The 67,537-nt window shown below is 46.4% G+C and overlaps 3 protein-coding genes across 4 annotated transcripts; 1 reads left to right on the top strand and 2 right to left on the bottom strand.

Moving 5' to 3' along the window:
- Positions 1-2,788: 2,788 nt before the first annotated feature.
- Positions 2,789-8,470, bottom strand: ZNF408 (zinc finger protein 408). The gene is made up of 5 exons (XM_006865064.1): positions 8,422-8,470; positions 7,635-7,909; positions 5,980-6,041; positions 5,075-5,325; positions 2,789-4,314 (listed from the first exon to the last, which is right to left on the bottom strand). Exons 1-5 carry the CDS (start codon positions 8,468-8,470, stop codon positions 2,789-2,791), a joined length of 2,163 nt encoding a protein of 720 aa, XP_006865126.1.
- A 359-nt stretch (positions 8,471-8,829) lies between these two features.
- On the top strand, positions 8,830-29,983 carry ARHGAP1 (Rho GTPase activating protein 1). Of its 2 annotated transcripts, none has more exons than XM_006865062.1 (13): positions 8,830-8,950; positions 12,196-12,376; positions 12,572-12,667; positions 20,892-20,979; positions 27,511-27,642; positions 27,939-28,025; positions 28,153-28,251; positions 28,536-28,643; positions 28,720-28,796; positions 28,895-28,972; positions 29,234-29,362; positions 29,574-29,677; positions 29,785-29,983. In XM_006865062.1, exons 2-13 carry the CDS (start codon positions 12,244-12,246, stop codon positions 29,971-29,973), a joined length of 1,320 nt encoding a protein of 439 aa, XP_006865124.1. In that variant the 5' UTR covers positions 8,830-8,950; positions 12,196-12,243; the 3' UTR covers positions 29,974-29,983. The 2 variants fall into 2 exon arrangements, with proteins under 2 accessions (XP_006865124.1, XP_006865125.1); XM_006865063.1 differs by having other exon boundaries at positions 8,834-8,945; positions 12,237-12,376; positions 29,785-29,973.
- Positions 29,984-35,464: 5,481 nt separating this feature from the next.
- ATG13 (autophagy related 13) lies at positions 35,465-60,459 on the bottom strand. The gene is made up of 17 exons (XM_006865061.1): positions 60,378-60,459; positions 59,319-59,399; positions 58,743-58,862; positions 55,201-55,247; positions 53,923-54,063; positions 49,448-49,488; positions 48,751-48,847; positions 48,311-48,412; positions 46,374-46,467; positions 43,048-43,146; positions 42,198-42,308; positions 41,672-41,808; positions 39,341-39,455; positions 38,699-38,776; positions 38,384-38,500; positions 37,560-37,688; positions 35,465-35,542 (listed from the first exon to the last, which is right to left on the bottom strand). The coding sequence occupies exons 1-17, from the start codon at positions 60,444-60,446 to the stop codon at positions 35,465-35,467; spliced, it is 1,656 nt and encodes a 551-aa protein (XP_006865123.1). The 5' UTR covers positions 60,447-60,459.
- Between the last annotated feature and the right edge of the window lie 7,078 nt (positions 60,460-67,537).

Raw genomic sequence — 67,537 nt, 5'->3', positions numbered from 1 at the left:
CCCCAGGATGCTGCATTGTGCAGGACAGACACTGCTGAGCCTTTACCCAGGATGAAGTAGGAGCCGGAAAAGAGCAGACCCTCCCAGGCCTCACACAGGCTCCAAGCAACACGGTCGGCTGATTACAAATGAATCTGAGCAATTCTTTTTCAGGTTTTGGATGGTGTCATCTCTCCAGATGGCCACCACTGCCTGCTCCTCTCTCCCTCCTGGGCAATTCCAGAACTCACATTTCTAGGAGTCAATTCGGATTGGGTAGACACCTGGGTTACTATCAATGGCTAACTGGGAAGCGACATTGTGTGTGAAGCCAGGAAACCACCCATTTGACCCTGGTGTTGCCTTGTGTGGTCTCGGCATGCTACTTATCCTCTCTGAACTTCAGGACCCTCACCAGCAAACCAGGGTTCACAATCATACTTATTTTGTAAGATGGCACAAACACGGGCAAGAATTGATGCTCTTCCTGTTTCTCTTGCCTCCACTCAATCCTATCTGGCTTTGGCAGCTCTCACTTGGCTCGGCCATACATTCAACACCCTCAATAGCAAAGGACATCATTGAAACACTCTCATTAGCTTTTGTGACCCAAAGTGCAGATTCCTTTCTTTGGATGCTGAATTTTAGTCTTCCTCTTGTTGAGCTTGGGCTAGTTGCCTCAATGCTTGCTCCAGTGCCTTCCTTTCTGTCCCACCATTCACAAAGCTTTGAGGACCACCTATTGGCAAGTACCTCCCGTGACTCTCCCTCGAGCCAAGACTTTCCCCCAGGAGTTTATTATAACTCTTTCAACTGCTCATTTGGGATCTCTACCAGACACTTCAAAGATCCAAAACCACAATAGCCCAGATCCCACCCCAGTGTTACCTACCTTCTTACCATTTGGTGGCCTAAGCCAGAAACCAGGATCAGATCTCTCTCTCTCCATCACTGTCTTTGAATCCCATGACTTTTACCTTCTATCTAAGGGGAAGGGAAGGTCCACATAGCCCCCTCTGCCTTGGTCAGTTTCTTGCTCAAAGACAGAAGACCTTTGTCATATGGTCCCTTGGCCTGGAATCTAGCTCCTCCCCCAGAACGCATGAGGGCTAGGTCTTGTTATTCAGGTCTCTGCTGAAGTTGTCTTCGAGGTCTTCCCTGACCATCCTCTGTAAAAGTACCTCCTCCCCGAAATACTCATCAGTACATTTATCCTCATCTGACACCTATGGCCTATGTCTTCCCCCACTTGAATGTAAGCTCAGAGAGCATTTTGTCTTCCTAGCCATTATAACAGTGCCTGGTATGTTGGAGGGCCTCAAGAAAAATTTGTGGGATGAACGATCCCATCTCTCCATTTCCACCACTACCCTATTCCAAGTCACCACAGCAACCTCTTGATTGATTTCCTCACAATTACATGTTGCTTTGCCAAATCAGTGATCTTTTCAAATACAAATCTGATCGTGGCATTGTCTGGCTCAAAATCCATCAAGAGTTCCTCGGCATCTGGGAATTAAGTCCAAACTCCTGGCCAAAGCCTGGTGTGATCTGGTCCATGCTTCCCTCTCCCCTCCTTTCTGCTCCAGTCATGCTGGTCCTCTTAGCTCCTCAGACCTACCAGGCTCTCAGCACAAAGCTCTTCCCCATGTCTTACTTTTCCTAACACCTACTCCTCCTTCTAGTCACAGGTGACCCCAGCAGCAGAAGAGGGCAGAGGTTAGGCGCCTTGCACCAGTGTGAGTCTGTGTGGGTTTGAATCTCAGTTCTGCCACGGAGCTTTGTAACTTCTGTTCTTCATCAGTAAAATAAGAGAGCATCTTATGTAAATCCTGGGCCGTTAGGCCTGGGTTTATGATCATGATTCCTTCTCTGCTGCCTCAGGCATTCATGCACATAGCAGCACTCTTTTCCTGAACTCCAGCCGTTTCTCTTCCCAGGACACCATCAGCTCTGTACAGGGGACCACCTTGTCTGTCTGGTTCTGCCTGAGCCCCCAGTGCCCTCTGCAGAACAAATGCTTACCCCTCCTGAGCTGAGCGGTCTTTAGGCACAAACAGGTCCAGCTCTGGCATTTGTCCCATCCCAAGGAGTCCTCAGTACAAAACTGTAGCAAATTTTCACAAGGGTGCCGTGGTGAGTAAAGCTACCACCACCACCACCGGGAGCATGAATTACAGAGATGTGACAAGCCACATCTCTCAGAGCCTAGAGCTGAGAAGAGAGGCCAGGTCTTTTAACCCACAAATGCCACTCCACTCGAGTTCCAAAAGGGTTTGTTCTATTCCAGTGCTAATTCCCCTAGGCAGGGCAAAAACACTGCCAACCACCCCATAATCTCAGTGGGCAAGTTCACTCACTCAGCACTGTGTACCAAACAAGCGCCTGTGTTCCTCAGTAAGGAAGCTGAACAAGTTCTACCGGTTGTTGAGAAGGGTTTAACTCAGAAGAGGCCTCACCTGGCCTAAAGCCTTGGGAAGCAACTTGGTGGGCCTCTACCTGCAAGCCAGTTGCCAGCGAGTCAACTCTCACTCATGGTGACCCCATGTTTCTCCAGGGGTTTTCAAGGCTGGGACTTTCAGGGCTCAGATCACGAGGCGCCTCTGGGTGGGTCTGAACCCGTCGACGTTTTGGCTAGTGCTTGAGAGCACTTGCTAGTTTGTGCCACCCAGGGACTCAGGAAGTGAAGTCACAGACCTACTTCTCACAACAGACTCTAGTCCCCATTGGGAAGCCCCAGAGAAAGAAGATGCAAACACTCAGCAACTGGAAAGAAGTCTTTAGAGAGTGCTCCATCAGGGGTCAGCGGTCAGGTGCCCGTCTCTACCTCCACCACTTCCGCCCAGGCACTAAAGCCCATGTCCTTATGGATGAGCATCAGGCTGTGTGAGGAGCTGGACTCCTCTGGTAACACAAAGCACTTGTCCTGGCTCTCAGAGATGGTAACCTCAACGATGTCTCTGGCTGGGGAGACTACCCGCTCGCTGGACCCGTCCAGCAGTTGGGACTCAGCCTGCAGCAGCACCACAGTGGTCTCTGAAGCCGCAGGAACCACAGAGGGTTGGATGGTGGGCACCTCAGGCTGGTGACTGAGCTGGTGCCGCTTGAGGCTTTGGGGGAGGGTGTAGCCCATGCCGCAGGTGGGACAGCGGTAGGGCTTGTCTGCGAGGTGGGATTTGAGGTGGCGCCGCAGCTTGGTGGCCAGTGGGTAAGCCCGGCCACACTGGGGGCACACGAAGGGTCTCTCCCCCGAGTGCAGGCGCTCATGAGCACGCAGTGTGTGGGGGTCTCGAAGGGCCTTCCCACATACAGGGCAAAGGTGGGCCTCCCCGGTGTGGGCAATGAGGTGGCGCCGCAGCTCAGGCAGCTGGGGGAAGGCATCTGAGCAGTGTGGGCAGCGGTACGGACGCTCCCCCGTGTGCAGCCGCAGATGCCCACGCAGGTTGCCCCGTTGGCGGAACGCCCGGCCGCAGTGCGGACATAGAAAGGGCTTCTCTCCAGTGTGGAGCCGCATGTGGTTCCTCAGAGAGCCCTGGTTGGCCAGGGGTCGCCCACAAACAGGGCAAGGGCATGGAGTAGGGGCAGCTGGCGTCTGGTGGGTCTTGCGATGCAGCCGCAGGGAAGGCCGGCGGGCAAAGGCCTTGCCACACTGGTCACAAGCAAAAGGCCGGGCGCCAGAATGTACCACCTGGTGCTCTTTGAGGTCGCGCCGGGTGCCGTAGGCTTTGTCACACTGTGGGCAAGGGAAGGGCCGCACCCCGCGGTGGCCCAGCGTGTGGGCTTTGAAGCTCTCCTCAGAGCTATAGCTCTTGCCACACTCGGTGCAAAGGAAGGGCTTGTGACCCGTGTGCACAAAGGCGTGCTTCTTGAGGTGGCACAGTTGCAGGAATGCCTTGCCACACTCCCCGCACGGGTACCGTCGCCCCGACTTCGACGAGTTGCCTGCCACACCACCAGGAGGGGTCCGTAAATGTGCAGGGAAGCCAGGAAGCTCTTTGGCCTGCTTGTCCTTGGGCTCTGTGGTCTCTGCTCTGGGTGGGCACTGATCACTGGGGCTGCAGCACTTCTTGGTCATGTGGGCATGAGGCTGGGAGGCCCTGGAAGACGATAAGGAACTGGTCTCACTGCTGTCTGGGTCCTCCTGGTCAGCGGGGCTGCTCTGCGGCTCAGGCGGCATCTGTGTCTGGGGCCGATCTTCCCTGTCTACACAGCTGTCCTGAAGCAGTAAGCCAGGTAGTTGGCTGCCCATGGAAAGGGGCTCCTGAGCTTGGGGCTTCAATCCAGGGCTCACTGTGCTCTCTGCCTGGATATTGGGGTGCCACTGGTGACTGAGACCTGCCAGGCAAGAGTGGGGAGCTGGGGTTAATAGAGCTTGGTAGCAACTGGTAACGGTGTTGTTACCAGAAATGACAAGACCATGTGTCTTCTAGCCAGCCCCTGAACCACGGTGGGAGCTATGACACCAACTCTTCCCTTCCTCTCCAGGCTTAGGTGCTTTCTAGGGACCAGAGTATCCGGTCATCTACATAATCCCTATAGTAAGGCCATCCCATAGACCGCCTCATTGCCCCTCTGGAGACACCCACTTATTATGTGAGTCAAGATCCACTGCCCCTAGCTCCTCCTTTGTAAAATACAAGACCCCCACCGCCCAGGCCAGAATGGAAACTGTATATAGCCTGTCTTCATCAAATAGCCTTACTATTCCAGAAACTCTTACTTAGGAAGATCCAAAGTACAAATAACCATACTGTTAATTCCGAGGAAAAGAGCTATCATACTTCCATAGAAAAAAACCCACATAACAGTTTATACCCCTAGACTCTTTGAACCCTTTGCCTGAACATTCTATAGCCTTGCTGCGTCGACCAAGTCTAAACTATTATGTGTTGATCTGTACCCATCCCTTAGTGAAAGAACCACATGAAACCAGACTTCACAAATCTCAAAAAATATCCCAACTTTGCCCTTTAGCTCAGAAAAGCTACTAAGCTGCTCCAGTGTTCTCTCTTACCATGTTAATCCATAAACTCAGCTTTGTCTCACCAACAGGTGCTTTTGGTGACAATTTGGGGTGCCAGCATTTGGCACATACCTGTGCAGTTCTCTGCTACATTCTCCTCAAGGGAGACCTCTTCTAAAAGGTCTCGGGCAGCGGACTGGACTTTGGTTGCCACAGCCTCTAGCCTGGGCTGGGAGGGGCTGTGGTCCTCAGAGGGAAGCTGGGGCTGCAGCAGTAGTTCGAAGCCTGGCAGCACGAGCTGGTACACCTGCAGGTGGAGCCTCTCGTTGATCAGCACTGGAGCTACGTTTCCCTCACTCTCCCGTCTGCCCTGTTGCACCAAACTGGGGAGCAGAGCAAGAGCTAGATCAAGAGACCATCTGCAAGTGGCCACGAGTGAGAACCTGAGCTCCCAGGCAGTCGGAGCCCTGAGGGACTGCATGCCTTTGGAACACTCATTGCAAAAGCACACTGAGCAGGGAGCTATAGCTTGCTTCAGCTCCTAGCAAGCCACAATAAACAAACAAACCTGTTGCCATGGAGTCGATTCCAACTCACAGTGACCCCAAAGAACAGACTAGAATTGCCCCATAAGGTACATCTTTATGGAAGCTGACTGCCATGGAGTGGTTGGTGGATTTGAACTTCTGACCTTTTGGTTAGTAGTGGAGCGCTTTAAGCATAGCAACATCAGGACTCTTGAAGCCACAATTATTGTCTGCTGTCAAGTCAGTTCCGAGTCATAGTGACCCTATATAGAGTTTCCGAGGAGTGGCTGGTGGGTTTGAACTGCTGACCTTGTGGTTAGCAGTCCAGTGTTTATCCCACAGCATCACACTAAGTCACAATGACTCAAAGAGACCCTGTATAGAGTTTTCAAGGACCAACTGGTAGGTTTGAACCACTGAACTTGTGGCTAGCAGTTTGGTGCTTATCCTACAATGCCATGCCCAGAACTCCAAAGGAGCAATTTCATTACATATTTTCCCGAAACTTACCTGGTCCAATCTGAACTCTGCTCACTGACACAAATGTCTTGCCACGGGCCTAGGAACAGATCCTGAAATAAACCAATAAAAGTTTTCTCAAATGTGTTTGAAGGCACTGGAGGTGGGGTGGCTGAATGGGGTAGGACGTTGGCTTGGATGGCATCTCTCTCTTGGCACAGACAGAGATGCCAGTGGTCACTGGTTAGAAGACTGTGTTGTTGGATTCCCCATTGTTGCTCAGTGCTGTCAAGTTGCTTCTGACTCATAGAAACCCTGTCGAGAGTTTCTGAGGAGTAGCTGATAGGTTTGAACTGCAGTTAGCAGCCCATCCTACAGCGTCACACCAGACTCTGGATTAATAAGAGTCTTTATCTTCCTCTCAAAGGTGTGGAGAATTCATCAACTGAAGCCATTATTGACTTTCAGTGAGTACTAAATAAAAACAGTAGTGAGAGAAACATCAACTTTTTTAAAAGTACTTGTTATATACAGTGGAGTCCTGGTGTGGTGCTGTAAGATAAAGCACTGGAACGCGAAGTTGGTGGTTCAAACTCATCAGTCAATCCTCAGAAACCCTATACAGGGTCGCTATGAATTGGAACTCTGGAAGCATAGTGGTTATGAATCAGGCTGCGAACCTCAAGGTCAGCAGTTAGAAACTACCAACTGTTCTGCGGAAGATGAGGCTGTCTGCTCCTATAAAGATTTACAGCCTCGGTAATCCTGTACAGGGTTGCTATGAATCGGAACCGACTCCACAAAACATAACAACAGCAACGAGTTGGAACCGACTTGCCCGCACTTAACTACAACATACAGTGATACCTTTTACTGCATTAGCTTATCTGCCCTTAGATGCTGACCAGCCAGTCATGACTAGCAAACCCATGTGACAGAGTTGACCCCCTGGCGTATTTTACGCCTTTTTCCCCTAGAGCCACTGGGTGGATTCTATAAGCTGATCTTTTGGCTTGAGCCACCAGGCCTCCTACGTATCATTTTGTCTCCAAATAATTTTGAGACCTCTGTTTTGCTTATTTAAGGAGCTCTGGTAGTGTAGAGGTTACGAGTCAGGCGAATAACCTCAAGGTCAGCTATTTGAAACAATCAGTGATTTGATGGAAAGATGAGGCTTTCTGCTCTGGTAAAGATTTATAGCCTCGGAAACCCCATACAGGGAGCTATGAGTCAGAACCGACTGCACAGCACACAACCACCATTATGCTCTTTTGGAGTCCTGGTGTGGTGCTGTAAGATATGCACTGGACCATAAGGTTGGTTTAAACCACAAGTTTGCGATTCATACCCACCAGCTGTTCCTCAGAAACCCTCTACAGGATCTCTATGAGTCAGAAACCACTGGACAACAACATTGTGCTTCTTTATTTACAGCTGGAGTAAATGAGGCATGTCAATTAGCAAGTGAGAAACAAGGCTGGTATTTGATTCAATCCCCCAAACCATTGGCTTTTGTCATTGTTAACACAACACGAATCTAGTTTTTAAAACTTTTGGCACCTTGATCTCAAGTGACAAAGGGAGACTGTCCCGCGGAGAATGAACAAAACCACCTCCTCTATCCTGTTGGCCATACCCTGCCTCGTCTAACAACCGGGTGACCACCTGAACCGGAAATGCCAGCTGGGGGCCCAATCCCTCAGTACCTCCTCAGGCCGTGTTTCCACTTCCTCGTCCTTTTCAGAGGTAGACTTTGTTTCCAGTGGTCCCCAGTGCAGTCCAGGCTGCAGGGGCTCCCCGACACACCAGATCCCCAGGCGCTGATCTCCGGTGAGCGAGGGGCCTAGGGCTAGACCCCGGGGGAGAGTCTTTAGAGCGAGGACGGCTCGGGCCAGCTCCGGTGGGAAGACCTGGAGGCTCTGAGTGCGGCCTTCTCTGGAAGCGCTCCATCCTGAGTCCCGGTCCGGGCGCCGCTCGGGGGCTGCAGGCAGACAGGAAGACGGTGAGAGCGCGGACGGCGAGGGAGCATCCAAGAGGCAGGAAACGGTGCAGAGGCAGCCGCAGGTGGAGCTAGGATCTCCAAACCTTCGAACCAAACCCACTGCCGCCTAGTCGATTCCAACTCAGCGGGACCGTATAGGACGGAGCAGAGCTGCTCCCTAGAGCTTCTGAGACTGTAACTCTTAAGCGGAGCAGTCTTATTCTCCCGCAGAGCGGGTGGTGGATTCGAACCGTCCGCGTTTTGGATAGCAGCCCAATGTTTGGCTCACGGCTGTACCAGGGCTCCTTGTGGAAATCCAAAGGGGCCCTTTAAAGGGCCTGAATAGTTTGGTGGTGGTGGTGGGGGTCGTTAAGAGGTCTCCAGCGACTCTGAAGTCACCGGAGAAGGATCCCGGGCTCATGGGGAGCAGGGACGGAGAGTGAAAGTAAACCAGAGAACGTCAGGTCCATTCAAGCCAGGGCTGAAGGCTACAGACATTTCAAGTCACTCACCGAGCTGCGATCTTTTTCCCTCAAAGAGTTGCTCCTCCGCCTCCTCCATCCCGGGTCTGACACCCTCACGCCACCGGAAGTGAGCGTCGTCTTGTCAGCTCTTCTCGGAAACAGTCGTTCATTTCCAAATTTTCGCTTAGGAGAGAATCCTAAGAATCGGATCTCACTGGTGCACAGAACCAGGAGCTTGAGAGTACTTGTGAAGCAAAACTCTGTCCTAAGACAACGAATGTAAGACTCCGGAGATACACCAGTTTGGAGTATCAAGGAAAGCGGAACTAACGTTTTCTACACCTCTTGGAAGAAACGACTCGGACAGTTATGCTGTAGTCCGCGAGGCGGGCAAATTCAGGAAATGGGCGGAGCTCCTGAAAAGACTAGAATGGACAGGAAGTGGGTTGGAGGTGTGGCGGAAGTGGTTGGGGAGTGTGGCTCTTGAGACGGGGAGGGGGGTGTTCCCGTTCCCCAGCGGAGCCGGATGTTTGCCGATCTTTGACAGGCGTGGCAAAGGGAGCTGTGCCCGAGCGCGGTGAGCAGCAGGGCGCGGGGGTCTCCCTGGGTGGGGGTGGGGGAAGGAAAGAAGCTGGATGGGGGTCGTCTGAAGGGATGGGGTTCGAATGGGGAGGACCCCAGTAGATCTGAGGAGGGAGCTTAAGGGTGAAATTGGGCCTGAGGACCTGGCCTTTCGCTGCTCCACTCCGGTTGCCTTCCTTGGGCCCTCCCGAGTCCATATCGCTGTCCTAGAATTAAGCCGGTGGGAGCGGGGAGCCTCTGGTCCGATCTGTTGTAGCACTGAGAAGAAAAGCTCAGGGGGAAGTATTCCACAGTGTCATTTGTTAGACCACTCTTTCATCTCAATCTTTTAACCAGTGAAATGGGATAATTACAACCAGTCCGGGATTTGTAAACCGTGAAGCCTATGCAGATGAGACTGTAGTTGTATTGTGGTGGGGATTCGATTTTCTGCAATTCATGAGCCACAAGTCCTCTTTTATAGGGGGTTGATTCCCGTGCCTGACAACGTGACAAATTGCTATCTCTGGTCTGAGCTGAAGATTGCGGGAGAGGCTTTAATTTGCCCTTTTGTACCATCCGATTCTCTGTGTCTTGAGAAGCGCATCAATGAGTCACTTAGGGAATTGTTTACCAGGAGACCACAGCAGACTCATTAAAGTCCTAACTTTCACTGTCTGTATAATCCTAATTTACTTCCTTCCTCTGGCCCTCCCTTTCCTCAAACTATCAAATGAGCTTAGTGGTCCTTGCCTGAGTGTGTAGTTGTGAAATTAAAAGATATTTGTACATTTCCTGTACTTTGCACGCCCTCAACAAAGGTTGATCTCTTTTCCACTCTGAAAATGAATCCATTCAGTCATCATTCAAGTATTATGGAGCGTTAACTGTGTGCCAGGCATCATTTGGAATAGGTCAAGGATTCTAAAACAGGGGCTTTCAGATGGTCTGTGAACCCCAGAAAATTGCATGCAAGGTTTCATACGTGTGTTAATTTTTATTAGGGAGGAAAGTCCACAAATTTCATCAGAGAAGTTCAGGATTTCCCCAAAGTTAAAGCTTCAGTCCAAATCGCCAAAAGTAATAGCTTCAGTCCAAAGTTTTCTGCAAACGAATATGGTTTCCCACTGAGAAGGAAAAATTTCACTCAAGGAGCATTTTTCACAGATGGGAGCAGGGTCTTGTGGATGGCTGGAATCTTAGGCAGCCAGGATACTTCCCTTACATTACGGTAGGCACTCCCAAGTCTAAATTTCCTTCACTCTCACTGAATGGGCTCCTGGCGACAACAGCTGTGGGCTGGAGATTGGTGAGAGAGGCCAGTCTGGCAGGGAGGTGGAACAACTGTGATTACTAATGCTGGAAAATTAGGTTATGGGTGGTGTGGGGGAAGTCAGAACTGACAGCATAAAGGAGGAGTTAATGGAAAAGAGGTGGGGTTCAAATTCAACACCCTTTTAGAGGGTGCCCTTCTCCCTTCCTCCCTCAGCATTCTGAGCTCTCAGCTGCTCCTTCTAATCCTGTTGTTCAGTTTAGGCATTTTAGAAAGGAGGAAAATTGTGTTGCTGGGAGGAGCCAGGGCTTTTATAGATGCGGAAGTTGAGGCCCAGATGGGAGAAAAGCTTAGGCAGGACTCTAAGGCTGTTCTTCACTGACCTCATCCCATGCCTTTCCCACCAAATCTCACAGCTGTTTCTGGGAAGGCTGGTGGGAGGGCTGAAGGCATACTTGGTACCTGGGCAGTGACAGAAGAGGAGGGATGGGACCAGGGCTCAGCTCTGGATCCTGCCCCTGCTTCCCGTTTGGGAGGCCCCTTTTGGGGAGCAGCCCTCACAGCCTCCTGGTTGAACAGGGAATTGCTATGTCGATAGATCAGGCATGGCTTCCTCTAGAATGAGGATTATCTGCACTGGAGAGTTGAAAGAGATCTATCCCCAATACTAGCCTGCCATCTTCCTCTGTGTTTGGGAGAAGGGACTTACATTTGGGGGGTAACCAGTAAATAAATCCAGGGAGGATAAGGAAAAAGTTTTCTCTTGGTTTGGACTTGGGAGCTTGAAACAGCTTTTCCCACTGAATCAATGTGGTTACCTTGGTAACAGGGTGGTTGTTGCTAGGCACAGGGAGCTTAGTTTGCCATCCAGAAACCTCAGCTGTCACATGTGCAGGAGGTTGTCACGTTGCCTCAGATACCCTGAGGTGTTCATGGTCTGATGTCTGATGGCCGTTCTCCCTCCCTGCCCCTGTTCTCGTCTGCAATCTTTATCTGCTCTGGTGATTCTCTAACCATATATGGCCCTTTTTGGGCTCCAAGAATGCAGCCGGGCTTGGAGCAGCCTCTTGTCTGAGGTTGGACTAAGTGGGTTGAATTGGAACTCCCCTCCCTCACTCTTATGGTGAGAGCTTGTGGTGGGAGAAGGATTTGCTTCCTCTTCAGGCTGAGGGCAGAAGGTGCCTGCCCTGGGCTGGGACTGCTCAAGGCCACAAGCTCAGAGTCAGTGTTTCTGACTTCCTGAGGGCGCTGGCTGCAGTCCTGGTTCTTCACCTCCTGGGTCTCAGCAGTTTGGATGCCTTCGCCTTTCCCATCTATGCCCTCCAGCCCTTAAATCTTTTGACCTTTTCCACCTTGAAACTAGGATCAGGGGTGGGCTTGGGAGTCCCTGGAAGCCTGCAGATTGTTTGCTCTGTGGCTGGCAGGCAAACTCCATCTGCTGCTGCTAGTCCCTGGCCTGGGGCAGGCCTGTTGGGCCTCTCGGCTCTGACCTTTTTTTCTGGGACCCTGTGGCCTATGGCCACCTCGTCTACCCCAGGGCAGGAGTAGGGATGGAGTAATCTTGAGTCACTGCTGAGTGGTTTCAAGCCTAGCAGTGTGTTCCATGAGATCTTGCTACATTACATCTGCATCTCTTTCTATAGTTGCAGGGTCCTGGGAAACTTCAGATCTCTGAAGTCCACTCTCTGTAGCTGGACCCAAGGGCAAAACCAGCTGGGTGGTGGTCTCTGTGGGATCTGACACTGCTCTTCTCTGACCAGCTAGAGGGCCTGAAGGAGATGCTGAGCTGTACCATGCTCTGTCCCAGCTGCCTTTTCTGGCCACACGCCTGAACTGTGGAGCCAGCAGAACCCAGGGCTGCCTGGAGCTATTGACAGGGATAAGAGGTGTTGAGGAACAAGGGCAGAGGAGCTCGGGGACAAGAGAGTTCAGACTGAGGCGACTTGCTGTAGAAATGATGGGGGGGTGACCTGCTCCCCCTCCCCTAGTTTTCTCTTCAGGTTCTGTGAGGTGTGGCTGTGGGGGACAGGCTGGTCATGGACCCACTGTCAGAGCTGCAGGATGATCTGACATTTGATGACACCAGCCAGGCCCTGAACCAGCTGAAGCTGGCCTCCATTGATGAGAAGAACTGGCCCTCAGACGAAATGCCAGACTTTCCCAAGTCAGGTGGGTGCTGCCAGATATCAGGCTGCCACAGACCCTAGAGGGGAGAAAACGGCAGGCAGGATGGGACAAGCAGTCCAACCTAGGGTTAAGGGGGTGGGGGAGCAGAAGCGTTTCGAGTGGCGGAGGGGAAGGGTGTCACTGGGAGCACCATTGCCTCTTCCCTGGGTTGAGCCCACACATGGCTCTGTTCCTCAGATGATTCCAAATGCAACTCCCCGGAACCTGCCACACACCTGAAGTGGGACGACCCTTACTATGACATCGCCCGGCACCAGATCGTGGAAGTGGCAGGTGAGCATCCTTTATTCCCTCATGCCATGGGGAAGGGCCTGGTCAGGGAGTTGATGCCCACCCTGTGGTCTCAGCCAGAGCACAGGCACCGTTCGGCAACATCACAGATTTGATTATGACTAGGTACACTCACCTGTAACCGTGTTCTGACTTGCGACCCCGTTGTCGTTGTCATTGTCTCCACAGGGGGCTGCTGTGTGGCCTAGTGGCTTTGAAGTCAGAAAGCCCTGAGTCTGATGAAGCTTTATCTCTTGGCAGGTCAAAGGCAAGGGGAGCAGTGAGGGAAAATGAATGGCCACTTCTTGAGGGCCAACTCTGGTCTGGCTTGGGCCAGGCCCTAACCCACATTACTATTGTAATCGCTCAGCAAGTCTATGAGGAAGAAGCGAGTCTAGAGAGGTCAGGTTTCTGGTCTAGAGTCACTCTGCCACCAAGCAGCAGAACTGAGATCAGACTCAGTGAGCCCGCAGCCTCCTGCTTATGTGGCTGGACCCAGACTAAACCAGGACGGGATGTGACTGAGGATGGCGATTGGCATTGGCAGAAACTAGCACCTGCCCTTAGGGCCCCATTGCTAGAAGAGGAAACTGGAGATGTGGGTCCTTTGCCTTTTCCCCAGTGGTTGTTTGTCTTTGCTGGTGAAGCCAGGCAACTGTCAGCCAGGATCATAGTATAGTGTTGTTCTGAGGTGTCAGGTGGGAAAGGAAAGCCATGTGGACGATGGACCCTGGAGCCTAGCAGAGTGCTAGCCAGGGGTCTGGGTGAAGCCATGTGCCTGGAGGCATCTGGCCATAGGGAAGCAGGAGGGAGCACTGTTTTTCCCAGGTGCTGGACTCAGAGGGGGAGAATTGCCCTAGTGTCAAAAGTGCATCCATGATACCTGTTCTTCTGGTGGCTGTCCTGGACTTGGGGAATCGTCTTAGCTTTGGCCTCTTTCACTCCTCCTGAGAATTCTTTCCTAGCCTGTGGACACCTGGTCCAGAACCTTCTTACCTTGGTCTCCCAGAGATGGACTGGCCTGATGTCATCATCCTGGCCTATAGGGTCACTCCACAAGGCAGAGCTGGGGAGCCTGGGCCCCTTGACATTGGGTGACCTCTCAGCTCATTGCAAGCAGAGCTGTGAATTGTTTCTGTCTTCCCAGGGTGCAGTGAGCCTGAGGGGGCCCAGCCAGGTAGGTGTCTGTACTTGGCCTCTGGGCTCAGGGCTATGTCCTGGGGGACTTTTGATCAGGGGACTGTTGATCAGGAGGGGTTCCTGGTGGAGGCCTGCTGGATCAGCTTAATTTTAGCAGGGATCTGGTGATATCTGGGAATCAGAAATAGAAAAAGAAATTGTTCTAAGAGGGTGGAGGCTGTGTGTGGGAGCACCTAGAAGCCCCAGGGGACAGAAGGGCCTTGTCCTGTCCTACCTCAGACCAGGCCTGAACACAGAAGGCTGGCTCAGTAATCTGTTGGGTATCCCGCTGGATGACACCAGGGTACGTCCTCATCCTCGGAGGCTGCTTCCTGGTACCAGCAACTGGAGAAGGGGCTCTCCTGTGGGGGAGATTGAACCACCGACCTTGCAGTTCAAACGGCTTTGCAGTCTGGCGCATTAACCCACAGCACCACACCAGGACTCCTGTTTACCTGGCTTTGTTGTTGTGATGTGCCGTGGAGTCGGTTCCTACTCATAGTGACCCTGTACAGGGTTTCCGAGGCTGTAAATCTTTATGGGAGCAGAAAGCCTCATCTTTCTCCCATGAAACGGCTGGTAGTTTCGAACTGCTGATCATGAGATTAGCAGCCCGATTTGTAACCACTACACTACCAGAGCTCCTTGTTTACCTGGCTGTTGTCGTTGTTGTTGTCAGGTGCTATCGAGTCGGAACTGATTCATAGCGACCCCATGCACAGCAGAACAAATCAATGTCCAATCCTGGGCCAACCTCACTACTGCTGCCACACTTGAGTCCATCAATGATGCCACCTGGCCAATCCATCTCGTTAGGGGTCTTCCCCTTTTTCTCTGACCCTCCACCTTACCCAGCATGACATCCTTCTCCAGCAACTGTTTCCTCCGGACAATATGTCCAAAGTATTAGAGACGAAGCTTAGCCATCCTGGCCTCCAGGGAGCACTCTGGCTGCACTTCTTCCAAAATAGATCTATTGGTTCTTTTGGCAGTCCATGGCACTTTCAGTATTCTCCTCCAACACCACAACTCAAAGACATCAATTCTTCTATGATCTTCCTTATTCACTGTCCAGCTTTCGCATCCATATGAGGCTATTGAAAACACAATGGCCTGGGTCAGGTGCACCTTAGTCCTCAAGCTGACATCTCTGCTCTTCAATACTTTAAAAAGTTCCTGTGCAGCAGATTTGCCCAATGCAATACGTCGTCGTCTGATTTCTTGACTGCTACTTCCGCGAGTGTTGATAGTTGATCCAAGAAGAATGAAGTCCTTGACAACTTCAATCTTTTCTCCATTGATAAGAATGTTGTTTATTGGTCCAGTGGTTAGGATTTTTGTTTTCTTGACATTGAGATGTAATCCATATCGAAGGCTGTGCTCTTTGATCTTCATAAGTAAATGTTTCAAGTCCTCTTCACTTTCAGCAAGCAAGGTTGTATCATCTGCATATCGCAGGTTGTTAATGAGTCTTCCTCCAATCCTGACGCCACATTTTTCTTCATAGAACCCAGCTTCTCGTATTGGCTAGCGTGATCAAATTAGGCTCAGTGCAAGCAGATTCTGTCCAGTGGTGTGCTAGTAAATGTTTAACAAGTGACTCTCCAAAAATGAATTAAAAAAGGCCATTATTTGTAGTATGTGCCAATTTCTATCATGGCCAAATGTAAACTACCAATGTGACGTCAAACAACTTGCCAAATTCCTGACAATTAAACTGTTGGCTCCTATAAGCAGGACTCTGTCAGTCTCCAGCCCCACCTTGGTCTTCTGGGCCTGCTCTGCTGGCTGTAGGTGTGGCCGGGCAGGTCTGGCAGTTTCCAGAATGGTCATGGAGAAACTATTGTTGCTGATTAACACCCAGGCCACCCTGGGAGAGTTCCTGATTGGTATCTGGGGAATGCAGACGTCTGCTCTCAGGCAGCTGTTCTTTCCTGGTGTTTTCCACAAACACTGCCTCCCTCTATTCAGGCCCTCACTGCTCTGCTCTGGAGGAGGGGGAGCCTGGGCCTTTGTACACATGCTTCCTGGAGCAGCTTTCACCCTGCCTGTCTGGCCACCTAAGGATGGGACAGCAGAGTCCTGCTCCAGGAAGTGGAGGGCATGGGTTAGACTCTAGAACTGCTCATACTTTCCTTCCTCACCTATCTGGCAGTCTTGCCATCCATCCCTCCAGTGATCTCCACTCGCACCCTCATTGTGGCTTTATTCAACACCTACTCTGGAACAAGCCCTGCGGTCAGCACTGGGGGTTCAATGAGGGTTCAAGGAACTGACTGACAGTCTAGCGAAATGGTGCTTAAAACTGAGAACAGGCTCCTTTGAGAATGTGAACAGTTTGGGACCTCTTCCCCTAGAAAAATTTGTATGTAATTGTAATCTTTTCAATAGTGGCATAGAATTGCTGTGTCCCTGAAGCCTTTTGATGGAGCTGTGGTTGAGAGTTTCTCATTTACAAGGGTCTAGGCCAGCTGAGCCCTGTGGTGCAGTGGTTCAACCGGTCAACTGCTAACCAGAAGGTTGGCAGTTCTAATCTACCAGTGACTCTTCAAAAGAAAGGTGAGGCAGTGTGCTTTTATAGAGTACAGCCACGGAAACCCTACAGGGCAGTTCTCCTCGGTTCCTATCAGTCAGAATTGACTCTACAGCCACAGTGATTTTTCATATGGCTAGCTGAGAGATGGAACCGCAGGCTCCTGACCCCTTTGCCCCCTAACTGCTTGCTGAACGCGTTTTTAGATTCTTAAATTCCAAAGCTGTGTGAGTGTCCAGGCTTTCTGTCTTCTTGAAGTCCTCAAATTTGCCAGCCACTGCAGCCTGTGGAACGGAGGCCTTGCTGCTGCCTGGCAAGGATTGAAAGAACCCTTGGAGAGCCCATGCTCCTCCTCCTTCCGGGTGTTTCCTCTGCTTCAGATGTTGCTCCGACGGTTACTGAGGTTCCAGATTATACAAGAGTCTGGCTGCCGGTCTCACCTCTTCATCCCTGTACTTCCTTCCCCCATTGGAGTCAGTGGAAAGAGAATTAGAGCAGGCTGGTCACCCTAGGACCCCCCTCTGCCAGCACATAAAGCCCCAGCCCCCCAGGTCTAGGGCATGAAAAAAAGCAAATGGCACCCAGTCCCCAAAAATAGACCTGCTGCTGGATGTAGGTGCACCTTCTCCCTCTCTTCAGACAGGTTCTTAGAGGCCCTCCGCCTGTAACTCTGGAGAAATTCTGCCCCAAACATTGGGAAACTCACTGACTAAAGACAGTCTCCCTTGTAATGGAAGCAACCACCACAAAGGAGCCCAGAAACCTACACCCATGATCCATGCTGACTCCCAGCATTTATTGAGTTCCTGTTGCATGCTGGGCCCCAGAGCAGGGCCTCCAAGCCACTTACCAGCTAGTAGAGTCAACAGGCACATTGCAGTTCAACAGGACAGAGCTAGATGACAGTCTATGCTGGGAGCCATAGGAAGGGACGGCTACCCTGGCTGGGAAGAGAGGTTTCCAGGTGGAAATCGTATCTGGGTTGAGCCTTAAGGATTTATAAGATGTAGCTTAGAGTATGGAGGAGAACCGTCTAGAAAAAAGGTCGGTCTGGTATGAGAAACAGTAGAGGCTGAACGCTGGCTGAGTTTTTAAACCCTCTGTGTTGGTGTGCATGGAGTGAGCCTGAGGAGACAGAAAGGCCAAGCCCGGAAGGAGCCTAGAAAAGTTGAGTCAGGACAAAAGGAGGATTTCAGGCATGCTGTGGAATCAACTCTGACCCTGGCATGCACATGCACCCCACACCCTACCCACACCCCGGTGCATGTCAGAGCAGAACTGTGCTCTGTAGGGTTCTCAATGGCTGAGTATTTAGAAGCAAATCTCCAGGCTCGTCTTCCAAAGTGCCTCTGGGTAGATTTAAATCTCTGCCCTTTGGATTAGCAGCTCAGTGTGTTAGCCACCCAAGGACTGCAGTTTATACTTTTAAAAGACTACGAGTCAGGGCAGACCCTCAATGGGCTTGGTGGGCTGGGTCTCAAACCCTAGCCCAGGAAATACTTTGAGGACCCTGGTTAAGACCTGTCAGGGCCTACAGAGGCCAGGCATTGTTTTGGGTTGAGGTGAGGGGGTTGGCGTGGCTGGATGTGGTCATCAGACTGTTTGGAAGGAGGCAATAAATCAGGGCAGAGCGCCAGGCTGTGCAGCCTGCAGGGACTGAGGTCACCCTGCCTACATTCCATAATCCTCTTTCAACTCCTCCTTTGAGCCTTGCCCCAGCCCTAGAGAAAAGGGTCAGGGCCTTGGCAAGCATGCTGGAAAAACAGTGACTTCTGGGTTAAGTCATGACGAAGACAGGACCATCCAGATCCAAGCTTTTTTGTGTTTGTTTGTTTTTGTTTGGTGAAATATACACAGTGAAACTTGCTCCCATTCTGCAGTTTCTAGACAGAAGCAAGGACACTGGCTGCGTGCTTCCCATTGTGTCAACATTCTTGCTATTTCTGTTCTACTTCTTTCACTCCCACTGACTTACACTCCCTGCCCCCCAAACCTCTCATCTGTGTTTTGAAATGCTGTTGTCCATTGGGTCTTTTAGAGATCCTTTTTGTTTTAGAATGTAATCATCTTTACTTTTTAAGTAAAACAGTTCATTTACAGGTGATATCAGGGGATAGTCTTGATTCAGAATCTGGAGAGTGAATTCAAGACAATAGGCTCAGGAACTCCAGGCTCAGTAGATCCAGTTAAGTCTGGATTCTTTAAAAATTTAAAGTTCCTGCCCCACGTTTGTCGCCTTTTCTTTCAGGATCCATCTTTTGTGTCCCTGATTAGGATGCTCCGTAGTGGTAGTCAGGCACCATATTGTTCTTCTGGCCTTCGGTACAAGAGGCAGCGAGCGGTCCATGGAGACCATTAGTCCTGCAGTTTTGGTTCCTTTTCTGACTCTTGGGCTTCCTGCGATCGTTTTTCTTCAAATTGACTAGAGCTTAATAGTTGTATCTCTCATGACTGCTCATAAACATTTAAGATCCCAGACACCACTCACCATACTGGGAGGCAGAACATGACACTATGCCAATTGACTGGCTGCCCGGTGAGACCAAGGAACATGGTTCATTTATTTAAACTTTTCATTGTGAATTGAGTGAAGGTTTACAGAGCAGATCATTGGTTTTATAGTCAACAAAGCAAATACTTTGCTTCATTCAAATGATTGCCATCCCTTCCCTGTACCATTAGTTAGCAGTATTTACGTTGATTCACTTAACTCTTGCATTCCTGTGAAGGTAGTAGGAACATGGTTTATTAAACGTGAGGGACACTCAGTGAGGAGCTGAGCAATCCTTCATCCATGGAAGTAGATGAGGGACAGACCCTTACTCATTTCATGGGTGTGTAAGTGGTCTTCTTATTTGCCTCTGAAGCAGCGGGGATTGGGAAACTGTCTGCTGGTTCCCCCAGAGAGGCTGGAGGTCAGAGGTGAAGGAGAGGTTCCTGGGACATGGCAGAGGGGTCCGGCCTTGTCCCCACCGGTGTGTCTCCTGATCTACACCAAGCTGTGGAGACCATCTCACTTTGGGAAATGTGATGGTTACCTCAGGACTCCCTGCTTCATGGCAGAGCCTGAGAGTGTGACCATCGAATTGTGACCTTTGACAAGCTTCCTGAGCACGCTCACATAGTGAGCACTTTTCACAGTATGCCTCCAAGCTCCAGGTGTTTTAGAATATGCTTAATGAGAAAGGAGATGAGTTTTAGAAAGGGCCAGAAGTCCGTCAGAGCCAAGTCTGGTCAATAACTGTAACAAAGTCAAGTATTTCCAGAAGTTAAAAAGGGCTAATAAGACTGTTGAAACGAATTACGTTGCTGCATATACATCCACCACACACGCACACACTAACACACACGCAGACAGATTTTCCTCGTGGCCTCAGACGTGCTCGAGGCACTGTCCAGTGATGGTCTGAATCCATGCTTCTCAGAGCTGCCTGTTAAGATGACCATTGACAAGATTCAGCTGCTTTTTTTTTTTTATTAAATGTTTTTATTTTGGATTGAGTGAAAGTTTACAGGGCACATCATCAGCTTCACATTCAACCATTCATATAGCTTGTTTCATTACATTGATTATTATCCCCTCCATATATCATCAGTTTACAGTGTTTCTCTCTATCCTCTTTAGCTTTTTTTGGGGGGGGCAGTGGGGGGGAACGTGCCTTTTTGGAATTTACAGTCTCGGCTTTTAGGGAAGGTTTTTACATTTGTCTGTGGATATCCAGGGCTCATGTATGAGATTACTAACAAGCATTACTGAATAATCAGATGAGGGACAGTTTGCTATGTCTACTAGGTGGCTAAAGTCTGATCCTCAGAGCCTATAGTTTGGACGGTCAACAACGCTAGGGCCCACAGGGTCTTGACCTCCTGACCGGGTCTGCACGGTCTGCATCCGATTCCCCCTTATTTATTGTTTGTTTAAGGCATGCTGCCTGTCTTAGGCGGTCAGTGCGAATTCCTCAGTCTTACCCATCATCGAAACTCCTTGCAGCATGGCAATGGCTCTGTCTTAGGTTGCCGAGGTTCCACGTGATCCTTACCCGTCTCTGGCCACATGTCCAGCATAAACAGCCACCATCCGAGGAAGGCAGGGAGGGAGGAGATCGGCTGGGGACCCCATACTCAAGACGTTTCCAGCCCACCACCTGCTCTAAGGTGACCAAGCAGGATCACTGTGCTGAGGTTCAATCAAGTTCTTAGGGGATCTTACTCTCTAGCAGGGGTAGCAAATTAGTAGCCACTCAGTGCTCACTTTGAGAATTACTTATATCAGAAATTTGAGCATGTAGCTGATGAATATCCAGACAAGTGGATATTATTCTACAACCTCCTAAAATTCAGCTGCTTTTTTAAAAGTTAACTTTTTCAACAGTGCCATGTTTTTAATAGCCCCTCTCAGTTCCCTGAGCACAACCCAACTTGTCCCTCCTTCAGTGACACCACCTTGAGTGGGCTGCCCAGAGGGGGGCCATCATCCCTGACTGACCACTGTGCTCCTCTGCCCCCTTGCCTTAGGCGATGACAAGTATGGACGGAAGATCATTGTGTTTAGTGCCTGTCGAATGCCCCCTAGCCACCAGCTGGACCACAGCAAGCTCCTGGGGTGAGTATTGGTGGGGATGGGGGCACTTCTGCCCAGATCCCAGTAGAGCCCAATGCCATTTTCCTTCCCTGCTGGGGTGGGGGGTGCCAGCCCCCCGCCCCCCAAGGCCTTCTCTCTCATGAGGGAGTTTTTTTTCTATGAGGAGCAGCACTGGTGAGGAGGCAGACCTGGTTTTCAGTCATGGAAATTTACTGTTTGTGCCGCTTTAGCAAGTGTCTTCTCTTTAAGCCTCCTTTTCTTCGCTTTTGGAAAGGGGATAATAACACAGTGTAAACAGCTAAGCATTTAGCTGCTGACCCAGAGATTGGTGTTTCAAATCCACCCAACTCCTTCGTAGGAGGAAGTGACCTGGCTGCTTCCTTAGAGCTCCGAACCCTGTGGGATGCTTCTTATTCTGTCACACGGGCTCACTGTGAGTCGGAATTGTGCTGAAGGAGCCCACCTCACAGGAGTGCGAGGCTGCCCATGAAGGTGCTTTGAAAAGTGAAACACTGTCCAAATGTCAGCGCTTGTTATTATCCTTACATGTTGTGTTTTAGGAATACTTATCTGATTTTGTGCTTAAATAAATTTGATATCAGTGGTTTTGGAACTTATCTGGGTTCTGGAAGCCAAATATCTAAATAACTCTGGTTGGTCTAGGAGTCTCCTGACCCAAATCTGAGAGCTGGTTTAATTCAGACACTCTATGGGCCTCTTCCTGTAAGTACCCACTCCGGCTGGTTATTCAGCCCTCACTGGACCAGAGCTCCATCCCCGTCCCCTTGTCCAGTGTGGGCCTCAGTGTGTGCAGTTACCATCATACACTGTGCTGAACAGTTTAAAGTGCTCCCCGGAGTGTAAAATCTTTCTGTACTGATAATACTAGTTCTTTGAGCTCCTAAATGGTTGTGTGTGTGTGTGTGTGTGTGTGTGTGTGTGTGTGTGTGTGCGCACGAGGCAGTGTGGGCTCAGGAACAGGCCAGGAGTGAGACCACAGAAGGGGAAGGGCCAGATTCTAGTCAACAGCAGCTGAGTCTCTCCAGCCATTGTCTGTTCTTTCTGTTTGGCTGTTTAAACTGCCTTCCCAGCTCTCCTCAGACCAGGCCTGCCACGTTGGTGGTACACAGAGCCAGGAATAGGCCAAGGATGCAGCCTGAGGGTGGCTGTGTCACACCCACTCTCTCTGGCTGTATCCCAGTGTGTGACATCACAGGTGACAGCAGCCTAGAGGAAGTCAGAGATTGGGGATGGGAACTGCTGCTTTCCAGGAGATGGCTTGCCGGGTGAGGCTGCACCCACTCTGGGGCTTCCTCGGGGTTCAGGAAGCCTTCTGTCATCTGTAGCTGTCTGCCCCACCCCTTCCTGGGCTAATCCCCACTCCCTCTGAGAGCAAGGGGGCACTGCCGTCATACCTGCCTTCAGTTAGTTGTCTTCCCTCAGCTGCACAACCACATCTGGGGGGCTGGACCAGGAAGTACCTGAGGCTTGGAATCAGAAGGCCAATTAGCCTTGAGCTCTGCTACATTTACTGATGAAGATCAAAGAGCACAGCCTTCGGTATGGATTACATTTCAATGTCAAGAAAACAAAAATCCTCACCACTGGACCAATAAACAACATTCTTATCAATGGAGAAAAGATTTAAATTGTCGAAGACTTCATTCTTCTTGGGTCAACTATCAACACTCACGGAAACAGCAGTCAAGAAATCAAACGATGTATTGCATTAGGCAAATCTGCTGCACATACCTTTTTAAAGTGTTGAAGAGCAAAGATGTCAGCTTGAGAACTAAGGGGTCACCTGACCCAAGCCATGGTATTTTCAATAACCTCATATGCATGCGAAAGCTGGGCAGTGAATAAGGAAGACCATAGAAGAATTGATGGCTTTTGAGTTATGGGCAGTGTTTAGTTCTGCTGTGCATAGGGTTGCTATGGGTTGGTAATGACTCGATGGCTCCTAAGAAAAACAACAATGCTTTGGGGTGGGTCTGTTAAGAGCCCTATAAAAGTAAGAATTGTGTCACCTCACAGAGTGAGTGGCTTAGGTAAAATAGTATACATGAGAGTACCCGATAACACAAATGGTTAAGGGCTTGGCTGCTAATCAAAGGTTAGAGGCACCAGAGTTGCTGGGAAGGAAGGTCTGGTCATCTATTTCTAAAACATCAGCCATTGAAACCTCTGTGGAGCGCAGTTCTCTGTCATACGTGCGGCTACCGTGAGTCAGAGCTGTTTTTCAATAGCAGCTGGTTGGGGTTGGTTTTTTTTTTTTTAAATGTTTTATTGTGAATTATGTGATCGTTTACATGGGAGAACATTAGTATTACATTCATTCTATCGTATATCGTTTCAATGCCGTGGCTACAATCCCCTCCATGCATCATCAAGCATCCAAAGGGTATACACTACAAGCCTGCCCCCGGTCATCAGCACACAGCCCCTCTCCCTCTCTGGGTCTAGAGTCTCCAGCCGCTCAATCTCTCCTCATCATCTCTGCCTCTGTCTCTGGCTTCACTGCTTCTCCTGGTAGGGTCCTGCCCTCGGCTTTTCTCCACTGATGGTCGCAGGGACCTCCACTCCTAGACTGAAAAGTTAATCACTCCCCTCCATGCTATAAAATGTCTACCTTTACATTTCCAACCCTCACAATCAGTCCTGATAACAATTATTCACTATTATATCACGAGACCTATCTGCATTTCCTTTCATCAGCCCCGCCCAGACAGATTGTATAGTACTCAGTGCTCAGTGGAGATTTTACCTTCCCCCACGCCCTCTGGATCTAGGTTCCCTCTTGAAAGCTTGTAAGCCGTTTACTTCTTGCCTTTGTTGCGCCCCCACCCCACCCCACTCCCCATTTTGGGTAGCCAATGTCCAAGTTACCCATCTCTGTCTACTCTGTGTGTGGAGGGGGTGGGAATGATCCTTGCTGTAAGGATTTGTTCCCTCTTTTGAGCTACTACATCCATAGGTGTAGGTCAAGTTCATCAAATTGTATCAGATTGTTCTTTTTTTTTTACCTCTTCTGTCTTCTGGTTGAGCTCGGATCATCCAGTCATTGTAGCCAGGTCAAGTGAGTATTATCTGCACATATGGGTGTTCTTGTGCATATGCCCTTTCCTCTTATCAGCTGGACACTTCACTCTTCGCTCTAGTCCTCTGTGGCTATGTCACAGACTGGGCCCAAGAGTCCCCAGGTCTTGCCACACTGCTGGCCAACCAGGTCTCCACCCGGTTCACAGGAGTCTATTGAACATTGTAGGGCTTAGCTCGCCACTTAATTGCTGGTTTTCCCTCACTTCCCCTTATTGGTGTCAAGTGTGGTCACCAATCAGAGCGTGTACTACCATTGAGTCTTAGTCTTGGAAGGGGGTTTGCACTGAGGGGACCTGACCACTTGCCTTGATGTTTCCTGGGCAAGCAAGTTGCTTGTTCTTGTAGTAACAGTCGGTCTGCCTCATTTTTCCTGTTGGTCTTTCTTTCAAGAAGTATCTTCTGTTCTTGTAGCCGCTCCAGGCTGGTCTGCTTGTCCTTTCCAGTGGTTGGGGTTGGTTTTTGATGTACAGGAAATACCACTGTATACATATTTGTTTGTTTTTTATTGTTAACTGAGTGATAGTTTACAAGGGAGACACCGGCTTTACATCATCATTTCATTGCAGTGATTCCTCTATATAAATTTAGAAACAACATAAAGATAAAGACAACTGGTGGAGTCCTGGTGTGGTACTGTATAATAAGCACTAGACCGCAAGGTCGATTTGAACCACAAGGTGGCTGTTGAGACCCAGCAGCCGCTCCTCAGAAACCCTATGCAGGGTCGCTGTGAGTCCGAACTGACTGGCCAGCACTTAACACAACATAAAAAAGAATGTTGCTGTGTACCATTGAGTCTGTTCCAACTCATAGCTCCCCCTAGAGGATGGAGTAGAACTGCCCTCATAGGGTTCCTAGGCTGTCATCTTATGGGAACAGATCGTCTTTTTCTCCCAAAGATTGGCTGGTGGGTTTGAACTGCCGATCTTTCCTAGCAGCCAAGTGCTTAGCCATTGTGCCACCAGGGCTCCTTAAAGGATAAACAAAGACAACTATAAAGAAAAATATAAAATCATTATAAACGTATCACCCAGAGAGGAGACCACTTTGCATCTGGCATAACGACGTTTTATCTTTTGAGCGTTAGCCTTCAAAAAACATTTTATTTGCATATAATAATATGTGCAGAAAAATGAACATGCTATAAAATGCACCTTGAGCATTTAAAAACTGGACACACCCATGTCATTTAAACCCAGAAACCCCTCTTGTCCTTATTCATTGTCCCCGACCCTGACAGCTAACCTCACAGATCAGTTCTGTCGCCAGAAACATCCTGTTAAGGTTGTATTCTATTTATGAATCTCCCATGGTTTATTTAACCAAGGGCATTTTTCTTGTTGCTCAGTTTTCTTTGCTATTATTATATATTTTTTAAAGACTGTGATTAACTGCTTTCTACATGTTTCTGTTCATCTGAGATCATTTCTGTGGGATAAATTCCTAGACGTTTTATAGGGTCAACAGTATAAACTATTATCACTTCTGATAGCACTTTGTTGGACTCAAAGCTCCTACACCCATCAGGGAATCAGCATGCCTGTTTTCAATATTGCTGTTGCTGTTAAGAGCTGTTGAGTCAGTTCCGACTCATAGCAACCCTGTCTAGGGTTTCTGAGGAGCAGCAGGTGGGTTTGAACATCCCTCCTTGCAGTTCAAGCCAAGCTTGCAGTCCAGCGCATTATCCTGCAGTGGCATATTTGCTATGTTTGTAGTTTTAAGATGCCATCTTTCCATATGACAGCCGTCTGTAAATCACATAGTGCTGTGTATTGTTGTTATGGTTCAGTGCCTTTGAGTCGATTCCAACTCATAGCAACCCTGTATAGAGTTTCCAAGGAGTGGCTAGTGATAGTGAGCTTGAACTGCTGACCTTGCGATTCAAACTGACCTTGCAGTCCAGCGCATTAAACCCCAGCACCACACAGGAACAGTAATATTCCAGCACCAGTCACCTCCCAGGCCCCAGTGTGCTGCGGGCCCAGCACCCCCAGATCAGAGTTCGGGCTCCCTTCTTTGGACTAAGCCAAGTTGTATCTAGGCACGTGGTTAAATGCTTGGGCATTTCCCTGGGCTCCTCCCTGCCCCTTCCATCACTTTGGAGGCCCATGGCATTCCTGCCTGCCTAAGCCTGGATGCTGGCTGGTCTGCCACTCCTGAACAGAAAGTTCACACTGGACCCCCTTCCGTTTCTTGAATTCTGGTTCATTTAATCCTCCCCTTCAGGTGGGCACTATCATATGGGTGTGTGCATATAGGTATGCCGTGTGTGTGCTGGGGCCCTGGGGATTGTGGATGAGCTGTGAGCACTGGGACCGGAGGGGATGTGGCTTTCAGGTCCACTAAAAGCCCAGGGACTCCAGCTCGAAAGTGGACCCCCTGGCCAGGAGGGCCCCTCAGGCACAGTGATTCTGCACTCAGCCTCAAATTGTTAGGCTCTTGGTGCAGTGGGTTAAGCTTTGGGTTGCTAACCACAAGATTGGTGGTTCAGACCCTCCAGCTACTTGGAAACAAGGCTGTCTGCTCATGTAGATTTACAGCTTTGGAAGGTCTGTGGAATTTGGAAGTTCTACTTTGCCCTCTTGGGTCACTCTGAGTACGAATTGTTGGCAGTGGGTTTGCGTTGTGGGGTCAGATGGTTCACCTCCAGACTTTTCCATGCTGTGTGACTTTGGCAGAGCACTTGGTCTTTCTGAGCCTCATTGTCCTCATTTGTCATTAATAGCAGGAGGGAATGGAATAAGGTCATGAATGTGAAGTGTCTGTTGTTGTGTCTATCGGCAAGTCAGTTCTGACTCATAGTGACCTTATATAGTGTTTTCAAGACTGTAAAGCCTCATCGTTCTCCTGTGAGTGACTGGTGGATTCGAACTGTTGACCTTGCAGTTAACCCATATGCCACCATGTGAAGCGTTTTGTAGATACCAAAATTGTAATTGCAATAAATGCTGGCTATCATTCTTATGGAACTCGGTGTGGTGCTGTAGGATAAGCATTAAAGCTAGCCACAAGGTCGGCAGTTCAAACCCACCCAGCAGTCACTTCTCGGAAACCCTGTACATACATGATCTGAGTCAGAACCGGCTGGATGGCACTTAACAACATCCTCACTATTATTGACTCCTTGGGGCAGCCCTCTGAGGGAAATTGTATTCCCATTTTACCACAAGTATGTGAGAGGAGCTGGGTTAGATTCCTGATCTCCTGACTTCTAGTTGGTACTCAGAAATTTTTCCTGTGTTGTGTGCAGCCCCTGCTCTGGGGGTCTTCCAGAGTCTCCTCAGGGACTCAGTAGGCCGCCAGGAGAGACCTGCAGTGCAGTGCCAGGGGAGGTGTTCTCAGGGAAGGCTGTCATCTAAGCGGGGACATTGGTTTCTCCTGTCTCTTCATGGGACCCACTTGTGCCATGGGTGCCCCAGCACCACCTGAGTAGAGCTGTCTTCCGGTCAGGTACCTGAAGCACACACTGGACCAGTATGTGGAGAGTGACTACACGCTGCTCTACCTGCACCACGGCCTGACCAGTGACAACAAGCCCTCCCTCAGCTGGCTCCGAGACGCCTACCGCGAGTTTGACCGCAAGTGGGTTGGTGTGTGTGGGGGGGGTGACTCTGGAGACAGCGGCCATATGCTTGGCAGGCACTTACCCAGGTGCCCCCGCAGGGCTAAATGCAGAGTCTGAAGTTGGAAGGACCTGAGCTTAAGCCCCGGGTCCTCTGTGTACTCACTCTGACCTTGGGGGTGATTGGCTTCTTTGAGCTTCCACTTGCTAATCTACCACATGGGACCACAGTGGCTCCTACCTGACAGGTTTCGCCTCATGGGCAGTCAGATCCGAATCTCACGCACCTGCCTGAGCCACGCACCTGCTTCCACAGGTACAAGAAGAACATCAAGGCCCTGTACATTGTGCACCCTACCATGTTCATCAAGACCCTGCTTATCCTCTTCAAACCTCTGATCAGGTGAGCCGGCCCTGGGCTCTGCTTTGCCTCAGGCAGATCCCTACAGGGGCCAGCACTGGTCTGGGCGGGCTGCTGCCTCCCGAGGGCACCTTCACTCCTTGACTGCCGCTCTTTGTTCTATGGGCAGCTTCAAGTTTGGGCGGAAGATCTTCTATGTGAATTACCTGAGCGAGCTGAGTGAGCACGTGAAGCTGGAGCAACTGGGGATCCCTCGCCAAGTGCTCAAGTGAGGGGTGCTGGGTGGCGGTGGGCACACAGGCAGGTGTGCCAGGTATGGGATCCTGGGATGACCAGAAGTGGGAGGAATGATTAAAGGACAGCTGTGAGGTCAGACATGCAAGTTCAAATCCAAAGTTATGTGACGGAATCTCTTTCAAGATTTCGCCTACTGCTGTGTAAAGGAGTGTTATCTCAAGGATGAAATGAAAGAATCTAAGTGCAGTAACCCTATCATGCCTCACATCAACCACAGAGCCCAGGGAGCGGGCCTGACTCCCATGTGTCCCTCAGGTATGATGACTTCCTCAAATCCACACAGAAGAGCCCTGCAACAGCCCCCAAGCCCATGCCACCACGGCCACCTCTGCCCAACCAGCAGTTTGGGGTTTCGTTGCAACTGTGAGTATGGGCATTGTGGGCAAGCCTGGTGGCTGGGGCTGGAGGGCTGCAGAGCCTCACTGCTTTGCTTCCGCAGCCTCCAGGAGAAAAGCCCAGAGCAGGGGCCCATTCCACTAGTGCTTCGGGAGACTGTCAGCTACTTACAGGCCCACGGTGAGTACCAGGCCCAGCCTTCAATGCAGCACCCCACTGATCCCCACTGAGATGGCCTTGGCCCTGAGCCAGAGCCTCACCAGCCCTGCTGTTTCCAGCTCTCACCACCGAGGGGATTTTCCGGAGGTCAGCCAGCACCCAGGTTGTGCGGGAAGTGCAGCAGAAGTACAACATGGGTGAGCAGAGCGTGTGTGGGGCCCGATGCCTGCCAGGGCTTCTCTGCCTACTTCTGCCCTGCTCACAAGGCTCTCGAATCTGTCCCTGTCACAAGTGTCTGGGTTCCACTCCTGCCTGGCTGTCCCAGGCCTGCCCCTGGGTCCAGAGGGGAGGGTGACTGATTGTGCTCTGGGTCCCTTGTCACAGATGCAGGGGGGAGGGCCCTCAGGACAGGCCTGGTGTCCAGATTCCCGGCATCGGTCCCATCCCGTCTCCTCCAGGGCTGCCAGTCGACTTCGCCCAGTACAATGAGCTGCACCTGCCCGCAGTCATCCTCAAGACCTTCCTCCGGGAGCTTCCTGAGCCCCTGCTCACCTTTGACCTTTACCCCCACGTGGTGGGATTCCTCAGTGAGTGCCCCTCTCTGTCCTCCCCAGCTGCCACCTCCTCTGTTAGGGCCAGGGCCAGACCTGCAGCAGGCGTCTTGGCCATCCCTCCACCCACCCGTATCTTCCCACGGTGGACTCTGGCTGGGTCTTCCCTCTTGCCTTGTGCCAGGGCAGCCCAGGGTCCTGTGTGGCCATCCCCACAGCCCTGTGACCTGGGCCCCGTTCCTCACAGACATTGATGAGGGCCAGAGAGTGGAGGTGACCCTGCAGGCCCTCCAGACACTGCCAGAGGAGAACTACCAGGTGCTTCGCTTCCTGACTGCCTTCCTGGTCCAGGTAAGGCCTCACCTGGGTGGAGTGTGGCAGGGGGAAGGACCACGTGGCCACAGGAGTGGCAGGCAGGCTCCTTGGTTGCCTGCTGCAACCCCACATTCCCTCCACAGATTTCTGCCCACAGCGACCAGAACAAGATGAACAATACCAACCTGGCTGTGGTCTTTGGCCCTAACCTGCTGTGGGCCAAGGATGCCGCCATCACCCTCAAAGCCATTAATCCCATCAACACCTTTACCAAGTTCCTGTTGGATCATCAGGGGGAGTTGTTCCCTAGCTCTGACTCCAAGGGGCTGTGAACCCAGCCCCCACCCACCAGCTCCCTTCTCTGACACCCCGTTTGGACTCTCCCTCCTGGCAGCAGCCCAACAGGAGGGGGCTGTGAAACCCCTGGGACAGAGAAGCTGGGGCCCGCAGACCTGGCAGCTCCTCCTCCCTCTGTCCAGCCCTCCTCATGGCCCCGGAGGCCTCGCTACGACCATAGACATTTTTCTTCGCCTTATACTTGTCACTGCCTCTTGGAGTCCTGGCTCCCGCTGGTGCTCCAGAGCTGGACTGGGCTTCCCTAGCTGGAGACAGATAGAACCCAGCCCAGCCTTTCCTGGTTTCTCCTGCTCTGTTTCCCTGGTGACCATGGAAGACCAGCTCAGTGCAGGTTGGTAGTTGGGGCTGGTCCTCTCCTTTCAGACTGCTGCAGAATGGAAGGTTGCTTGGTTTGGGCCTGACCAGAGTCCCACAGTGAGGTCTGCAAACAGGCCCCCTGCTTCCATGCTTCCTTCTGCAGGCTCAGCCTTGGGTGTTTGGAATGGAGGCTGCCTTCGATTTCTGCCCTAGGTCAGCCTTCTTCAAGGGGTTCTGATCCCCTGGTTCTGCCAGGACTGGCAGCTCGGTGACAGAGCTCAGAGGGACACCCAGCTGAGTCCAGCGTCCATTCTCAGTATGAGGGACTTCAAAAAGTTCATGGGAAAATTCCATCACCTTTTCCATGAACTTTTTGAAGCCCTGCCATACATATAGACTCCGCAGCCCCACTGCCAAAGGTCCTAGTCCAATCAGCCCTTTCCCAATTAGGCGGGTCCTTAATCATAAGCTCAGTGGACTTGTTTGTTGTGGAGTCATACTGGTTCCTGCTCTGGCCAGAGGTGACTCAATGCCTCAGATCTGGGGGGTGTTGGGGGAGGACTGCAGCAGAGGAGACTTTGCTGAGGTCAGGCCCTGCCAAATGAGCTCTAGCTCTAGCAACCTCCCTGCAATGGGGCCCCAGGAACCTGCTGTCAGTCATCAGACCTGGAGCCCAGTCATGGTTAGAGCCCTCATTCCAGCTGTGTCCCTTCATAATACACTCCTCCCTGGCAAACTCAGAGGGCCCTTGTCTCTGGTAGCAGGAAGTACCAGCATGTGGCTCTGCCCCTACATCCTTGTGCAGGCAGGGCAGCACCAGAGCCTGCCCCCTAGTGACCGGTGTCAGGACTCGTGGGGTCTGGGAGCTGCTGCTGGTTGTGTCCAGCCCTGGACCTGGACTCTGCTTTCTGCCCTCCTTTGTCTATCAAGTGGATGGGGAGCATTAGTGTCCCCTTGGTCTTTTCTCCTGTCCCCTGCCCCACTGGTCCTTACCAGGGGGCGCTCATACTGTGAACCAAGTGTTCACATTCATACTTAATGACGTCCTTGGCACCAATCATGTTATTTCAGTTTGCACTTTTTGTATTTCAATAAAAATGGAGATGGAAAACTGGCTGGAGTCAAGTGGGGCATGGAAATTCAGGGCTTGATGGGATTTGTGTGTGTTGTTGCGGGGAGAGTAGAGAAAACCCCCACTCATCGTCAATCATTTGTGCAGTGGGTCTGAGCTCAGCTTTCTGACATCTTGCAGGCAACACGTGTGAACAGTCACATTTCCACTGTTTGGCACCTGGAACATTCCAGCTGGCTCTATGGCCAGTGTTTTCTGCCCCCAGCTGCAAAGTACCAGATGTTTAATTGTCTAGGTCAGGCTAGGGAGAGAAACAGTGGTCTGTGGTGGACAACAGGATGGGTTTTGGAGTTGGACTAGGGTATGAATGCTGCTTCTGTCACCAGTGCCATCTGGTAATAGTGCTAGAATTGGCCCCAGCTGAGGGCATTGCCTCATCTGATAACAGCTGCTCTGACAGTCAGAGCTCAGTGGTAGCCAGGTTGATTGTCTTATCATGGATGAAGGAAGTAACTGCCCCAACCTCAGGGACAACTGGAACCTTCATCTCCTGCCCCTCAGCCTGAGAGGCCAGGCTGTCTCCACCTGCCACTTAGTTGAATGGAGACTTTCAGCCCACCTTCCCTGTCTTCTTTTGAGGTTTTGTTTTGCTTTAAAAATGGTTTGTCATTGCAAGGCAGGAGGACACCATTTCACAGCATCCTTTTAACTTGGCCCAGAAGCCAAGTTCCAGCTGTTTGTTGCTGCTTGCCGCTAATTGGAGCTGCAGGTTTCCCTCAGAGCTTGCCCGGGCTGGGGAAGTAGGCACTGTTGTTAAGACGATGGTTATAAACACTGGCATGGTGCTCCAGGAAACCAGTCCTGTTGCACAACTGTGGCCTCCCAAGTAGCTCAAGGCAGAAGGTACTGGTGACCTCCTCTCTTCCAGGCTCTGCTCAGCCCTCCCCTGGGTGACTGGACCAGAGAAATAAGCATGAGATGGGTGGGGAGAGGGGGCAGTTGAGCTGTTTCTCTGAGCTGGGCCCCTGCAGGACCACTGTCTGAGCAACTGCAGCTCTTCATGGGTAAGAGTCAGGAGACACCTTAGAGGGAAAGCACACTCCTCTGGACCTGGGACAGCTGAGCATAGCTGTCCTAGGCTCTCTGTTGAAGATGGACCACCGGAACAGTCTCACTGTTTCTAACCCAGCTGCCTGCATGGCCAGATCTGAGCACTCCCAGGTGGGAACAGTCTCACACCCAGTTTAATAGGCAAGGGCCCTCAAGCACCCTCACTGGCAGAATTGGGTGTGCCCCACCCTATCAGCCCTGGTTTTACGCTGAGATTAGAATTTAAAAATTTGTCTTTTGTCCTGAGGGCTGGCTTGATAGAGGGATGCCCATGCCGTGATTGTCCAGTTCCAGGTCAGTTAATTCTCTAGCACCTTCTTTGTGCAGGGACACAGGGTCCACCTTCAGCTCCATCCCTCAACAGCATGCCCAGCCTAGGAGGCGGAAGCTGGCTTTGCTAGGGCAGAGCCCCTGGCAGCAAAAGCCCCCAGGCAACCAGAGAGTAGTCCCTTCAGGGCTCTTCCGTTTCTCCTGACCCCTCTGTGCCCTGACTGGAGCTGTTTGTCAGATCTAGGCAGTTTCCTGCTGCTTCCCACAACCCTCCTTCTCTCTGGTTGCTCAGCCTCAACTCCCTGCACTGGCTTCTGCTGGAAACCCTGCCCATCTGCTGGTTGTCTGAGGCTACCTTCTCCAGACGTGGTGGGGATGGGGCAGCAGATGCTAATAGTTACCACTGTATGGAGATCTGACTACAAGTCCGGCATTGTCTCAGCGAGCATTCACACACAAGGGGAGAATTTGAGAAGCAGAGGGAAAGGAGATGGATCCCTGCCCAGCAGTTTACTACAGGCCTGTGGGAAGCAGACCTGCACGCAGTGGGAGGTAGGCAAGGTGTTCGGACAACATGCAGGACAAGAGGCTATAAAGTACAGAAAACAATTTATTGGAAATCTCGTGAATACATTTTAAACTGTAGCTCAGTATTTCCAAACAAGGTAGGCTGGAGGAGGGACACTGCCCCCCAGGGGAAGATGTCTGGTCCTAGCCCTGCCCCAGGTGCCGAAGAGAGTCTGTCTGGGACTTATCCCTGTAACTAGCAGGCTGAGGGCAAGGCCAGCCTTGACAGTTGTTTTGCTCCTCCCAGACCCAGCCTGAAGTCAGAGCTTCAGCCTCCCTGGCCTGTCACTGATGGAGCACTGGCAAAAGTCGTCAAAGAAGACAGTTTGGAACAATGGCTAACAGGCCTTTGCATGCAAGACCTCAGAAAGACAGCTGAGATGAGGGGCTACCAATAACTTAACCAGGGGCCTCCCTACTCCTCAGTCTGGGCCCTCAGGGGAACATGTGCAAGGGTTTAGCAGGCTGTGGAAAGTACCCCGTTGTCCAGCCCGTTGGACACACTGCTAGGACGTTTCTGTGTGTCAGCAGAAAGCATGCACAGGGCTCAGCCCCAATGGGGACAGCAGAGCCTGTGCCAGCCTTCAGGTCAGCCTTGCAGGTGGGACAGCATCACATGCAGTTACTACCAAGCAGTCGAGAGCCACCTGCTCCACTGAAAAACAGATGCTGCCAGGGACCCCCAGGTGGGCCAGGAGGAGTTTTCCTTAGCCAGGGCTACCAACAGGTTGGGAGAAGGATAGGTGTCAGGTAGGTGAGGCTAGGCACTTGACTTCATCAAGTAATAATACCTGAAGGGTTAGGTCAGTCACATGCCCAGCTTTGGTTTCTCAACAAGGAGACAATCCAACTAATGAAGCCCAGGGCAGTGTGCAGGCCCTGGGATTGAAGGGAGGTGGCAGCCAGGCCCAAGAATCAGGAACAAGTATGCCAGCAGCAAGGACATCTGACCTTCTCTAGTCTGCTGGGGGCACACGCCAAGTCCCTGGGCTCAACTCTGGTGGGTCATCATTAAGCCCCCAGGAATCCTGGGTTGCTGGGATGGAGCTAGTCACTTGGTAGAAACTGTGAAGATTCCAGGCCTCACCAGAAACACAGAGATGTCCGAGGATAGCTTGTCATCAGTTCAATGCAGCAAATCTGGGAGGATGCTTTTCCTATTCAGCTTTCCTATGCCAGCCTTATTCTTGGAGCCCATCTTGGGTGTCATAGAAAGGAGGGTCCTGAGAGCAGCAAGGGGATCCTAAAGAACCACCACTGGAGGTGGTCCCTGCTCCAGGAAGAGGCCCCACTTTACCCAAGTGAAACCTCTAACCTCAAATGTATTTTCTCTATAAAATATCTGACGTCTCTGAAAGTAATAAATATTTACTATATTTTATAACCAGGGAGCAGCAATGGGGGCTGGGGGTAGAGGGGGTAAGAGAAGAACCTTTGCTGTGACACCCAGCGACAAAATTCTGGAGGTGTAGTATTCTGTTTTGACATCCTATGTAGCTAAGGAGCTGGACACAGGCAGCCACCAGGGCTACTTGGAGCCCATGCCAGGGATGGGCAGGCAGGCCTGTCACACTGCCACAAGCAGAGGCACTGGGATCGGAGAGAAGGGGACAGAGAAGGAGGAAGAAGATACCAGGAACTAAAGGAGTCAACAGGGAGACCCTAAAGGGACCCTGCTTTCCTTCCTCCCGGCACTGTCTCCTTCCCCTTACAGCCTCCACACCAGTCCTGGGCCACCAGCTGGAACGTAGTAGTTGATGGTAATAGCAGGTGACCAGCCAGCTGCAGGACAGGCCCAGGACAGGAGCCTGGTGAGAGCTGGCAAGCAGTAAAGGGGATGCTGCCCTTGGTGAAGTGGATGGGGATGGATGGTGTACGTAGATGCCCTGCTAGGGCCCTTTGTGACAAAGGGTTCTTCCATCTCCAAGACCAGAGGGGGAGTCCTTTCCAAGGCTGTTACAGGACCTGGCCTCAGCCATGGCGTCTCCAGGAGGTGCCGGAGCAAGACTCTGGACCCTCCACGGGTGAACCGTCCTTCCTTCCACTGGCCTGGAGTGGAATGAGGAATAGGAACAGCAGAAGAGGAGGCAGCTCCCTGTCCCCTGGGACCACAAAAAAGGGGATGCTGTGGGTACTTGTGGCCCCAACCTTTACTGCAGGGTCTCCACAAAGGCATCGAATTCTCGGACATTCTTCTCGTGCACAGCCAGCTTCTCAGGTAATGAGTCCTGCAGCGGGAGGGCGAGAAGAGCCAGGATCAGGCAGGGCCCTGGGGGTCAGAAGCCCAGTGGAGCCCAGCTGAGCACTGCTGCCAGGGGAAGCAGGGTCGTGTCCACCAGGCTCTGGGAAGACTCTGGGGGGCTATGGCCACCATGCTCTGAGGAGGGGTGTAGAACAACCCAGGGAAGCCCAGAACTAGACGACGTGGAGAATTCAATAAGCACTAACCTTGGCACAGATTAAACTAACACCAGAGCACAACAAGGAGCTTGAATCTGTTAATAAGCCCCGTGAAGTCAGTTCCAACTCATAGCAACCCTGTAAAGGTTTTCCAAGGAGCAGCTGGTGGGTTTGAACCAGCAAACTTATGGTTAGCAGTCCAGTGCTGATCTTACAGTGCCATCCAAGCAGCTTAGAAACTCCACAGATAAAGACACATTTGTGAAAGACTTCTCAACAAACTTTGCAGTGCACCAGGAATATGAATAAGGCTGTCCCAATTGTGCTCCCAAGAGATTCTGAGCCAGCAAGTCTGTGGTGAGGCCTGGGAAGCTGTATCTTTGAACAGGGAGAGCAGGAGGTAGGCTAGAGAGGGCTGAGGGGGAGAATAGTGAACAGGAGAGAAACACAGGAGGAGAGAACTGTACGCAGTGTGAGACACTGTGCAGTCAGCAGGCACTAACTGTCCTCGTGTATCCATCTAAACAAAAGACAGACCCTGCCAAGGAGCCTACCTCCACCTTGAGACTAACCAGAGAATTTCATGGGTGGAGGACAGGTATCAGATACTTGGGAAAGGCTCATTTCAAATGAGAGGCAGGGGAGTCCTTGGCCAAAGGCCCGACTCTCTGGGGTCAGAGCCCCATTCTACTGGCCCATGGGGCCCCAGGCAGGTTATTTACTCATAATACAAAGAAAGGAGATTCACAATACCAGTTTCCTCATCTATGGACTGGGAAAAATACAAAAACCTATGATGGAATTCAAAAATTTCGTGGAAAAATTAAATGAACAGACAACGGGAATTTTTCTATGAATTTTTTGAAGTTCCCTTGTACTTCCTTGCTGAGAATTCCTGTAAAGCTAAATCAGCACACTGCTTAGTACTTCAAAAGCCTCAATTAAAGTTAATGCCAAAAATATGCATTATGGTAATCATTATTCAGTATGTTTTCTGGTTAGTGCATATCAAGGACCGCTACCTACCCCTGGGGCCTCTAATTTCTGTGGAGGCCACCTGCCACCTCAGGCAGAGGAGGAGCCTTGGCATCTTGTGGTGCAAGGCCTTCTGGGGTCTGTGGCTTCCCAGGGCCCTCTACTGCCCTCCAGAGGCAAGAAGTAGGAAATACCCTAAACAGAGATGTGGTCAACACAGTTCATATCAGCACCTCTGGGTGCACAAGAGAACCAGTAGCCAAGGGAATGGGCTTGCATATTCAGGACTTCCTAGTCTCCTCTGGTCTGCACCCTTGGCATCTGCCTGGCAAGTTAAATGCTGAATTCATGGAGCTGCTGGAGCAGCATGGCTTCATGGCATCAGAAAGTGGCAGACAGAAGACTTGGAACTACTGGAGCACATGTCTAAATTAATGCGGAGACGGGCAGGGAAAAGTAAGAACTGAATACAAGCAAATTCAAGATAATGACTGCCAGGCACAATGCACTCTCCAGTGTGATCAAAAAAAGATAATAGTCTACACGTGTCTTGTTCCTGTTTCAGGAAAGAAGGGAAGTGGGGGTGTAGGGGTGGGTTGGTTGGTTGGTTTGGTTGTGTGCTATCAGTTGGTTCCAACTCATAGCAACCCTATATAGGGTTTCTGAAGCTGTAAATCTTTACAGAAGCAGAAAGTCTCATCTTTCTCCTGAGGAGCAGCTGGTGGATTTGAACTGCTGACCTTGTGGTTAGTGGCCCAACATGTAACCCACCATGGGTTATGGGGAGGGGGCGAGGAGTCAAGTGGAAGAAATTTCTAGGTCTGTGGAAAGATCAGAGGGTGAGGTCCAGCATGGGAAGGGTCTCCATACCAAGTCTTCAGCCATGGACTGTGCCCCAATGTCTATGGAGAGGCTGCTCAGCTGGGGAGGGTTCTGAAATTCACGATAGAAGGTCCCCAAGTCCATTGGAAGAATGTCGTCTTTAGAAAATGCCGGTTTCTTAAAAACAAGACAAATCCAGTTTAGTCTCTCCTTTGGACCATAGAGGAAAATGCAGGGAGGAGGAGCTACTCAGGGCTGCCCACTCAGGTACACCACACAGATCCCTAAGTACGTATCTGTGTGGAGCTGCATTTCACTAAGGAGTCCTGGCGTAACTTACAACCCAAGACTTGACATCAAAAGCCTAATGTTTCCCCTGTTAGGGGCAGATTCCCCATATACAATTCCTCAGTTGGGCCTCCATCTGTCCGATCACCTCTATCTGTACACCAGGCCACCTAATCCCTAGAAGGAAACCTTAGTTCCAAGTCTACACCCTCTCCTCATTTATGGACATGGTTAGGTTTCAAAGACGAGGTTGTGAAGTAAAATGGGCGTTACATGAGAATGGAGGATGACCACACCATTCCATAACTGAGACCACTGAGCACCACGGCCCAGGCTGCTGACACACAGCTGAACCACGAACACCAGCGCTGCTCTCGCCTCAAACCTTGGCATTCACTATTGCCAGGTGCATGTTGTTACATCAAAAGAGCTGAATAGTACGTCAAAGTTATTGTTAAAAATATGAAATGCAGACAATGAAGTAGTGAGGATAAGGTGTACTTTCGTAGAAAGTGACCGAGTGGATGCTCTGAGGTTTGTTTTCCCTGGAACAATAAGGGTCACAGATGGTGAGGGCAACTTACGAAGTCGATCATCACAAAATCATCATGGGTATTGCCACTACTGCCCCCGCTAGAGCCCTGTGAGTGCAGGCTGCCTTGGAGAGGAGATCCTGTCTCTGGAGAATCCGGAGGGTTCACCTGTTGAAGGTTTCAGGATATGGAGAGTTAGGGCTGGCTTTATGAACTGGATGCAAGTTACTAACAATTGGGGACTTGGTAAGGGACCCAACACTGGCTACAAATCCTGAAGCCACGGAGCATGGCCTATGGTCGACGGAGAATTAGGACAACTACTACACTACCTACCGGGAAGCTCTTAGTCAACAGTGGGCTCACCATGGGATCTGCTTCCTCTAGCTCCAAATTCTTGGGAGCAAACATGGCAAAGGGGATGTCTAAATTGGTCAGAGTCACCTGGAGAGACACAGGAGAAAAACATAAGGGTCCAGCCTCCCCCAGCTTACCCGTGGTCCTTACAGACCGCCAGTGCCTGCCCACCCAGGCTGCTCAGGCTGCACCTCTCTTTCCTGTCCTGTTGGAGACTTCAAGCTCTCCTGTCCCCCCACCAGGATCATCGCAGGCTAGGGCTCCCTGGGACCCTGGGAATTCAGCCATCCAAGCTGGATCCACAGTAATTCAGTAACAACTGTGCTTTACTGGCAGCACTGAAGAAACTGATGCGCATTAAAAGCTGAGGGAATGGCAAGTACAAGGAACGATTTGACCTGAAATACTGTCTTCTCTCCCTCTCCATTGGAAGCTTAAAAGATCACAAAAAAATAGTTCTTCACTTTTTCTGAAGGGGTGTCACAGGCTATTAACACACTCCCGAAAACTTACACACCTACATACATGTGTAGACACACAATTTGCATGTAACCTTAGTCACGCCACAGACCCTGGGTTAAGAACTCTGAGATCCAGGGCCTCACTCAGAACTTTGACATGATCATTGATGGCAGAGGTAGGAAGAATCACCTGGTTGATTGGTTTGTTGACAAAAGCTCCCACTTTCCGGACAAAGATGGTCTCCAAGAAATCGTGGGGGGAGGCCCGTCCCTCACTGCTGTTTGACACGGTTTCAGTATCCTCACTGAAGAAAAAAGGTCAAGTTGGAACTCACTCACAAACCACAGCAGGACCATGTAGCCTAGGGTAGGAGGTGACCCCTACTGGTGCGCACCAGTGGGCAGTGGCAGTATGTGGTGTGGCTGCTGCCACCTGTCACCTGCCTTTGAAATTGACAGCAGAGGACGGAGTTTCCTGAACTAGAAATTACGCATATGTGAGTAGAACTTAAAAAGGTGTAAAACTGACATGATATCTAATCTAAAATACTCAGTTATGATGCACATGGTGATCACAAACACACACAAGGCAGCGTGTAAACAACTGTCATTTTAGTGATAATCTACTACATGGTCAGTCCCACTATGTTAGCTTTTCTTCCATTTTGCCATTGGTGGGAGTTATCTAAAATACTACAAGACTGTACAGTTCCTAGTTCAATGTCATTTCTAAGCATGGCCTCAGAAAGCACATAGCATTATTCAGAGTCATGCACTAGATTCCTTAGACAGTCGGGGTTCTCTCCACACTGGACAAATCACCTGGGCTCAGGTTCTTGGTGCTGTGTACCAGGTTCCCCCTCCCTGCCCCCACCCCCCGACCATCCCTTCATTCTGAAACTCTTAATTTGGCTGCTCCTACCTTTTCCCTCTAGCACCCCTCAGGACTGACAGTGAATCCTGGATAGTGAGGGAGGAGGGACAATAAGAAGCTGAAATGGGCACTTACAGTGAGGGTAAGCTGACCGGGCAGCACTCACACCCTGCAAGAAGCTAAAAATTACAGAGGCGGCCCGGTCAAAAGCAGGTGCTCAAAGACAAAGAGGACTCTCCAGTCCAAGTTGTCTGGACTTGTTGGCAGGGAGGACCAGGTTCAAGGACAGGCTCGAGCTCTTACAGCCTGCATTTAAGAACCCCCATATCAGGATCGCTATGGGTCGGAACTGACTCGATGGCACTCAACAACAACCAACACCGGGATCTGGTGTGGCACTGCAGGATAATGCCCTGGACTGCAAGGTCAGTTCCAACTGTTAAGGTAGGTGGTTTAAATCCACCAATTGCTCCTTGGAAACTCTAGACAAGGTTACTATGTGTTAGAACCAACTCGACGACACTTAACACACAAGGTCCTGGAGTCCTGGTGTGACACTGCAGGGTCAGCACTGGACCACAAACCACATGGTTGGCAGTTCAAAACCATCAGTTGCTCCTTGGAGACCCTATACAAGATCACTATGAGTCAGAACCGACTCCACAGCACTGACAACAACAACAACAAACACAGGGTCCTATCTTGAACTATTCAAGGGGCTCTGGCTCAGAAAACTGGCCAGTAATATGACTCACAGACATTTGTTTGAAGGATGAGTGAGAGGACTGAAGGTTGAAAGGTCAGGAATGAAAGATTTTTTCCTGAAGGATGGTACCAAAAATGTCTTTCCAGAAAATTCCCCTCCCACCACCCCACCGTGGGAAAGAAAAAAAAGTCTCAGGAATTTCTATTATCAGGAAGTTCACTGAGGATGTGGTAGGGCAGTGCAATCTCATCTCTGGTGCCTTACTGTTCAAGGGAGGGCAAAGCAGGTCAAGAGAGTGCTCAGCTTCCCAGGGAAGAGCTCTACATGGAATGGAAAGAAAGCTCAGGCTTTGGAGTCAGAGGTTCGAGCCCTTGCACCACCATTTTGTGAACTATCTCAGGCATATGACTTAACTCTCCAGAGATCTTCTCATTTTTTTCAGAAAGGAGATAACGGTGGTGATTTCTACAGAATGGGATTATGAGAACTTTCTCTTTTGACCTAATCAAGGTCTCTGTAGTTTTTGGCCCCAGACTTGAGGGCATGGTGGCCCTGTTTTTCAAGTCCTCAAGAACCAGAAGACTGACTATATGGGTAAGGGGAAGCATCCGAAGACTCTTCTATTGATTGAGGGTGACAAGAACCATACCCAAGGCCAGACTTGTCACACACCAGCTGGTGCCTAGGCTCCCATGACTAGCTAACAATACCAGACGTATGGCCCAACTGCCCTGACCAGGGTGACTCCTCACCAAACTCCACAATTGAAATAAGATTTTTATTTGGGAATGCTAAGGGTTTCACATTTTGCAAACAAATGCCACACCACAGTTGATGCTGGAAGTCAGTCTTTACTGGCACCAAATAAGCACATGCTTATGACAGCAAATAGGCCCCTGGCTGGCCTAGCAGGGTCAGAGCAAAGATGACCAGAAACTCACCTGCTGGACGGTGTGGCAGCATAGTGGGCCCCATCAGAAGGGGTGTAAGTTGCCAATCTCTCCTGGTCAGCCTGGGTGCCGTGAGCAGGCTGGTTGGAAGCAAGGGGTACCCCGCCGTCCTTCCCAGGAACCATTAGCTTTGGTGGAAAAAGGAAAGCTACAGTGACTCAAAGCAGAATCAGGCAGGAGGGGGACCTAATGTCCCCACATGATGGTGTCTGCCCTCTAGTTTTTTTGTCACCAAAGTTGCCACCAAACGGGCAGGAAACCCTGGCTCTTTATCCTCTCTGGGACCCAGTTAGAGGAAGACACAGGCACAGACTATGGAGGCAGAAAACACTACAAACATCGAACGTCTTTCTTTTTCTCCTTCCTCTCACAGGAGGTTGTTTCAGTCCTCTCAGTTACTTAAGAGCTGCTCTTCAGCACACCTAGAATACTGCTGTCTTAAAGAGGACCCTCAACTGACTCCGGGCCAGGAAGGCAGCACTGGAAACCCCAAGGTCCTCCCCATCTTCAGAGATACCTGGTGAGGGTGTGTAGCATTTAAGCCAGCAGCAAACACTACTGGATAAGCCAGGTCAGCTGATCCAACGCCCAGGGCAGCAGGCTGATAGGAAAGGCGAGAGCTTGATAGCTAAGCAAGAGAAAAACAAAGAGGGGCAGAGGAGAGGCAGAGGAGAAAACAGGCCATCATAGCAGGTGACTAATGACCACTATCAGTATGGTGGATCAGGCATGGCTCCCAGTCCTCATTCCCACAGCACCTGGGGTCTGGTGGATGGCTCAAAGACAGATCAAGCTAGACACTTTTAGATAAGAAAATGCAGGCTTGCTGGTACTGGGGCTGGGATTCCCTGCTCTGGAGCATCCCAAAGACCTTAACAGGAGTTTGTGGCTCATTGGTTTCCCAGGGCCTCAGCTAACTGTATCCATTTCAAGCCCAAAAGACAGATGGTATACAAGCCAGGGCAAAACTTGACATTAAAGTGATCAGTTTTTCCAAAGTCATTCTATTTCCTCCCTTGCCCTTGAGGCCCCTTTGGAACAGAAGGCCAGCTTCTTTAGTCATATCCTATACCTCCTCTGTGCACAGGAGGGTTCCTATTTATATTTATAAAAGCATGAATACTGTCTTGGGTTATTTACTTGCAAATACAATATAAATAGTCCCAAGTACTTTTCACATCAATGGCAGGAGGAGGAGCAATCTCCAAAGCCTACTCTGGGCTCTGGTGCTGAGACTATGTCAATCACCAGCCTCAAAATACCCCAGACAGCACTTGAGACTTGAAACCACCACACCCTGTACTTTATGGTCTTTACATCAAGAGATGCCATCTGATTAGAGCCCCTACTTCCCATTATGGACTCACTTGCTGGGAAAAGGCCAGTCCTGCCATGGGGACCCTCAAGGTATCCGTCACCACAGGAGTAGGGGTCTGAAAATGTGCCTTTGTGACAGTAAACACACACTGTGCACAGACACACACAGAGACAGGAGAAACAGAAGAAAAAAAGAAAAGGAACTTGAGAAAGAAGTAGAAAACTCTAGAAGGGGCAGCAGCAATAGAAGTTGAATGAACAATGGCAAGTTGGGGTGAAGCAGGAAGACAGCCGCATGTCTGTCTTCTGAAAAGGACAACTTGGGAGGGTCTGGACAAGTGATGTTTATCCCAGGGTAGTCCACTGCACGCCTGTCTCCCTGACAAACCGGAGGAAAACAGCTGAGTCAAGCTGGCATGACTTGGCAAATCAGAGAACCCTGAGCCAGGTAGCAGTCAGTCTTTGGTCAAAAGAAGGGCAACAGTTAAGAGGGCAGACGCCAAAAGAGGGGCCTCAGAGACATGTGAGGGGTACTGACAATGAATGAGGACGCTGAGGCCATCATGTTAGATGGGACAGGTTAGAATCTATAGGAACAAGTTGAATCAGTTGACATTTGGGTGGGGAACTTGAACTAGCTGCGCGTTTCCTACATCATCCCAGGGTAGGTGTGTGTGTGTTCTCATACTGCCCCATGGTATAGGAGACATAGACAGACTACAAGCTGGGGCACTTTCAAAACAGTTATGATTTTTATCATCATAAATATGATGATTACTTTAGTTTTGTTGTTTCACCACCGTTAAATTTTACCAATTAGTTAATTCATGGTTCGAATTGGTCACAATGACAGATTCAAACTCACAACTATTTCCTGATTCAACTAGCTGTCCAAAAGACACAGTGGCCCAAAGATTCTTATTTGCTGGCAAAGCAAGCAAACACCCCAATGACATGTATTTACTGTACTCTAGTAAGTAGTGTGGTGCTGTGGGTTAATTAAAGCAACGCTGGTTTGAACCACAGGGTTGGTGGTTCAAATTCACCAGCTGACCCTGTAAACTTATACAGGGTCACTATGAGTCAGAATTGACTCGACAGCACTTAACAACAACAACAGTAAGCTCAGAGTAAAGTTCTTAAATTGACTAATCATGCAAGTCCCTCGGTTAAACCAAGAAATGGAGAGCTACTTATATAACTGAAAGGCAAATGATTTTCTCTTTCTGTTCAAGACGCATATAGGAATACCTCAAAGACATTGCAGGTTGGGTTCCAGATCACCACAATGAAGTGGATACTGCAATAAAGCAAATCATAGTGCATAGAAAAGGTATGCTGACACTCACCTATAGTGTACTTACAATGTAACAGTATTATGCAAAAGCTTAAAATAGTTTGAGAATTGCCAAAATGTGACACGGACATGAAATGAACACATGTAAATGCAGTAAGATGAGGTATCCTTGTATGAGAGGGTTTCAAAAAGCTTGTGGAAAAAATCCATTATATTTCAAATTCAATGTTCCCACACACTTTTGGAAGCCCTTTGTGTTTCTGCACTGAACTGTATCAGCCACGATCAGAGGTGCTGAGGGAGCAATGCCAGTGCTCATACATGGTGCACACAGTTGCTACGATCTTGGCATGAACTGGCTTTCAACTGTGATAGGACACATTGACAACTGGTACCAAGAAAAAGATCTGTTCTCCCCATGAGGGCTAAGAGACCGTTAGCAAAATCAATCTAACTTCCCAATTTACTTTTGGCCTCAAATTTCCACTGTATCAGAGAGAGACACACTGAAACAGAGAGAGAGAAACTGATTTGTTAAGGTCCAGACTCCCCATCTCATACATCCCAAGTCACAACTTGAGGTTACTGTTTACAAATCTATCATTTGTTAAAAAAAAAAACTAAAAAAAAAAACCCTGTTGAATGAACTTTAACTTCGATATACTTGGAGCCTGAAATGCAGTAGGCAGTGAGAGAGAGGAAGATGAGAGCAGAGAGGATCACAATGAGTTGGCACACACTCGACGGCTTTTCACAACAAACCAAGTGGATCAAGAGCTTGGCTGCTACCCTCAAGCCCCAAAGCCTGAGATACAAGAATACAGGAGGAATCTGGAAAGACCATCGAAGAAAAAAAAATCTTCACACCTAGACCAGATTTTCTTGCTGTTGCCAGCCTTTGTTGCTTTCTGAAAATTTTGTCTAAAACACGACCTTCAAAGTGGGTCACCCCTTAAAGTGTGCAATGCCACAGAATAATTAATCGTGTGATTTAATTCCTGCTTTTGAAAGAAAAAAGAACCATAATTTTAATCCAGTATTGCTGGATTGCTAACTGCAAGGTTGGTGTTTCAAACCCACCAGTTGCTCCTCGGAAACCCTATACACAGGGGTCACCAAGAGTCAGAACCAACCAACTTGATGGCACTTAACAACAACATCATCTCTTAAACAATGAAGTATAGAAAATTTTAAAAGAAATTTTTTTTCTAAGTAAAACAAACCAAAAAATACAAATTTATTTGCTAGGTCTCCCAAAAAAAGATGATGAAAAGCGTCAATCTAAGGCTAGTTTAAAGGAAGATGCAACTGAATTGATCTAATGTGAAATGTGATCTAATGTCTAATGTGAAAATCAAAGGGGAATAGTAGGGATGATGGGCAGGTGGAGCCAGGACTGAGGCAATGAAGCAGAAGACAAATGACTTGGAGTTGAAGGGAAGAAATGTGTTCCTGAAATTCAGTCAGCTGCCAAAACTGACTTCTCAGCATCATGTACATTGTATAAAACTAGTTGTACAGACGCTGCTTCTTGGGAAACGGAGAGGCTTGGAGTCTGTGGTTTACTGAAACTGGGCTCAACACTGAAAATTGATGCAAGTGGAAACGTTAATGACTAGAAAGGTCCAGATCGAGACTATGAATAGGCAGAAAACTGTGCTGACTATTAAGAAAAACTGCATTACTAGTTTCTTATTGGCATTTTATGCTAATAATTCTTGGTTCCTTTGGGGCTCCTTCCATTATTAGACACCACATTTACCACTTCACAAGAACGGTAACTCCCCAAATAACAAGTATAGGTTAGAGTACCTCCCTGGTGTAAAAATGCACTTGGAAGTCTGTGACAGATTTTCTAGGGAATTTTAAGATACTACCAAGAAAGTAAAAGTTACATGTAATCCTGTGGGTTAAGAATGGTACAGACTAGAAACACTGCAACAGTACCTGGCGGATGAGAAGATTCTTACTACCTCCCCAAGAACGCCCTCTAAATAATCACCACCACCAAAAGGACTGTGTCCAAGGTCAGACACCATTTTCTAGGTCCCACTGCGGCCTGAGAACTTGCTTCCCTACCTGGGATGGCGGGGAGGTGGAAAAAGAGGTGGTGCACACTTCCTGAGAGTCTTCAACAGATGGATAAGTTACTCCAGTGTCCTCACCAGAAGTTCTATAGTGAGGGGAAAAGAAAGAGTTTATGACGGTGACAATCAACTGCAGAAAGGACAGAGTTGGCAAGAGTTGTTTCAGGCATTACAGTATAAAGGGGCTTCAAAAAATTCATGGAGGCAACCACTGTGGAAAACGGTATGGTGCTTTCTCATCAAAAATGCCGTATGTCCCAGAAATCCCTCCACTTGGTATATATCCTCAAAACATAATAGCTGTGACACCCATGTTCATTACAGCACTACTCACAATAACAAAAAGGAGACAGACTAAATGCCCATTAACCAAAGAATGGTTAAACAAACTTTGGTACATACACAAAATGGAATATTACACAACACTGAGAAGACTCTGCAAATACCTACAACATAGGTGAAACTAGAGAACATTATGTTGATGGAAACTAGTCAATCACAAAAGGACAAATACTGCATGAGACCACTCTTGTAAAGAGTTAAGAAAAGATTTTCTTCCTCAATGAAGCCTTCTATGATGGTTACAGGGCGGGTGAGAAGGTGGGGAGGGAAAGCGTTAAAATGAATACAGGGGAAATACTGTTAACAGATGGTACATGGAGGGAGCAGAAATCATTGTAATGACACGAGGTGCTTAATTTGTTGTATGTAGGGTTGATGAACTGTTCTGTAAACCTTCACCAACTCACAATAGAAAGTTTAAATAAAACAAAGTTCATGGAAAGTGGAATATGGGGACCTCCCCACAAACTTTTTGAAGCCCAGAGTGCTCCTTGGAGGCCAAGATGGCAAAACTTCGTCTCTCACACTTCGGACGTATTGTCAGGAAGGACCAGTGGCTGGAGAAGGATATCATGTTTGGTAAGGTGGGGAGGGTCAGAGAAAAAGAGGAAGACCCCCAATAAGATGGATTGGCCAAGTGGCAGCATCAGTGGGCTCAAGTGTAGCTACAACAGTGAGGTTGGCCAAGGATCAGGTAGTGTTTTGTTCTCTTGTGCATAAGGTCACTATGAGTGGCACCAACTCGATGGCACCTACCAACAACAACAATTGTAAGAGAATCCATGCCAAAATAGAAAAGTCAAAAGGGGCATGCTGAGCCTTTTAAAAACATTTTCATGAGAATAGCATCCAGTGGTCTCACCAAAGCTTTATTTAAGCCAAATATTTTACCTGATCTATCATTTGAGAGACAATTTTCTGAGCCAATGCTGAGAGCAGACCAGGACTTCAAAGAATTGTATTGGCACTCAGTGACAGAAAATTCTTGAGCCTACAGACAAACTTAGCCAACTTCAGAAGTCCATCAAACAAAGTCCATCAAACAAAAAAGTCCTTCCTGATACACACCTACTCCAACCTCAAGAGAATTGTGTTTTCTGAGATTTAGCCTGGAGACATTATTTTGATGTATAAGTCAACTGCTGTGGTGCTGTAGGATAAACACTTGACTATAAGGTCAGTTTGAACTGCAAAGTCAGCGGTTCAAACTCACCACGCACTCCTCGGAAACCCTATACAGGTCACTATAAATTGGAACCAACTCGACAGCACTTAACAACAACAACAAAATTCAACTGTATCAGATGGCAACCTGAGAACCATTTAATCTGTCCAAAGACATTCTACAAGTAACTGCCAGTCTAAGTAGCTACTGGAAAATCTGGTCACTACAATAAACATCCAAAATGTCTACGACTGTTCTGTTCTGAGCCTTTCTGTATATTTCCCATCTTGGTACATCTCACAGGAAGCAGCAAGAAGGAAAGCTAGACCACATGAGGTTTCCATCAGGTGCTTTACCTGACCCTAAAAGATGGATGCTTTTGCCTAGCTGCAGTTTGAGAGAGCACCTTTCACATTCCTCACCTGTAATTGCAGGGATGCATGGGCGAGGAGGAGCTGGAATAGGGACGGTCCACAAAATGATCAATGATAATCCCCATGATAGGTGGGGTTCTCTCAAATTGCCTGCAATGCAATAAGCAGATTGCGATATTTGTTAGAATGCCTTTAAGCCCACCAAAGACTCAGAGGGCCTCTTGCTTTGGCAGGCACTATCAAAACCTTAATTAGCACACTCCTAAATAGTAACCAACAACTCTACATTCTGAACCAATTGGTTCTGAGACACTCAGATTCTCCAGTCTGGTAATATCACTCACTCTCTCTTGATTTTCATTCTTCTGAGGGGCTGATTTCAGCAATACCACTGCTGAACTGTAAGCCTAGTCTTGGTGTTTGGACAGAGGGGATGGGACCTGAACATCTTTGGAACATTTCTTTGGGATCCCAAGGCTCTTTCTCACCTGGTAGACATGAATGCCAAGTTAATTCTGTAAGCACAAGAAAGACTGATAGTGCCCACAGGGGTGCCCACTGTCCCAACACGAACTGTTTGGAAGCCTAGGAGAAGAGAAAATAAGTTATTAACAAAATTTTTCCAAAGAAAACTGGCACTGTTCCCAGCCAGCCTTTCCCTGGGTCATTCAGCCTAGCGGCCAATCGCTGGCATTACTTATCTCTTAGCACTTTGAGTGCAGCAGTCTGGATTTCTTCTCTCTACAGAAAGTTTTTTCCCTCCAATTTATTTTATATGGACCAAATACTATATGGGTCTCATTTTCAGATGAAACTACTTTCAAAGAGGTATAACATGTAATAGCCCTAAATTCTGAGCAAGTCCTACCCAATCCTACCCAGATGCCCAACGCGACAGAGAAAGGACACTAGAAGTTTGTCACGCACCTCAATTTGAGAAGTAACTACACAGCCACCCAAACTGAGGCCCCCAAACAAAGTATAGGGAAGAGTCAGAGCCTTACACAGTGTTTTTGCTCTGGTTTCATTTCCAATTTTTCAAAATTGCTGGTGCTCATCAGACATATTTAACATGACATTGCAGAAAATTAGGAAAATAGACAGCTGTAGAAAACTATGAAAAAGATCAACCAAGAAGTCAGGTGCTTTCTTAATACTCAAATGTGTTTCCACTTTTATACGTACCTTCTCCTAAGCCATTCAGCTGAACTTCCCCAAAATAGATTCTGTAGGGAGGAAAGAAAAGAAGTTACCCAAGAATCTCTATTCTAATAGCCTCTATAAGTAAATCACCTGAAAACAAACCAACACGCAGAACAAACTCTCCTTTCTTCATCTGCATGAATGCTTCTCCTGATGGAGCAATAATGCTATTAATAACTTAAAACAAGCTGCATAACTCTATACAGGGGTGTATAGAGAATTGGTTACCAAATGAAGAAAGACTACTCTAAAAGTTAAAAATATAAACACAGCAGAATCTTTCCATTAAGTCTTCCCAGTAATACCAGCCCATGTTAGAAAAAAAAAATTAACAAAATGCTTAAAATGTAATTTTATAGCTTTCAAGTAACATTGTTCAACAGTAATCACACACATGGCCTTGTTCAATAAATGCTAAGCTCCAAGCCTGTACAAAGTCATGATTAGATGTTATCAGGCACTCCTAGATCTCAGATTATAGTCTGGTTATGTTGTTGGAGTCCTGGTGTGGCACTGGGGGTTAGTATGCTGGACCACAAAATCAGTTTAAACTGCAAGGTTGGCAGTTCAAGCTCACCAGCCGCTCCTAGGAAACCCTATACAGTGTTGTTGTTAAGTGTTGTCCAGTTGGTTCCGATTCATATTGACCCTGTACAGGTTTCCAAGGCTGTAAATCTTTGCAGGAGCAGAAGGTTTTATCTTTCTCCCACAGAGTAGCTTTGTTGTTTTTAAGTGCTATCAAGTGGGTTCTGACTCATAGCAACCCTATACAGGGTTTCCAAGGAGTTGCTGGAAAGTTTCTGAACTGTTGACCACATGGTTCAAGCTGACCTTGTGGTCCAGTGCTTTACTCCACAGTATCACACCTGGTCTCTGCAGAGTAGCTGATGGGTTTGAAACGTTGACCTTGTGGTTCATAGTCCAATGCTTATCCTAAAAAGCCAACATACTCCCATAGTCTGGTACGGAAAGTAAAAAATGTAATAAATACTGAAACAGATGCATAAAAGAGACAGACATCAGAAAGCAGGGTCAGCAAACTTTTTACATGTTAGTTGTTTTTTTTTAAAGGCTAGAGAGTAAACATTTCAGAACTGTGGGTCAATCTGTTAACAACTACTCTTCTTTGCTATTATATAGCAAAAGTCACCATAGACAATGTGTAAACAAATGGGCATGGCTGTGTTCTAAAAAAACTTTATTTACAAAATCAAGCAGCCCAATTGGTCATTGTCAGCTGACCCCTGTCATAAAGTAACAATGTTAATTTAATATTAATAGTGATGCCAAAGAGAAATCCCCCTAGTTATCCCTTGATAAGGACTGCTGGTGTGGTTCTGTAGGATCTGCACTGGGCTGCACAAGGTCAGCAATTCAAACCCACCAGCTGCTCCACGGAAACCCTATACAGGGTCACTATGAATTGGAACCAACTGGACAGCACTTAAAAACATCTCTTCATAAAGAGCTAACATACTAGTCATTTGACTATTGGTGAAGTGCTTAACATATAATAATTACATTGAACTTTTTCTTGGGTGTACTCTGTGGATAGCACTTAGAGGTGAAATAAAATTTTCCTTAAAAAATAGACAACATAACTTTAATTCAGTCTTGATACACAGCACATTCAAAATTGTTTTATAGCTAGTTCTATAAGATCAGAAAAATAGAATGGCAATACAGCTAAGAACAGTAAAAAGGAAAAAAAAAAACAGATTCAAACCTATCTTTAAGATCACCCTCCTCGCTACAGGGAGCTTGATGGCTCCATACAATAAGTACTAGACTGAATTACAAGGTCATCGGTTCACATCCACCAGTTGTTCTGCGGGAGAAAGATGAGGCTTTCTGTTCGAACAAAGATGTAAAGCTTTAGAAATCCTATATAGGATAGCTATGAGTCAAAACAAACTCAACAGCACTTAACAAATGCATATAAAAGTTGGAGCCCTGGTGTGGTAATAATGTAAGGTAAGAATTGGACTACTAACCTCAAGGCCAGTCGTTCAAACTGGAAGCTTGGAAATCTTATACAAGGTCACTGAGTCAGAACCGACTAGATGGCACTTTACAACAATACCTTCTCTAGCATTTGAACAACAAAACAAACAAACCCACTATCATAAATTCAATTCTGATTCACAGTGATTCCAAGGCTGCAAATATTTATGGGTACAGAAAGGTTCATCTTTCTCTCATGGAGTGGCTGGTGGATTTGAACAGCCAAGCTTGAAGTTAGCAGCTCAGTATCTAACCTACAAAGCCACCAGGACTCCTTTCTCTATGGTCTAAGCTATATTATTTGCATCTAGAAGCACTATTAATTGATTAAACATATAGCAATAAATACTGTATTGCTCTAACAGTAATAGGATGGTTACTTAGTATCTTTCTATTATATTTGAATAAGAGTCCAGTAATTTTCAAATGAAATAATTCAGCTTTAAACCTGAGAAAACAATAAAGATGGCAAAACTGTATTAAAGACTTGGAAAAGTAAATACAGTTAGGGTTGTTTGATTACTGCTTAAGAAAGTTAAAGGATGACTTAATAACTATTCTTGGGTACTGGATTGGTTCAACAGAACTAGTTAAGTCTCTCGTCTTTAGTCTTCCCATACTAGAACAGTAATTTTAAAAACCAGTTTCATACACAAACTTCTTGCTCTAAAACCAATGGCTTGTCACTAACATGGTATATAAGACAGGAGTCATGGATGATCGGGGAGCCCTCTGGTGAAGTGCTGGGCTGCTAACTCTATGGTTTAAACCCACCAGCTACACGGCAGGAGAGAGACATGAGTTTGTCATCTTAGAAACCCTGTGGCATAGTCTACGCAGGCCTACAGGGTTGCTATGAATCGGAATCAACTTGCTAACAATGGGTTTGGGTTTTTTGGTTTGGCCTCCACAATACTCTCCTAATTCCCCGTTCTGGGCCATGAGACAATCTGAATACAGCTCAAATACCACTTCCTCCATGAAGCCTGTCCTGTTTTTCACACCCACAATGAACTTTTCCTTCCTGATAGTGCTATGCATACTTCACATTCTTTTAATGTAGATTTATGCAGATGCCAAATGGGTTCCTCATTAGACTGGAAACACCCTTATGGCAGATTTTCTGTACTGTAGCTCTTCCTTGCATTTTTTTTGCTTGCATTAAAAAGATACTTCATGATACAATTTGATACACATGACCTACACCTATAAATGCAGTAACTCAAAAGAGGAAACAAATCCCTGCTGTAAGAACTATTCCCAACACCTCCACACAAACAGTAGACAGGGATGGGCAATTTCGACATTGGCTACCCAAAATGGGGGGAGGGATACAAAGGTAAGAAATGACTGGCTTACAAGCTTTCAAGAGGGAACCTAGATCCAAAGGGCGTGGAGGAAGGTAGAGTCTCCAGTGATTCGCATCCAGCCTGTCCAGGAAGGGCTGATGAAACGAAATACAGATGTGTCTCTTGTGATGCAATAGTGAATAATTGTTATCAGGACTGATTGTGAGGGTTGGAAATCTAAAGGTGGACATTTTGTAGCAAGGAGGGGGAGTGATTAACTTTTCAGTCTAGGAGCAGAGGGCCCTGGGACCATCAATGGAGAAGAGTGGAGAGCAGTATCCTACCCAGAGAAGCAATGAGGCCTGAGATGGAGGCAGAGAAGACGACGTGAAGAGATGGAGTGGCTGGGGACTTGGGACTCAGAGAGGGAAAGGGGCTGAGGACTGTGGGTTTGTGGGGAGTGGGGTGGGGCAGGCATGCAGGGCATACCCTTTGGTTGGATGAGGATGCATGGACAGGATGGTAACTATGCCAATGAAATGATGTATGATAGAATGGATGTAAGACTAACGTTCTCCCATGCAGACTATCACACAATTCACAATAAAACATTTATTTAATAATTTAAAAAAAAGGTACTTCAATAAATATGTGTTGAGGTGAAATACTTTAAGGAAAATCCTTAAAGAAATGTTAACCAGTTCTTTACAAAAAAAAACTTTAAATTTAAATCTAATTCAGTTAGAAAACTGCTAGACAGAAAATTTAAATTTAACCCAGCATGCAGAAAGCTGTGGAATGGAATTTTCACAAGATAGCCTGTTGGGGTTTTTTTTTCCCTTTAAAAAAAACACAAAAAAACCCCCTTACACTCCTTTCCTCCTTTGTGCTGTATGTGAGTGAATAGGACCTCAAATTCTATTCCACTGAAATCACAGGCAGGCCAGGCCTAGGCCAAAGGGCGATGAACTTGGTGGCTAGCAACGTGGAGGATTCCTGGGATAGTGGTTAATAATGGAGGTTGGAGAAATGATCATACTAAAGCTACTGTAGCTACTACCATCCAACCATGAAATAACCATCGGATCCTGAATACTAGTCAGGTCATGTACAGAAGGATGAGGCTGATGAGTCACCAAGAAGAGGAGCACTGAGGCCATTTACCTGTACAGTATGACGTATTCATGTCCTTGTTTTCTGGAGAGTCTGTAGGCTGGTGTCACCCTAGTTATAGCAAGGAGAGACTTCAGCAGCAAAGACAGTCTATTGTATACTGTGTAGGAAACTTTAATCTCTTTATCACACCTGAGGAGCACATAAACATCATTAGCATTCTCTATTAATCTAAGGTAAAGCAAAGAACTGCAAATGATATATCGGTAGTACTAAATTCCATATAATGGCTGAGATTAATTTGACAATGTTATCTATGAATTCTAATGGAATACATTCAGCTTTATAGTTTAAATACACCATGAGAGTATTACAGTCAAGAGAGATAGTTATAAATTATGGGCTAGAACTGTCCAATATCAAATTTATTATTACACATGTTCTGAGCAAAAAGCATAATCAAGGTTCTTTGTCAGTTTACCAACATATTGTTGAGAAAACCAAATATTTTCTTTTTCATGAACTAGACACAGGCAGATGAGTGCTAAAAGGCACCCAATTTATTTTTTCTACCTTTGAAGTGGTTATCTTTCTAAGAAAGAAAATACATTTTAAAAGCAGTAGTAACTCAATATTGTAATTATATATACTAAGGTGTAAACATAATTTCATCTTCTGAGAAATCTGGAGAAAAGTCTTTCTGATAATATAATTTTAGATTATAACCTGGCAATTGCTTTCTATTTAAGAAAGAAAAATAACTCCCACATCACACATAATTATCACTGTTTTTCATTTGAAATTTTTCTCAAATTTTCCTCATATTTCCCATATACTTTTCTTGAAAACGAAAGATTCCAAAGGGAAGTAAATTAATCTGTCTTGAAAGAAGAAAAGGGGGTGAGAAATAATGCATTTCCAATCCATGACTGGCAGTCATTAAAAAAGAGTGAGGAGTGGTGAGGGGGACTCTTAGTGGCCATCTGCCATCCAGAAAACAGACAAAATACAGTAGTCATGTCACAAGAGCTCCCAAGGGACTGAATCAGAGAACGCTCTGTACTCTGGGAAAACAACCAACCCCTTTGGCTTTCTCTGCTGTTTCTCTGTGTGCTGACTGAGCCTCTCTGGATTGGTGCTCCCTCTGAAGGTCACTGCTCTGTCTCGTCTGGAGGCCAAGCAGGAAGCCAATAGTAGCAATGACCAAGTGGCTTAGTGAAGGATCTCAATGCCCTCCGTGACTGATAAACCCTGCTTTTCACATGACATCATCTACTACCATATCTCCTCAGCTACCACAATCAAGGACCCAAACACAGAGACACTTACTTTTCATTCATTTCAAGACACCAAATTTCCAGCTCCATGGAATCTCCCTGTAGATGGGACAATTGAAAAATATTAAGTTTTTTGTTGTGTTTTCCTAAATTTTAGTTATTTTTGTTGTTGTTGTTGGCCACAGCAGAAACATACGCCAATTCAACAGTTTTTACATGGACAATTCAATGACACTGATCACATTCTGCGAGTTATGCAACTATTCTTAACCCTCCTTTTCTAAATTGTTCTTTCCTCATTAACATAAATTCACTGCTCCCCAAGGTTTGTAGTGAATCTGTTGAGTTGCTATTGTCAATTTGATTACATGTTATCAAATTATGTCCTTAAGTTGGTTGTGATTCATAGTGAGTGACCTTGTATAGGGTTTCCAAGGCTGTAAATTTCTACAGGAGCAGAAAGCCTCATCTTTTTCCCTCAGAGCAGCTGGTAGATTTGAACTGCTGATCTTATGGCTAGCAGCCCAAAGCATAACTAACTACACCAACATGGTACCTTTTGATCCCAGATAAAACATCGACACGCTCAAGGTAGACCTTTTTCTTTCCACTAGCAAACCTAAGCTATTGTTCCGTTTTAAGATGACTTTGAGGAAGTATATGATTTGTTGAAAGTAAACCTTCACACAATTCACAATAAAAAGTTCTCAAAAAAGACTTCAGGAAGTAGCTAGTGGCCGTGAAGTACTGACTTTGTGGTATATCAGAGCAATAGTTTCAGGGGTTCATCTATCCTTCATGGCTTCAGAATTATCTGGAGTTCATGAGGATTTTGTTCTGTATTTTCCCTCTTTGATCAGGATTCTTCTTTGGAATTTTTAATCAGTAATGGTAGCAGGGCACCATCAGTGCTTCTGGTCTCATGGCAAAGGAGAAAATTGTTTATGGATGCTATTAGCCCATGTTCTTGTTACGTGCCGTCAAGTTGATTCAAACTGGCCTTGTGGTCCAGTGCTTATCCTTCCTATGTTGCTCCAAGTGAATAGAGACCAATTGTACCTTGAAATGGCAGCTCACACGCACACACTTTAAGATACCAGGCACTACACAATAGACTAGGAGGTAGAACAGAAGCACTACACACGTGATTAGGCCAATTAACTGAGACGTCCCATAAAACCTTGACCCTAAGCCTCCAAACCAAGGAACCAAATGCCATGTGGAGTTTAGTTATACATCAGCAGCCTTAGCAATTACTCTTCTTTATTTCAGATTTTGTTTGGTCATTGTTATAATATTTCCATCATACAACTTTTTATAAGCACACAAATGATTGACAGCAATTACAAAAATCAGCTGTGTAACCTTCTTTCACCATTAACAATCTCTTTTCTCCTTCCCTCCAGCTTCTAGTAACCACTAACATATTGTATCTCTATACATTTGTCTTATCTTTCTATATAAGCGAGGTCATTTATCACTTACGTCTATGGATGGGCATTTAGGTTGCTTCCATCTTTTGGCTGCTGTAAATAGTGCTACTGCAATGAACATTTGTGTACAAGTCTCTTTTCAAGTCTCTGCTTTGAAGTCCTCTGAGTATATGTCTAGGTGTGGAATTTTTAGTTTTCTGAAGAACTACCACACTGTTTTCCATAATGCCTGTACCATTTTGCATTCTATCCAGCAATGGATAAGGGTTCCCATTACCCTACAACTTGTCCAACATTTGTGATTTTTTTAGCCAGGCTGTTGTTATTGTGTTGTTTGTTAAGTCAGTTCTGACTCATATGACCCTGTATAGTGTTTCTGAGGAGCAGCTCGTGGGTTCAAACTGCCAACCTTGTGGTTAGCCATTCAGTGCTTAAGGTACAGTGCCACACCAAGACTCTTAGCCATCTTGTTGTTGTTAAGTGCCGTGGAGTCGGTTCCAACTCATAGTGACCCTGTACAGGGTTTCCAAGGCTGTAAATCTTTATGGGAGCAGAAGGCCTCATCTTTCTCCCGCAGAACAGCTGGTAATTTCAAACTGCTGACCTTGCAGTTCACAGCCCGATTCGTAACCACTACGCTACCACAGCTCCTTCTTAGCCATCTTAGTTGAAGTAAAATAGTATGTCATATGGTTTACTGATTTACATCTCTGATTGTTGATGCTACTGTGCCTCTTTTCATGAGTTGGTTGGCCATATGAATGTCCTCTTTGGTGAAGTAAGTCTGTCCCTAGAGATGAATAGTTTGGCTCAAGACATCAAAGAATAGGAAACTAAAGGAAGAATAGTAGATAAAAACCAGAATCCCCCATCTTGGAAAGATCTTGAGTGTTGTTTTTTAAGAATAGTTACGTAAGGTTTTTTGGTTTTGTTTTTAACGTATCAGTTGGCTATTTTTAACGTATCAAGAAGGCTATTCTCTTAGGTTTGGGATTAAGTTTGGATTTGTTTGAAGAGTTGAGAACTGAGTTCCACTTCTTCCAGATCTAATATGTATCTCATCAAACTGTCAGCTTTAAATGAGAAGATGAAGTTTTAATGTCATCATTCTACCCATAAAAAACAAGAAGTGACAATACAGGGGAGTATCCAAAGCAAGTCATACAGTTTCTCTAGAACAATTAGAGCTGGTGATAATTCGAGATTTCCTAGGAAACTACGCCAAGGAGAGACAAAGATTAAGGATTCCTTTTAGACACTCTATGGATATTAGGAAAATCATCCATAGTTGTTGTTGTTAAGTGTTATCGAGTCAGTTCTGATTCACAGCAACCCTGTATAGGGTTTCTTTATGGGAGTGGAAAGCCTCATCTTTCTCTCAATAAGCAGCTATGAGATTGAACAGCCAACCTTGTGGTTAGCAGTTCGGTGCTTATCCTACAGAGCCATTGTGCTCCTAAATCTATAATATAAATTTTAATTAAATAAAGAATATTTTTTGTATTAGTTTGTGCTAAGTTCTCCATGAAATAAGTATTAACATTATTCTTGAGAGTCTACTAAATTTCATTCCAGACAATGTGCTAACTAACACTGAGGAAATCGAGATTATCATTTCAAAAAGAATTTGAAGCACAACAAAGAGAAATAAGATGTGGGATAGCTGCTGACCTCAAGCAGAAAAAAAATGCATTGACTGTCTGCAGTTCATCAGCTTATGGTGTGAGCTTTACGAGTAAGGATCAAATAAAAAAGTATTACAGCCCTGCATGCTGAGTCAAGTGTGGTTGAGTTAGATGGGGTAGGGGGGTGGGAGGGGTGGGTGGAGTTTAGTAATTTGGCCAATATTACTGGAATTGGAACTTGGAACTGCGTGGCTCCTAAGTCCATTTGCCTTTTACTATGTCATGCATCTTCCCAGTCTCGTAATGCTAAGAGATATAGGTCTTGAAGGATGAGCTGAAATATGTCATGTGAAAATAAGGACAAAGTGCCTATTCCAAGTTGATGAAGTATTAAGTATAAAAACCAAGACCTCTTCAGAGAATGGTGAGAAAGTTCAGAGGGGAAGAGGCAGGAAGAAGGCCCAAAAGCGAGCTGGGACTAGAGTGTTAACAGTTTTGAGTGCCAAATGACGGCACCATCCTGACCATAACCTTACCTCCGAGGTCTTGAGTGAGATCTCCACACACATAGATCTCCCGACAGCAGGCAGCTGCCCTGCCAGGGCCTTCTTTGCTTCATGTGTAACCTCTGGGATGTCTTTGATTGCTAAATTGAACTAGAAAACAAAAGGGCTGTTGTACCCCAATACTCACAAAGAGCACTATGGATGCATGAAGTGAGACTATGTTGGGTAATGCAATATCGCTCTGATTAAGGCAGACATTCATTTACCTCTCCCTTCCCCTTGAGACATAACCAGCATCAAAGGCTCAAATCTCAGGCTGAGAAGGGTGATTACCTATTACCAAGGTTAGTTAACAAAATATTATTTTGTCTTCCAGGACTTAGCCTTTCACCTAACACAGCAGGAAGCCAAAACCCAAAATAAATCCAGAATTAACATTAGATAAAGAACATATTTTCCAAGTGAATAGCTCAAATAGAATTAGCTGTTTAACATCATGCTTAACACTATAAACAGTATTCTGTATTCTTAAACTTGAGAGCTTTTAAAATTCATTCCTGTGGCAAACACCACCGTATACCCCTTAGCAAAGAACAAGATTTTTACCCAGTCTGAACCCGTTGGGGAAGAGGATGAACGAGTACAAATCTTCTCACCAAGTCGAGCCTGGACAATCACTTGGACAGTCTAAAAACAAACAAGCAAACAAAGATGAAAAGTCTTAAAAAACTGACTTGGCTCCTGATCCAATGCTACTGATTAAATATAGATGCCAATTAATCATAGCTATGCCTCAGGGTCACTATGGGTCAGAACTGACTCCACGGCACTTCACAACAACAACAACGTGCCCCCGGAAAGGGTAGAATTTAAAACATCTAATAATTAATGAAAAAATAAAATAAAAAGTGTAAACTGTCCTGAGGATACGAATGATCTAATTTAGGGCTGTGATCTGTGCTATCCTCACCTCACAGAAGGTAAGTTGCATGTGGTGGCTACAGTGTTCAGGGAGAAACACCACTAACAGTGGGTTTCAATATGTACTGCCACAACTTATGTAATCATTGATTTAAAAAACTTGCACAATTATTCATACTGTTTGGCTCATTATGGCAAAAGTCTTCCAGATAATTTTATAGTCAGAATCTGTATTGTATGGATTATTCTAACATGGAAGTGGCTAAGAGGAAAGAATGGTAAAGGGGAAAATAAGCACAACTTGTAAAACATTCAGAATTCAATTTTAATTTCCCATTTGCCAGGAAGGAAGCAATAAATGAAAGTTGGGCAGGTCAGGGTAAATTGATGCTTAGGGAAAGCTGTCCCCAATGCTGACCATTTTGACTCAGTCTTTGTTACTATCCCAAGGGAACAGTCTGTGCCAATAACCTGACATAATGATCTGACATTTCTGTAGTCTTGCAAAGAAAAAAAAAAAAATTTTTTTAAAACAAGCTGCTGTTGAAAATAGGAAGCTACATTTTAGTTACATCCCCCCAGCCCCGCCCCAACCTTCACAGTTTGGTTTCCAGCAGACAGAATTCTCCGTTACAATGGGCAAGCTGCAAGCTGCAGTGCTACATTTCTAAAGATGACCTCCAAAAAAGAAAAGCACAGAAATTATTTCTAAGGGTTCTAGGAGCAAGACAATGGACTTATTACCTTGAGGGCAAAAAACTTAATGAACTTGTCCAGGTCCTTCCTGTCCTGGGAACTGAGATCAGTTTCCATTGCCTATAGTAATCTAAAACAGAAAGGGGGGGGGGGGAATGAAAGAAAAAAATTACCAATATCTTTACAAAGGGATTACTACATCAAAGCATACAGAGATGATACTGGCTGTTGTTAGTTGTAAGATTAAGTGGAAGTAGGAGAAAAATAAATTTCCCCCTAACTAAAGAAACCAAAGTGAAAAATATTAAGATGTATATATTATCTTATGAGCAAAATATATTCCACACAAATATCTATATTTAGGAACCTAATAAATGGAAAACAATATAATTTGCCTGAATTTTAAATTCTGAACTTTAAAAAATATGCTTTATTATCTAGCGTACTGAGATCTAAGGAGTTTTAATGAGACAAAATTCTGCTAAATCAACATAAAATTAATTCCTTCAAAAGACCACAAATTCAATTTAACTTTGGGATAGAGGTTATGGACATTTTGGTGAATCTGATGACAAGCCCTTTCTATGAAAAAATGTACAATATGGAACCATTTGCATAGAATTCCAAGGGTTTTGTGGACTTTTACGAAGCATATCATGAACCCTCAAGTTGAAATGATTTGAGAAGCAGTTTAGACTGAGGAAGAAAGCATTTAGGAAGAGTAAAGCATGAACTAAGAGTTACAAGCAAAAGGGAGCAAAGTGGGTTTGGAAACATTAAACATCCTAGTTTTCCAAAGGATTGCACATGGCTGGGGAAGTTGTAAGGAGGGTCCTAAAAACAAAGCCTGAGTTTCATCTTTTGCTGCTTCTGACATATGGCGACTCTGTGTGTCCACTTAGTATGTCCCAAACGGGAGCCATTACAGGCTTTTGAAAAGTGATACAACCAGAGTGGAAGCATCGTCTGACTGGTGCTTTAAAAAGAGAACGCTGTGGCACCACGTAGAAGAGTTCTGAGTATGAAAAGCAGGGAGATCATTTAGGGTTTTGGCAATAATTCAGGCTTATAATAAAGGTTAGAACTCTAGAGAGGCATGACTTGGAAACAGTACGGTTGGGAGACATTTTAAAGGAATTACTGACAGGACTTAAAGACTAACTACCAAAAAGGAATAAAGGAGAGCCAGGGTTTTAAACTTGGGTTTTATAGCAGGTCTAACAGGGTTTCAGTTAACTAAAACCTGAGAAGTCAGAGTGAAAGCTAATTATAAGGAAAGGAGGAAAATCAAAGGGAGAACTGGAAGAGAAAATAAAGAGGGCAGGTTTAAGAAAACATTCTTTACTAAGATATAACTTACATGTAGCAAAATTCACAAATTTTGGACATATACCTCAACAAATTAAAAAATATATGTTGTTGTGAAGTTTCACTGAGTCAGTTCCCACCTATAACGACCTAGTATAAGGGTTTTCCAAGGAGCAACTTGTGAGTTTGAACCACTGACCTATAGTTCAAACCAACCTTGTGGTCCTGCACTTACCGTACAGTGCCACACCAGGACTCCCTTTAAATATATATGAAGCTTCAAAAAGTTCATGTAAAATTCCATTATCTTTAATTCCATTTGTCCATGAATTTCGTGAAGCCCTCTTATGTGTATGTGCGTGTACATGTGTGTGTGTATATGTATATATATATATGTTGTTGTTAAGTGCTGTCTAGTCAATTCCAACTCATAGCGACCCTGTATAGGATTTCCAAGTTTGTTCTTTTTCATTGCTAAGTAATACACTATTTTATGAATACACCACAATTTATCAATTCCATGGCTGATAAACAGTTGAGTTGTTTCTCGTTTTAGCCATTATATTTTTGTGCATGTCAAGTGGTGAACATAAACACTAACTACTTATCAGAGCTAAACTAGGAGTGGAAATGCTGGCTCACAAAGTATACATATTTTTAGCTTTAATATATACTGCCAAACGTTTTTCCAGAGTATCTGCAACAATCTACACTCCCACCAGCAGTATTCCAGTTGCTTCACATCTTTAACACCACTTGCTACTGCCAATTCTTTGGTTTTAGCCATTCTGGTAGGAACCTGGTGGTGGTGGTGGTAGTATCTCCTTTAGTATGCATTCCCTGATGTCTGAATTTCTCCTATTCACACCTTTTCATATGCTTACTGTTTGGATATGCGTTTTTGTGAAATGTCAGTTCAACTTTTGCCAATTTAAAGAATTGGTAGTCTTTCTTGTTGAATTGTATTTTTATATGTTATTTTTAGGTACTGTTGAATTGAATCTGACTCAGCCAGGTTCTCCTTCCTAGTCTGTCTTAATCTGGAAAATTTGTTGACACCTGTCCACAATAGGTGACCCTGCTAGTACCTGAAATACTGATGGCACAGCTGCCACCATCATAGCAACACATAAGCCACCACAGTACAAGTGACAGACAAGTCATTCATGTAGGGGCTTCAAAAACTTAATGAAAAAAATTCCATTATCTTTTGGAAATCCCATCATCTGTATTATTTTATTTATTTTCTGGATGTAAGTTCTTTGTTGGATATGCATACTGAAACATCTCCGAGTTTACAGCTTGCCTTTTCTTACAGATTTTTTTTTTTAAAGCAGTTTTGATGAGGAATAAATGACAAACTAACTCTACTTAAAGCATACTATTTGTTAAATTTGACATATATACTAGGGTACTTCAAAAAAGTTAGTAGAAAAAGGAGTTAAAAGAGAATTAAATTTTGCACACAATTTTTGAAGGCCCCCCCCACCAATACCTGTGAACCCATTACCATAAACAAGACAGTGAACATACCAACTCTCAAGTTTCCTCATGCCCTTTGTAATGCCTTCCTCTTTAGTGCCACCTTGGATTTCTTGGTAGCTCTTAACTTGGTTAATGCTTGACTGCTAACCAAAAGGCTCGCAATTCAAACCCACCCAGCAGCTCCACGACAAGTCCTAGTGAGCTGCTTCCATAGAGTACAGTGAAAACTACCCTCTCTGCTCTGTCACAAGGGTCACTATAATTCAGAAGCAACTCAATGGCCTCTTCTTCAATCATTGTCCTCACCTTCAAGCAAACAGATACACTGTCTATTACTATAGACTCCTATCTGTACTGTCTACATTTTTATATAAATGGAATTTTACAGTATGTACTTTTTTATTGTTGCCTGCATCAGTAGTTCATTCCTTTTTATTAACTGTAGTGTTCCTCTTAATCTTTTCTTTCATGATTCGTTTGTTGTCGTAAAGCTGCTGAATCAAAATGCGGCTGAGTTGGTTCCCACTCATGACAACCCTGTATAGAGTTCAAACTGACCTACTGGGCCAGTTCTTTTATCCTACAGCACTCACTACAGGAGGCCTTTGTTTAGTGTTCTGTTAAAGAAATCCTTATAAAACTCAAAATTTTTAAATCATGAAGATATTCTCCGACATTTTCTATAGAAACATTGTTTTACCTTTCATATTTCATTCACAATCAATCTTAATTGTTAAGCATGTTGTTGTGAGTGAAAGTTCTTTTTTTTTTAAGTAAGTTGTTTATTTTAACAGGTTGAATTTTAAAAAAAACACCAGAAGCTCTGTCTGAAAATGCCAAGTTAGTAACTCATGAAAAAGGCTAAGATTGAGACAAATTTTGAGATCGGATTGAGATAGAAACTGGATATGCTCCAAAAAGAAGTGACTAGTTAAAATTATAAAGGTAGATGACACACAAACGAAGAGACTAGGAAAAGATAGCAAAAAAACCCGTAAGAAGTCTCTATGTAAAAGAACCACAAAAGGTCATCACAGACATGAAAGAATCAGAGAACTAAGAGGCAAAAATGGTTTCTGAGCAGTTTCATTGATCTCAAGGAAAAAGCAAGTTTCAAAATAGGAAAAAAACCAATACATCAGTGCCATCGAGTGTTTCCCACTCTTAGCGATCCTGTAGGACAGAGTAGAACTGCTCCATAGGCTTTCTGAGACTATAAATCTTTATGGGAGCAGACAGGTTCCTCTTTCTTCCATGGAGAAGCTGCTGGGTTTGAACTGCAAATCTTTAATACAGCAGCCCAGTGCTTCACCCGCAGTGCCACAAGGGCCCCTTTTCAAAACAGAAGGATGGTATAAACAAAGAGTATGAAAATTTCCAAAGATGACAGAGAAGAACTAAGAAAAGGCCATTGAATTTGGCATTATACTGATACTGACCAATGAGAAGGTGGTTTCTTACAGAGTGATACAGAGAAGTTTCATAGGAAAGGACCTCAAAGTTTTTTTTGGAAAGGATTTTATCATACAAGGATATCAAGCAAAGATAAAGGGGGCAACAATAAAAAGAGAAATAAAACATGCAAGGAAAGAATGAATTGAAGGAATAAGATGTCACAGGAGTGAGTCCACTGTGGTCATAAACATTTTCAGATTGATCTTCTTGAATTTCTAACTAAACCTGTTAAAGGTTAATGGCCTAAAAGGGATCCAAATTATAAATGACTAAACTTTTGAGGTCCACCCATTTATAGATCTGGAAGCATTTGAAACGTATCCCCACCTTCAGACCTTCCTAATCTTGGTAAAAAGAAAACTGTTGTTCTTAGGCGCTGTCGAGTCGCTTCCCCATGCACAACAGAACAAAACATTGCCTGGTCCCGTGTCATCCTTACAATTACTGTTAAATTTGAGCTCACTGCTGCCGCCACTGTGTCAATTCATCTTATTGGGGGTCTTCCTCTTTTTCACTGACCTTTCACTTTTCCAAGCATGATCTCTTCTTCTTCAGAGACTTAGTCATCCCTCCTGATAATATGACCAAACTATGAGAGACCAATTGTCTCCATCAGGAGGCTAAGGAGCATTCTGGCTATAGTTCTTCCAAGGCAGATTGATTTGTTCTTTTGGCAGTCCATAATATTCCAACCACTCGTTGGAAACTCTATACAGAGTTGCTATGGGTCAGAATCGATTCAATGGCACTTAGCAACAACAACATTCTCAGTATTCTTCTTCAACATAACTCAAATACATTGATCCTTGGTTAAATTTCACATGCATATTGAAAATATCATGTTTGAGTTAGGTGAACTTTAGTACTCAAACTGGTATCTTTGCTCTGAAAAAGTTTAAAGGAGTCTCATGCAGCAGAGTTGCCTAATGCAAAATGTCGTCTGATTTTTGACTGCTGCTTCCATGAGTGTTGATTGTGGATCCAAGCAAAATGAAGTTTTTGACAACTTCAATCTTTGCTTCACTTATTTGTTATTTATTGGTCCAGTTTTGAGGATTTTTGTTTTCTTTAAATTGAGGTGCAATCTATACTGAAGGCTGTAGTCTTTGATCTTCATTAGTATGTATTTTAAGTCCTCTTTGCTTCCAGCAAGCAAAGTTGTATCTTCTACATATCGCCGATTGTTAATGAGTCTTTCTCTAATCTTGATGCCACATTCTTCATATAACCCAGACTCTTGGATTATTTGCTCAGCATAGATTTAATAAGTAGGATGAAAGGATACAACCGTGGTGCACATCTTTCCTGATTTTAAATCATTCAGTATGTCCCTGGTTCTATACTAACTACTGCCTCTTAGCATGTGTACGGGTTCCTCAGGAGCACAATTAATGTTCTGGAATATTCATTCTTTGCAATATTATCCATAGCTGATCATGATCCAAACAGTTGAAAGCCAGTGCATCCTCAAAAAAGCACAGGTAAACAAAGTCAATGAGTAGTCCTGGGGTCAGCAGTTCAAATCTACCAGCTGATCCACAGGAGAAAGATAAGGTTTCCTGTTCACATAAAGATTAATTAACAGCCTCGGAAACCCTAGGGTCCCTATGAGTTGGAACCGACTCCACTGCACATAACCATCAAATATAATCAAGAAAGCATACATAAATATTTGAACAAATGTTAAAAGTAAAACTAAAAAGGCCTTTTTATAAAAGGGTTAAACAGCCCAAGGCCCTGAAGCAACCTAACAATAGATCAGAGATAAGAAATGATTGCTAACTGAAGACTAGCTTTACTCCTTTAATTCACTCTAATGTAGTTAACTACATGCTATTCTCACCACCAGATCATCTTCCAAAGCAAACATGACAATGACACAATTACTCTCATACACTTCTGTACAAATGGTGGCACTAAAAAGATTGTGCAACTACAGTTAGCTAATGAGCCAAAAGGATTGAGTTCTCCACTGGGGAAAATTATCTCCCAGGCATCAAAGATGTTTGTTCCCTTAGGCCCAGACATTCAAGCACTTATTCACCCTTTATAACACAAATGTGATGTAAGGATTATGTTTGCTTTTTGCAAGACTCTTTCTTTGGGTGTTTCAAGGAAATCCATATAAATATTAAAAAGAGATCTACAATCTTAAAAAAAATCCTTTTTTCTGCCATTGACTAGTAATCTGTTACTAAATCCTACAACTTTTGCTATATATTTGATGCATTTATTCATTTCCATAGATACTGCTATATTTATATTTATTTCTTATCTGGAAGAGAGGCACTTGGTTGGTTAACTTATCTTCTAGTTTATACTGTAAATCTCAGGCAAACCCCTGAACAACTAATCTTAGTAGAGTACTGTATCATATTGCTCCTATGCTCCAGAACTTTTAACAAATTCTTCAGCATATTCCCATGCAAGGCAAATAGGAAAAAGAGGTGACGTGATTTAGAAAAGGTAATCCAAGAGGCCTGCTCGCCTTTTCAGGCAACATCTCGGCAACTGAAACTGGTTAACAGTGAGCCAGACCAGGTTCAGACCCTGACTTCATATGCCCAGGAAATGAATTAGTTTAATGAAGGTTTTGGAGTCCTGGTATGGCACTGTAGGATAAGCACAGAACTGCTAACTACAAAGTCAGCATTCAAATCCACCAGTCACTCCTTGGAAACCCTTTACCAGATCCCTATGAGTCAGAACCTACTCTACAGCACTTAGCAATGAAGGCTTCATGAACTACTTCACTTATAAGAGTCAGTGTCTGTGCTACAATATCAATTTACTAATTGAGAAATAAAACCGCCAAGTAGAAGGAAAGAGAAGTGTCAAGTGATCAATATGTTGCCATGTAAGGACCAAACTGATTTTACCTGATTTTGCCTACCTAGAGACTGCTTGACTAAACTCTAGTCAGGCTCAGGAAAGCATTTTAAATAGACAAGGCCTCAGTT

This window comes from Chrysochloris asiatica, unplaced genomic scaffold (assembly GCF_000296735.1).
Source record: "Chrysochloris asiatica unplaced genomic scaffold, ChrAsi1.0 scaffold00075, whole genome shotgun sequence".
NCBI classification, from domain to species: domain Eukaryota; kingdom Metazoa; phylum Chordata; class Mammalia; order Afrosoricida; family Chrysochloridae; genus Chrysochloris; species Chrysochloris asiatica.
This window is presented reverse-complemented; position numbering and strand designations above follow the sequence as displayed.

What these genes read in the sequence shown, in the direction of transcription:
- ZNF408 (XM_006865064.1), bottom strand. Translation starts at nt 8,470, where the DNA reads ATGGAGGAGGCGGAGGAGCAACTCTTTGAGGGAAAAAGATCGCAGCTC. An exon ending in TGGAAACACGGCCTGAGGAG is followed by an intron (nt 6,042 to 7,634) that starts GTACTGAGGGAT and finishes GGTTTATTTCAG; the next exon opens with GATCTGTTCCTAGGCCCGTG. An exon ending in TGTAGCAGAGAACTGCACAG is followed by an intron (nt 4,315 to 5,074) that starts GTATGTGCCAAA and finishes CTTGCCTGGCAG; the next exon opens with GTCTCAGTCACCAGTGGCAC.
- ARHGAP1 (XM_006865062.1), top strand. Translation starts at nt 12,244, where the DNA reads ATGGACCCACTGTCAGAGCTGCAGGATGATCTGACATTTGATGACACC. An exon ending in GCCAGACTTTCCCAAGTCAG is followed by an intron (nt 12,377 to 12,571) that starts GTGGGTGCTGCC and finishes TCTGTTCCTCAG; the next exon opens with ATGATTCCAAATGCAACTCC. An exon ending in TACCGCGAGTTTGACCGCAA is followed by an intron (nt 27,643 to 27,938) that starts GTGGGTTGGTGT and finishes CTGCTTCCACAG; the next exon opens with GTACAAGAAGAACATCAAGG.
- ATG13 (XM_006865061.1), bottom strand. Translation starts at nt 60,446, where the DNA reads ATGGAAACTGATCTCAGTTCCCAGGACAGGAAGGACCTGGACAAGTTC. An exon ending in TTAAGTTTTTTGCCCTCAAG is followed by an intron (nt 59,400 to 60,377) that starts GTAATAAGTCCA and finishes GTTTGTTTTTAG; the next exon opens with ACTGTCCAAGTGATTGTCCA. An exon ending in CCCCAACGGGTTCAGACTGG is followed by an intron (nt 58,863 to 59,318) that starts GTAAAAATCTTG and finishes TTTGTTTTCTAG; the next exon opens with TTCAATTTAGCAATCAAAGA.